Consider the following 72,089-nt stretch of genomic DNA (forward strand, 5'->3'; position numbering starts at 1 on the left):
TGAAAACCATAAAAAAAAGTTGGCTGAAGCTCATAAAAAAAATTCTAATGCAAAAATTCATATTGCTAGTGATAAAATATATAAAGGAGAAAATAAATATTATTTAGATCAAAATCAAATAGAAAAATTAAAAAATGCCAAGAAAAAAAATTCTGGAGTAAGGTTGGAGATTACATCGAAGCAAATTAAAGGTGGATTTTTACCATTAATTTTACCTTTTCTAGAAGCTGCAGCAGTAACTACCCCAGCTTTAATTGCATTGTATGATAGTTATAAAGATAGTAAACATAAGAAAAAAATAGAAGAGGAAATTCGACACAATAAAGAAATGGAAAAAAATAAAGGTTCTGGATTGAAGACAAATAAAAAAAAAAAATCGAAAAAATGATTAATTTCGATATATCAACATTTAGAAAAAACATTAAAAATTATCCAGGTTGTTATACAACTTTTTGGAGTAAAGTTAAAAATATAAATATCGAACCGTTAAGTAATTTTGATATAATAAAATTTGGAAATAATATAAAAAATTTTAGAGGTTGTTTCATGATAAATGAATTACCTGAAAAACCTTGGTTAAATGAATGTGGGATATTTAATTTAAATAATTCTACTCAAAATGGTTCTCATTGGGTTGCATGGAAAAAAATAATAAATTATAAAATATATTTTGATTCATTTTCGAGTACTCCTCCTCCTGAAATTTTAAATTATTTAGGTGATGATAATCTGTGGTATAACAATGACAAGTTTCAAAACTATGATGATCCTCCTATATGTGCACATTTATGTTTAGAATTTATTGACAATTATAAAAAATTTATTTAAATATAATATATTAAGATATTTTTAATAGAAATATTTCTATTAAAAAATGATGATTATTTAGTTATATTCTAAGCAATTTGTGATCGGAATCTGTACCTCCCATGCCAAGACAACAAATTTTAATATTTCCTAAATCTTGAAAAACACAAATATCATGAAGATATTTGAATAAAAAAGTACCTGTTGTAATTATCATATCATTGGCTATCTTACAAATTTCGAGCCAAGTTGGTGATTCTAGTATTTTAGAAGCATAAGGCTTTCCATTTCCAGAAATATTGTATCCATTATCGACGATTATAATATTTCCTTTAATAGGGATTGCATTTAGATTATATTTCATGATTTTTATATTTTTATTATTAGTAATATAGTATTCATATTTACAAAACTTAACAAATATTTTATTATTTAATATTGATTTTTCTATTTCATTTTGCATTTAATTTTCTTGTAATTTATTAAAATCTTTGATAGTTGTATCCATTGTTTTATTATACATTTCAATTCCTTTAACTAAGGTATTCAATTTCTTTTTAATAATTATTATATTTCAATTTTAATTATTAATATCATAAGTTTTGTAAAAAAAATAAAAAATATTTTAATAATTATTGCAATTCAATTTTTAATTATTAATATCATGTTTTGTAAAAAAAATAGAAAATATTTTAATAATTATTGCATTTCAATTTTAATTATTAATATCATAAGTTTTGCGAAAAATATTTTAATAATTATTACATTTCAATTGTCTGATCTTTTTGCATATTGTTTTCTTTTTAGTTCATTCCTATTTTTTGACGCTCACCTTATTCGGGTGAGCGTTATGGGCATTTATGATATTTTTATGTAATTGAATGATAGTTTTATTTTGCATTTGTATTTCAATTTATTTATTTTCAAAATTTTTCGATTTCATTTCTGATGTTATTCTGAACTTATATCAATTATTTAATTTATGATATTTTGTTGAAGGAATATTAGTTATGATATTTCTGATGTTATTAACATATTACTAAATTTTTTTGGGGAATATTGCATTTAAATTTTCAATTATTAATATCATAAGTTCTATGAAAAATATTTTAATAATTATTGCATTTCAATTGTCTGATCTTTTTACACATTGTTTTCTTTGTGATCTTTTATTGATAAAATAAATGTGTGCCAGGAATGGTACATCTATACTACTAGCTTGTTTTGAAGCTATATTAACATTTTCTAATTTTTGCATCAATCATCAATGTATATATAAATCTGTTTTTATTCGATCGATTTGAAAGAAACTTTTCTTGACTTATAGGCACTTTCATTGTTTCATTAAAAAAAACTTCAAAAGACCCACTAAATGCCTCAGATCGTTGAAGCTGTTCCATCGCCTTTATATTTTTACTATTATCGTTATATCCATCGAATACAACAATTACATTGGACTCAAAATGTTTTTTAAATATTCAATATATTTATTAAATATACATTTTATTGAAACGTTGTCACTTAATATATTTTCTACATCGATTTTGCTCAATCCAGAAACACCAAAATTGTCATACATTTGTAAAGGCACGTGAGCGATGCAGCAATGTCTTTTGCAGCTGGGATTATTCTTAATCTCGGTATCTCTTCGTCGACTATAACTGCACTTTTTGGGGTAACTATTTGAATAACTTCCATAATGTGCACGGTATTATGTCCTTATATCGTGTTACGGACCGTCGTTACTTGACGTATCGTAACCGTAAATGAATGTACGATTTGCATACAAATAATGCCTTTTATTGTATAATTATAACAGTACAATTAATTATGATATATACATATGGGACAGAGTATCCCGGGCCGCGTGGCTGGCTTGTGGAAGCGGGTCGCAACGGGCGGGTTCGGACCTGTAGAGGTGCGAAATACTTACAGGTATTGGGTTTATTGATTATTGTGAATACTTATCTTTATCTACTTATATTATAAAACGCTAAACGTGTGGCGCTACCTGGAGTTTAGGAACTTTGCCATGTCTTCCACGGGATTCTTATTTCATCCACGGGTTCCTTATACCGTCCAATCGGGTATTTTCCTCGGGCCGGCCCGGTTATCAAGCCTTTTTTCGTTATCACAATTTCAAAATCCGTTTTATCGTAACGTTTTTCAAATAAATTACCTTTTTTCTCGATTTTTCGACTTTTTTGCCTTTTTCCGTCGCCTTTTTTACTCTTAAAGTGTAGTTTATTTCTTTTAAAATCCGTCCGTATACGGTTTTCGCTCGAGATCGGTTCTAGCACTTCGCCTTTCCATTCCGTTTCCGACGCGTTTGACGTTCGTTTTTTTCCGATCTTTTTCGTCTTTAAAATCGCCGTATGCCCGTTTTTCGCGTTTTACGCATCTTTTCGAACCCTTAGACGTGCCATTTTCACGCCGATTCGGTCCGTACGCTTTGAAATCGCGTTTATAAACGAGTCGTTACAACGTGGATTTGATATATTGTATAATATATGATAATAATAATAATAATAAATATACTGTTTTTATTTGATTCAATAAATATTGCTTTATGTTGTTCAAGTACGTTTAGTTATGTTTTTGATAACCAAACCTCTGTTCAAAATCCTCATTTTAAGCTCATGTCGAGCTACCGAGACTACTCGGTTACATCACGAGTTTTACGAGTTAGTAGTTAAATATTTAACCGAGCACATAAAAGATGCAACTACATGTGATATAATAATATGTATGTATGACTATTTTCTATTTTATTCGTCAACTCAAATAATGTAATTATATGATGCTACGGATAAGTTATTTAATATTGCTGTTGATAGATAAGTAAGGTGTTATGAGTAGTCTTTGACGGTGGTTAATTATTTAATCGAGCACACAAATTGTAATGTACTGTAGGTACAGAACGGTTCATCGACAAAGGTAGTATCAGTCTAAGTGTACATTTTTTAGTGTTTTTATGTTCAAATTGATTTAGCTACTCGGTTATACCATGAATAGAATATTTTGGTGATAATATCAACAGTTTAGTTCATTGACGGTGTTATGAAAGACAGTCTGTATTGCCATGGTTACATTATTAAATATTATTTATAGGTAAGGTAGATTTTATGAGTATACTGTAGTTTTATACATTTGTGGTAATCAAATAGCTACAAGAAAAACTTTTTTGAATCAAAATATTTATTAAATTTAGGAGTTTGCTTACTAAAGATCTGTTTAATGCATTTAAATGATGATCCAACTTATAAGTTATAACTATTGATTATAAATAACTAAATATACATTGTATGTAGGTATAGGTAATAATATATACCTATATAGTTATAAAGTTAAAAGTGTATTATGTTGCTATAGCTTGTTTTTAATGAAATGTATCCATTTAGTTATACTACTACTGTTAATTTGTTGAATAGGTTCCAATAAAAATGTTAATCTAATTAGAACTAATTATTAATTATTACTGTTATTAGAATTAAAATGTATGTATATTAAGTAAATAGCACCTACTATGCTACAATCTTTTCACCATTTGGTAATGATCAATGATCTCTGAACATTCTATTTAGTTTTAGTGTTAATTATTTTTTTGATATTCTGTAATTTCTATTATAGTTTTTATATAGGTAGGTATATTTTATATTACTAAATAACATGAAGATTAGAAATTAGAATAATATTATCGTTCAAGTTATACTTTTATTTAATTAGTTAATTTTTGTTCTGTGATATTATATGATAAGATTATGATCGCGGCAAATTAAAATAGGCCAATCAAAAGCAACAAATCGATACCTGGTCCATAACATGGTGCAGTATAATGCTGCCCGGCATCATCACGACCGATCAAGGCAGGCAGTTCGAGTCGGATTTGTTCACATCACTTTTGACCACCTTCGGCATTCAACACATCCGGACGTCACCGTACCACCCGCAGTCCAATGACATGGTTGAGCGTTTCCATCGCACGCTTAAATCCGCGCTCACCGCGCACGAAACGCCGCAGTGGTCGGTCAAGCGGTCCGATCGTGTTACTCGCGTTACGCAGCACAGTCAAAGCAGGTGCTGATCACAATCCGGCCGAGTTGGTGTACGGCACCACGCTCCGACTACCAGGCGAGTACTTTCATTACGCGCCACCCGAGCCACAACCGCCTGAGCTGGTAGCCGCCCTGCGTCAATCGATGAGTAACTGCGTTTCGCGCCCGGTACGAACCATGACACTCGGCGCACCACCATCGTGCCCGGCAAACTCAACCATATGACATATGAGCCATATATACTATATGTATACTTATGATTTTTCTTTTTCTTTTCGCCGAGGGGGAGTAATGTGGCGATACCGCTATCAGTTACCAATTAAGTGGCTGTGATGATAATCATTATATTGTTGATACACATAAAGATCAGTTTTCTTAGTTAGTAATTCAGAAATATTTAGACATAAGGATGTTCCATGAAATTTGAAAACGAAATGACCAGACCAAAATAAGATCAAAGTATACCAAACTAATACTTTTCAAAAACCAATGACTGGCAATGAGGCATTAAACAGTGAACATATTAATAAATTCTGTGATATTATGATATAATAAATAAATAATAATATTAAATACCTATTTTGTTTTTATTATAAAATTAATTTTTAAATTATGCTTTAATTCAGAATAATTAGGTTTAATAATTAATTAATTCTAGCTTATAATAATGATTAATATTTAATATTTAAAAAAAAAATCGCTTCACTTTGTTATCAGTCTTGGAACACCGATAAAAATCTGATAGCCAATCATAGACATATAAATAAATGGACTGCGCTTAGAGAGAGAAATCATAAAACCGACATTGATGAGAGAGATACAAACTGTTGGGGGCAACCATGATATCAACTATTCCCGCGTTCAAAGCATAGACATATAAATAAAATGTATTTATGTGTCTATGATTGTATACTATATAGTATATATATATAGCTGTGATCTGTGATCACTGCAAACGATTACACCCATAGACTTAAAGTAAACTTAAGGTAAACTTAAAGTCTTTAAGTCTATGATTGCACCTACCACCTGCGTCAAGCACCTCTAATTGGCACTTCGGGATTCGACTATAGTTTATTAATGTTTTTATTTATTAGGTATATTTATTTTATACAGGTAACAATCATACCTAATAAAACGTGTAAGTCGTGGATGTCGCTCTGCCGTACAGTAGGTTACAGTAATGGATGGGATTAAATTTGAATGCAATGATAGGTATCATTGTATACGAAAAACGATTCTGAACGGAGATGATTTGTCAATCTAGGATATATTATATTTTAATATTGTCATAATACATTCTATTTTGAAATAAATATTATATTTTTCAATTAAGTCACATTCTGCATAAGGCATGGTTAATCAATTAGTGTAGTTATCATGTAGTTATCATAATTCATAATGCATTATATTATCATAGATATACGAATACCTGGTTTGAGGATAAATCGTTATCATTACGCGATTTCATAAAAATTTAAAACTCAAACGCTCAAAACATTTTTCCTATACCTACTGACGCTTCAAATTTTCTCTATAGCTATTTGAAGCAAAACTTACGGAAACCTTAGTGTTGAATTTCATAACCTTAGATAAAAATACAAACAATATTATGAATTTTGAACTACAAAATAATTCGCAAATATTCTTGGTTTTAACAAATTTTTGTCAATATTTGAAATTCAAATGCTTATAAAAATTTAATTTGCATTTCTGATGGACATTTTTTTTGTGATAAAGATTGACAAATTTGTAAGGAATCTTGTATTAAATTTTCAAATCTTAGATTTAAAAAGACAATTTTTTATGAATTTCTAGCTTATAATAATTTGCGAATTTTCGTGATTTTTACGTATGTTGTCAAAATTAATATTTAAATGCTTGTAAAAAATAAAATGTGACTATACATTTCTTGTATTTATCAACTTGTAATAGGTAGATTTTATACGCTGATGGTTATCTACGGTTATTACAAAAAATTCAGAAATTGTTCTTTAATAATTGTAATGTTTTTATTTCGAACAACATTAAATTATACAATTTAATAACAACATTAATATTATTTGATCAAAAAAAAATACAATAGAATTCACATATGCGTTTGGCGCGTAATACAATATATAATAATCGGCCGCGTAACGATTAATACGACGCGGTCAAGTAAAATACAAATATGAGTTAGACGCGTAATATGAAAATACTTATAGTACGGCCAGCGAAAAATGAGCCGCGATACCAACGCTCTGGGTGGCCGAATTTCGTCAGGGTTTCTACAATTATTTGCCGCGTAAATTAATTTCAAACATGTTGTTATACGAATATTATTATTTCTCTTTTATATTTTGGTAAATACGTATTTTTGAAGAAATAAAATAGGTATTATTATAGTGCATGCAATTTATTTATACAAATTAATAAATATAAAACATAAATGGTATATTATTATACAAACATAATAAATAATAAATAAAAATAATTAAGTTTTATACAATATCAATAATTGTCATCGTCACTTGAACTGTCGTCGGGATTTATGGTAAGAATGATGGGTTCCAAAATTTCGTCCCTTAGCCCTTCCTTCACCAAGTCTTCTTCTCGAATTTTTGCACAATGTTCACCGCATTTTGCCCAATTTTCTTTCGTCACCGCATCTAAGGCATTATTGACCAACACTTCAACGTCAGCAATTTTGAAGGAATGATTTTTTTGAGCGACTTCTCCCTTAACTTGTGCCCAAAACATTTCAATAGGGTTTACTGGCAGTTATATGGTGGCAGTCTTACCACTTCATGACCCATTTGTAACCCTATCTCGTCTAATTTATATATTTTTTCTTTTGGCATCGACAGTTTTACTTTTTCGCGTAGTTCACTTAATGTTTCTTCGGGAGTAAATGGTATTGATTTTTCTTGTAGCCATTTTTGAACATCTGCCTTTCTAGTGTTAGTCTTAGGGTAGTCTTCAGCTAACATTTAATGGTATGAGGCATTGTCCATGACTATAATACACGGTTCCTCCAAATTACCTAACATTTCAATGAACCATTTTTCGAACACTGCGGCGTTCATCTGTGAATGATAGTCCTCCGAACTACCTGACTTGCACCGAAATACCAATTTGGAATTTTCAACAAAACCAAATGACGGTGAGCCGGCATGGCACACAATGAGTCTACCGCCTTTCCATATGGGTACCTTGAGTCCTTCAGTATTATCTGAATTTTGCCAAATGTACCCACGTGTATGGTTTTGGTTTACCCAGGTCTCATCCAGATACACAACTGGTCTCGAATCGTTATTACGTCTAAACGCATTCATTTTTCTTAAAAATTTTACTCGGGAAGCAACAATGTCATTTCGTTCCATTAAAAATGTACGTCCATCATTACACTTTTTGTATTTAAAATCTAAATTTTTTAAAAGAACTTTCATGGACGATTTTGAACCTGGATAATTGGTTTTTTCACGCATTGCTGCTAATATTTTTGAACTTGTAGGAAATTCATGATTGTCGTAAAAACCATGAACGGTTCTCCTAACAACTTCGTTGTCAAAATCATCTAGATTAGTAGCATACTTTACTCGTTTATAAGTTTTTCTTGGCGACTTGAATGAAGTAGAAGGTCCGTCATCTTCTTCTAATTTTTTTCCTTCTGCACAAATTCGTTTGACACTGGCAACGCTTACACCACATGCTTCGGCAGTTACTTCACGAGTTTTACGGAAAAAATTAAAAAATTCAGGATTATTTTTGTCAGTACCCAATACTTTTAAGTAATTGTAAACACTAAAAATTACTTTTTTCGTTTGGGGATGAATATCCTGTTTAGATTCCATTATGAAAATAATGTTATAAATTTGTAACAAAAAATATAACAATTTTTAAAAAACGGAAGGCAAAAACTTGTAAAATACTTTTAACACAGGAAAATCGATAAACGTACACACAAACTCACAGGTCAACGGTTGTGGACATACTAGCCGCTAGCGTATTACGACTACTACTCCTATTGTCCTGAAACACCCGGCAGGATTACCTACTTTTTATAAAAGAATGCAGCTAACTATATGTATAATGTAATATATAATTCAAAAGGAAGGATCGTATTGTTGGCGCGCAGTCGGTAATCAGTGTGACTTCATTCACATCACGGGTGATGAAATTCTATTGCTATATAGTGGTCATACTGATGTGGTTGTGGATCCTTATCATATAGTCAGTGCTACCACGGAATAACCAGAAGGCTCACTTAATGAGAACTCGAAAATTAGTGAAAAATGTTTGGGATATCAGTGTAGCCAGGATTCGAAAATAATTGAAAATTCTCTTTTGCTGCTGAAACTGAATCTACACGATTTTGATGTTATCACTATACATAAATCTTACTCTGCAAATGACTCTTCCAATTTTGGTAAGCTATTAATGCCTCATGATGAATTTTATAATTACATAATTAAATTAGAAAATATATTTGTTGACAATTTTCCTTCTATTGCTACTAGCAATAATATTGGGTCCATAATGAAAGATCTACTTTGTAATGTACGTTTTAGTCATCTTTGTGAATTATTTAACAAACAATTTTTAATAGATTTATTTATACGTTTTAGGATTTTTACTGCAATTAAATTTTTAATAGGACCATGTTGTCTGAAACAAACAGAAAAAAAAAGAAAATTAGCTATTTTAAAACATTTGTAAAAAAAAAAGATAATTTTCTTTAAGATATTGTTGTATTATGTATTGATGTATTTATAAAAATTTGTAATTAATGTTTCACCATGACAAAATAAATAATATTTATGTGACTATTAATAGTTAAAATGTTTTATTGCTTACTTGGCGATGTTGTGTTCGAACAGTTATAGTTAAACTTTTTTTTTAGTTTAACTTAAAGTTTAAACATTGTTAATTATTATTATACAATAAAATGATGTACAATATTTATTGTACTAATAAGTTGTAATACGGGACCACATAATATTCTGTGGTTGTACAATTGGTTATTATCTACATACAGGCTACACTGATATCCCAACAGGTGTTGCAAATCTTTCCCCCATAAGACCCGTGTTATTCTAAAAGAGTGAGCCTTCTGGTTATTCTGTGGTGCTACTATAAAAATATTTAAAAAAAACGTGTTGCCTTAAGGGGGTTTTAAATATCGTAGGGACGCGCGTAAACAAATGTCAGCTGACTTTTTAAATAGCGCGCCAATAGCTTCAAACGTTGGACCCCTGATTTCGCTAAAATACACCACTAGCAGCGTTGCCGTCGCGGCTCATTTTTCGCTGGCCGTACTATAGTGTTCGCGTAGAATATAATATAAATATGAGTTGGACGCGTAGAATGAAAATAAATAATAATCGGCCGAATGACAATGAATACAACGCGGTCGCGTAAAATATAAATATGAGTTGGACGCGTAATACAATATATTATAACAATATTACGTATGGCACGGCAGTGTCTTATCAAGAATAAACTAAATGTTATGACATACACATCTATGTTATAATTACTACTCACATTCCCAACAAGAACATTATATCAATGACTTACGGTTATATTGTATCAGGTGATCTCCACGAAGTCTCTATTTAATGGTACACACCTGTGTGGTATTGATAACGCACTGATCTTATCCGAAGATAATACAAATAACGGTGGCCGTATGCGCGACGGTGTGTGCAGCGGTGGCGCTGTTCTAGCCTGCCGATATTATCAGCGGCCGAGAACTCGCTAACACTCGCGGCGGCGGTGCGATCTTAGCCTACCTATTACAGGTGGCCGAAGACTACGCAATGACGGGGGAAACGGCGGAAGTATGCGTGACGGCGTGTGCAGTGGTGGCGCTGTTCTAGCCTGCCGATATTATCAGCGGCCGAGAACTCGCTAACACTCGCGGCGGCGGTGCGGTCTTAGCCTACCTATTACAGTTGGCCGAAGACCGCAAACGAAGGGGAAACGGCGGCACTATTACTACACGACGGTACTATGTTCACTATTACACGACGACACGATTTACGACGGCACTATTCTTCCGAACTCATTATTCTACTCTATAGACATAGTCCGAATGTCAGAGCGCCTTCTAGCCTTCCTATCACAGGTGGCCGAGAAAACGATCCGACACTAGCCAGTTATCTAAGAGCCCGAGTGGTCGGTAAATGACCCTTGCGCTTCGCCGGTTATATCGACTTCTACGGTATCTGGTCCGGGGTAGAAGTTGGGGCTAGAATATATACTACCGGTCGTAGGTACCGGCTTATTTTATGTTAGGGATCAATCGTCCACGCTCTCTGTCGGCCGTGGTAGCGGTACAGAGAGCGACATTTACACTGTCGTTGCTACTTTGCCACTTGATGGCGCGTCTTGAGTTTTGTACTCGTTACAAACTGCTATTGTAAAAATATTGTAGGAGTCTTGTATTGAATTCTCAAATCTTAGGTATAAAAGAAAATTTTTTTATGAATTTCTAGAATAAAATAATTTACGAATTTTCATGATTTTTGTCAAAATAAAAATTTGAATGCATTTAAAAAAAAAATGTGGCTATATATTTCTTTTATTTTTCAACTGCTATTGCAAAACTATATTATGAGCCTTGTATTAAATTCTCAAATCAGAATTAAATTTTATGTATTTAGACAAAATTTGAACTGTAAATGCTTATAAAAAAATTTGTGACTTTATATTTCTTTTATTTTTCAAATGCCATTGTAAAAATATTTTAGGAGCCGTGTATTAAATTTTCAAATCTTAGGTAAAAAAGGAAATTTTTTTATGAATTACTAGGATAAAATAATTTACGAATTTTTTGTGATTTTTACGTATGTTGTCAAAATTAAAATTTGAATTCATGTAAAAAAAAATTGTGGCTATACATTTATTTTATTTTTAAACTGCTATTGTAAAAATATATAATGAGCCTTGTATTAAATTCTCAAATCTTAGAATTAAAAAGAAAAACTTTTATGAATTTCGATCTAAGATAATTTGAAAATTGCCGTAATTTATACGTATTAAGTCAATATTTTAACTACAAATACAAATAAAAAAAAATGTGCCTACGTATTCTTATAATTTTTTAATCACTATAAGAATAACTTATGAGGAACTTTGTATTAAATTTTCAAGTATTTTGATTGGGTCAAAAAATTTTTATCGACACTTAAAAAAAAAATTTTCAGAAAAATTGAAAATTTCAGTTGTCTATAAATACCTCAAAAAAAGTCAAAATATTTTGAAAATTAAATCATGTAAAGAAAATTCCAATCAAAATAACTGGTACTATTTTCAAGTACCTACGACTTATACTTTTAAATAATAACAAATATTTAAAATCGTTTGAGGATAAATCGTAATCATTATGCTATTTCGTAAAAATTTAAATTTCAAATATTGACAAAAATTTGTTAAAACCAAGAATATTTGAGAATTATTTTGTAGTTCAAAATTCATAATATTGTTTGTATTTTTATCTAAGGTTATGAAATTCAACACTAAGGTTTCCGTAAGTTTTGCTTCAAATAGCTATAGAGAAAATTTGAAGCGTCAGTAGGTATAGGAAAAATGTTTTGTGCGTTTGAGTTTTAAATTTTTATGAAATCGCGTAATGATAACGATTTATCCTCAAACCAGGTATATGTATATCTATGATAATATAAGGTATTATGAATTATGATAACTACATGCAATGTTTTTGTAAATTGATTAACCATGCCTTATGCAAAATGCGTCCTCATTAAAAAATAAAATTTTTGTTTCAAAATAGAATATATGACAATATTTAAATATAATATATCCGAGACTGACAAATCATCTCCGTTCAGAATCGTTTTTCGTATACAATGATACCTGTTCGAGATATATTAAGCTTATCGTTATAATTTCGTATTACAGCGTGAATATAATGACCTTTATACTCGATAAGCTCGCCGAGCTCTACGTCCCCCTCCTCCCCTCTGATATATATAAAATCGGCGTATGTCCAGCGTCGATCGGTCGTCTGTTCATTCTCCCGAGCAACGTACTCGCTCTCGGTGCGTGTGTGTGTGCTACGTCCACACCGTTCCGCGTCGTTGTTGGCCATTTTTGTGTGCCGTTGTTGGCCGTCTTGTGCCGTTGTTGTCCGTTTGTGCGACGTCGCCCTCAGACGACGTGTTTTTGACCACGCGGACGCGGAGTCGGAGATTCATGGCCCGGCAGCTGCATTATACATTATCCCGTGGGTACACTGTCCAAGCATTCCAAGCCTAGGAGTTGGTGAGGTGGATGGCCGGACCGGTATCGTTAACACCTTGAATTTGACTATTATTTGTACCACAAAATTGTATCTATGTTTGAGCTGTGGTAACAATCACGTTAGCATATCTATTATTATTTACTGGTATTACCTAAGTGTTTGTATTAATTATTATTATTATATTATAATCTTTTGGGCGCCCCAGTTAGTACTCATATATTGTATTATAATCTACTTGATCTTTGTTAATCTATTATACATTTATAGCACGACGGTGCAATCAAAAATAGTTTCTTATATATATGTTGTTCTGGTCACCCGATCCTTTGCAGGTCACGTTAAAATTTATTTTGTTATTCTATTTGGAGATAATCTGGGTAACATTTATTATATATATTATTTATCACCATCTAAGGCCAACCGCCACCCCCGCAGGAGCCTTTGTGGTACATTTCTGGTAGCAGAGCGTGGTTACTTTTTACGTTTATCTCGAATTATAACAAACTTTGTATATTAGTACGGCCGACAGCCGCACCGGTTAGTGTGACATATTGCAGTTGGGTTTTCGTGGTGTTGATATTATTCCGTCGTTGTGTTAGTTATTCATTAGTAGAAATAACTTTTATATCTATTATCGATTGTCGATAGTGAACGACCAGTGGTTATTACCTAATTGGCGTCACGTACGACGCACTAATACGTATAGTATTATAACGCGTAAATTGTTTTATTCGTATTATTTAAAATTTAAATTATATTTATATTTAACTATTTGTTTTTTTCTGTCGTATAATATATTTTTGCGATGGACGATCAGGAAGCCGGTCGCGTTAACCGCGCACTTAAAAAGGCCACATTGCGTCGTAATGAATGTATTCGAAATATACGCGCAATACACGATCTCGCGCTGCGTTGTATTGAGGACGAGGATTTAGTTCCACAATTGGTGGTTCTTTTGAGTGAAGTAAAAGAATTATGGACAGCGTTCACAACTGAGAGCAACACAGTTATTGATTGTTTGGTTGATTTAAATCGAGATTCCGAGTATCCCGTGGATCAGGTTGCAGAGCTACGTGAACTAATTTCGTATTCTCGTGCCACAGCCGATCGTTACGTAAAAAAGCAACACAATATTGAGAGGTCGTTGCGAAAGGGGTCCATTACATCTCAAGTAAATTATGGGTCCGCGAATGAGTCAATCCTCGAGGGGGACAACATTGAACTTAACCCCCCCCTGTAGTAATGCTGATATGGTAATTAACAATTCGCGCGGGTCACAGAGAGAAGTCGTTTCGGTAGACAACGAAAATTTAAGTGTGCGTAACATGTCCAATTTCAAACCGGCACGGTTGCCAGAAATTCCATTACCCATATTTCACGGTGATATTTTTAAATGGCTGACCTTCCGAGACCGTTTTACCTCTATGGTCGACCAGCGCCCGAATATCACTGAAATTGATAAGTTTTATTATTTAACAGGTTGTTTGCGAGACAAAGCACTAGAAGCGATAGCCGGCGTACCGGTGTGCGGTGATAATTATCAACTGGCGTGGGCCACATTGACCGCGCGTTTCGATAAACCGCGACTAGTAGCATCCTCACTTATCGAACAATTATTAAACGCGCCTAAGTCCGTAAACGAAACATTAATTGATTTAAACAAATTTTTATTGACCTTTGACGAAGGGGTTTCGGTACTTGAGTCAATGAAAATTCCGGATCTGGGCGACTTCATTTTATTTTCTTTGGCATCGCGATGCTTGCCGTCATATTCGATCAAACTTTTTGAAGCCCAACTTGCGAGTGAGTTCCCAACCGTTAAAGATTTATTGTCCTTCGTAAAATCTCGTATTAAAGTATTGGAGTGTGTACCCAGTGTATCGCGTGAGTCCGTTCACAAATCAGTAAAACAGTCCGCCCTCCAAAAATCGTATGTCAACCCGAAAAGTTATAATTCCGGTGTTAATAATTTTAAGAGGCCACAGTCCTCATCGTTGATGACCAGTACGGGAACATCGAAGTCGAACGTGTCGTGTCCCATTTGCAAGGGGTCGCATGCAGTGTCGACATGCAACAAATTTACCGGGTGGACCGTAGACGTTCGGGAAAAATGGGCTCGTGAAAATAGGTGTTGTTTCCGATGCCTGCGCATTGGTCATTGGGCCCCGGAGTGTAAGTCATCTGTGCAATGTACTAAATGCCCCCGTAGACATCATCCAATGTTACATAGTACGCTGACTACGGTCATCAGTGATAGGGACAGTAACCCAACATGTAATAGTCAGTTGAACCGTGAAGAATCCACGGCACAGTCGTCTCTTTTCGGTAGTAATGCGCAAAATTCATCGTCTGTCGTTCTTGGAACCGCGCTAATTCACATCCGTGACTGTGGTGGTATGTTGCATACCAAACGCGCTTTGATTGATTCTGCGTCCCAGATAAGCGCGATCACCGTGGATTGCGCTGCCCAATTGGGCTTAAGGGTGTCTCGTTGGACCGCCCCTATTTCAGGTTTGTCCGGTACCTCAGTACAGAACGTAAAGGGGCAGGTAAACTGTCACATACAACCCAGATTCGCGACCGACCCGATTTTAAAATTCACAGCGTGGGTATTCCCTACTATTACAGCTCAGATGCCCAGCCTGCCGATATCCGATCAAGTAGCCGATAAGTACAAAAATCTCGCGCTCGCTGATCCTTCTTTTGCAGTGCCTGATAAGGTTGATTTACTGCTCGGTGCTGATCTTTTTGCGCGCATCTTGGATGGCAAACGTGTGTCGGTAGGCGACGAGTACCCAGTGGCATTCGGGTCCGTTTTCGGGTGGATCATAATCGGTCCAGTTCCACAGTCGAGTAATCCTGTGTCCAGTTCACACCTTGTTTCGTTGGTCTCTTCAATTGAATGTCTTATGGACAATTTCTGGCGCGTTGAGGAACCAGAAGCAGCCCCTAATGACTTCTCGTGTGACGGGCAGTGTGAAGTTATGTTCCGTAAAAGGTGTTTCCGGGATAGTACCGGACGCTATGTAGTTCCTTTGTTATTTCGCCAACCGGTGACAGACTCCACCTTTGCGGGTTCGCGTGCGGTAGCGCTCAAGCGCTTTGAGTCACTTGAACGCAAGCTCGCTTCTGATAGCCGTCTTCGGGAGGCATATTGTAATTTCATGGCAGAGTACGTGTCATTAGGTCACATGTCCTTAGCAAAAACCGTGGGGTCATACTTCATCCCCCACCACGCGGTGTTCAAGTCTTCCGACGTCGAAGCGAAAATTCGTGTTATATTTGATGCATCCGCGCAGTCAAGTTCGAGCGCTTCGCTCAATCAGTGTTTATTCTCGGGTACCAAACTGCAACAGGACGTGATAGATGTGCTCGTGCTATTTCGCCTTTCGCGTTACGCATTTACCGCAGATATAAACAAAATGTATCGACAAATTTTGGTAGACCCTGAACACAGGCGTTATCAGCATATTTTATGGCGCGCTTCCCCGCAGGACGCACTTCAAGCATTCGAGTTAAATACCGTTACGTACGGGGTGAACTGTGCTCCTTTTCTTGCCATTCGAGTTCTTCACCATATCGCCGAACATGATTGTGGTGATGCCCCCGCCGTACGTGACGCATTATTGTTCAGTACGTACGTAGACGACATTTGTGTTGGAGGAGATACCATAGACGAGGCGATCTCACTTCAGTGTGATTTAATAAACGTATTAAAACGGTCCGGTATGAGTTTGAAAAAATGGTCGAGCAACACCATAGAGGTGTTAAATCAGGTGCCCCCTGAGGACCGGGCATGTGGGTTATTATCATTTGATGATGAAAGTGGTGGAGGTACTAAAGTTCTGGGACTCCAATGGTCGCAACGGGATGACACTTTTAGGTACGCCGTTCAGCCCGAAAACTTAATCACAACTAAGCGAGGCATGTTATCATTAATTGCGCGCATATTTGACCCGCTTGGCTTATTAGCGCCAGTAATATTTTTAGCGAAACATTTAATGCAACGCGTGTGGCAACTCGGGATTTCCTGGGATGAACAGTTGCCCCCTGAAATCGTTGTCGTATGGAACAGATTCGTTGCGGATCTCCCGATTTTACAAACAGTAAATATTCCGCATTTTATTGGCACTCAACTAGGCGTCCAAGGTTACTTGTGTGGGTTTTGTGACGCGTCTGAGAAAGGCTTTTCGGCCGTCGTATATTTAAGACTTCGTAGTCGTTCTGGACCACCCGTAGTTTCCTTGCTAGGTGCGAAAACGAAGATGGCTCCAACCAAGGCCTCAACAATTCCACGGTTGGAACTGTGTGCGGCCGTCTTATTAGCTCGTTGGATGGCTCGGCTTAAATTGACACTTGAGCGCAAAATTAGAATTACCCAAAGTTATGCCTGGTCAGATTCGACTACCGTGTTAAGTTGGCTTAAATTACCTCATGACAGTTTTAAAATTTTTGTGTCAAACCGAGTACATAAAGTAACGACCTTGCTTCCCGCCTGCCATTGGAATTATATTGCGTCAACTAGTAATCCTGCAGATTGTGCGTCACGCGGTATTTTCCCAACTGAACTAGTAAACCATACACTATACTGGAAGGGGCCGGACGTTTTGTACCGTGATGAAACTGAATGGGCGATGTTAGGTCCGAAATTACTCACCGATGGTTTGCCGGAGATGAAAACCGCTCCATTAACAACGCTTATCGCTAATACTAAAGAACCTCCAGAACCCGAGTGGTACGCGCGGTTTTCGTCTTACATTCATATGATTCGTGTTGTCACTCGTATGTATAGGTTTATTAGTGGCTGTAGACGTCTACCTCATAAAACCGATTTTTTATCACGTGATGAATTGGATCACGCCGCCGTGGTCGTCGTAAAATGTTCCCAACGGGTCGCGTTTGGCAAATTGTTTCACGATCTTTCAAATAATCTCCCGATCAGCATCAAACCAGTGGCACGTCTTCGTCCGTTTATAGATGACCGCGGGTTAATTTGTGTAGGCGGTCGTTTGTTAAATGCCGATGTACCCGAGACACAGAAACACCCGATTTTATTAAGCAAGTCGTCCCACATGTCTATTTTATTGATTCGCCATTGGCACGATATTACCGGTCATGGAGGGCCGAGAATTTTGACATCTCTTATTAACCGTTCTTACTGGATTCTATCGCTTAATACCCTTATTAGAACCGTTCTTAGCAAGTGCACAACTTGCGTCCGTTTAGTGTCCGTCAATCCACAACCAGTTATGTCCGATCTCCCTGCATCTCGAGTGACCGAGTGCCATCCGTTCTCGCGGGTCGGTATCGATTTCGCGGGCCCTTTGGTCATGACCGAACATCGGTTACGCAAGGCCCGTCAGTACAAGGTATACATAGCTGTGTTTGTCTGTTTTGTGATAAAAGCAATTCACCTCGAATATGTGGCAGATCTGACGACAGAGGCATTTCTGGCGGCCTTACAACGATTCGTCGCTCGTCGGGGTCTCCCCACCGACATTTATACTGATTGCGGTACTAACTTTGTTGGAGCATCAAATTTTTTACGTACATTGGTTGACGACCCTAACTGTAAAGATCGTCTCGCTGCCAGGTTCCACTGTACGTGGCACTTTAATCCACCCGGGGCACCCCACTTCGGGGGGTTGTGGGAAGCGGCAGTACGGTCTGCCAAAAATTTGATGGTGCGAATAATGGGTGAACATATATTTACACTTGAGGAACTTTGTACACTATTGTGCCGTATAGAGGCCATCCTTAATTCACGCCCCTTGGTGCCACTTTCGTCGGACCCCTCTGAGTATGACTGTTTAACACCCGGGCATTTCTTAATCGGTCGCCCGTTACTCTCGGTTCCTGAAGTACATATCGCCGACACGGCACGCCCGTTAGTCCAGCGGTGGAATCTACTCAATCAATCCACACAATCATTTTGGCGTCATTGGCACGGCGAGTATCTGAACTCATTGCAAACGCGTACTCGCTGGACACACGATGAGACCAATCTTGCAGTCAACGATTTGGTTATTGTTAAAGAGCCGAATGTACCATCGCTACGTTGGCGTATGGCACGTGTGGAACAAGTGTTTCCGGGAGCGGACGGTGTAGTACGTGTAGTCAGCTTGCGTACCGCAACCGGCACACTTACTCGCCCGGTGGTAAAGGTCGTAAAATTACCTAATTAAAATATATATAGCCATCCCTACACCTACGCTGCAATATGTCATGCCCCTGTACTGCAAATTATTATGTATACTTACACCATGCGATCAGTTAATGTACCCTAGGTCCTGTGGGCATCGGAGGTAAAGGATGCGTAGAGTTATGTTTGTTTGAATTTTTATTGATATCTATTGCCATTGATGTATTATATATATATATAAAAAAAAAAAAAATGTATTAATTATTTACTCATGAATTGTAAATCGTGGCATAGGTATTTGTTTTTTGGTTTTTTTGATTTTTTCTTACGCTGTTAAATTGTATTGATATAAATTATTATTGCCTTATGTATAATTATTTTTGATTATTTTGAGACTGTGCGCCCTTTTGCAAGGTTATTTGGGTGACCATTTGATATTATAAGGTAATTTATTGAATTATTATTTCATGCTACGATCTATTTATTATATTATTTTACTAACTTCCCTTTATTTGCATTATATTCATCGTATTTGGCGATTCTTTAAAATATTATTATTCTTTGTTTTGAACATTGTATTTTTCTTTTCTTTTTTCTTTCTTTTAATTATGTGTAATGTATCAGGTTGTCACCTTCCTCAGACTTCAATCAAGTTCTTCAGCAGTGGTCACCTTGGTCGATCATTATATGCCATTCCATCCACATCCAGTTGTAAGCCGCCCTACGTCTTCCAAGGGGGGGAGGATGTTCGAGATATATTAAGCTTATCGTTATAATTTCGTATTACAGCGTGAATATAATGACCTTTATACTCGATAAGCTCGCCGAGCTCTACGTCCCCCTCCTCCCCTCTGATATATATAAAATCGGCGTATGTCCAGCGTCGATCGGTCGTCTGTTCATTCTCCCGAGCAACGTACTCGCTCTCGGTGCGTGTGTGTGTGCTACGTCCACACCGTTCCGCGTCGTTGTTGGCCATTTTTGTGTGCCGTTGTTGGCCGTCTTGTGCCGTTGTTGTCCGTTTGTGCGACGTCGCCCTCAGACGACGTGTTTTTGACCACGCGGACGCGGAGTCGGAGATTCATGGCCCGGCAGCTGCATTATACATTATCCCGTGGGTACACTGTCCAAGCATTCCAAGCCTAGGAGTTGGTGAGGTGGATGGCCGGACCGGTATCGTTAACACCTTGAATTTGACTATTATTTGTACCACAAAATTGTATCTATGTTTGAGCTGTGGTAACAATCACGTTAGCATATCTATTATTATTTACTGGTATTACCTAAGTGTTTGTATTAATTATTATTATTATATTATAATCTTTTGGGCGCCCCAGTTAGTACTCATATATTGTATTATAATCTACTTGATCATTGTTAATCTATTATACATTTATAGCACGACGGTGCAATCAAAAATAGTTTCTTATATATATGTTGTTCTGGTCACCCGATCCTTTGCAGGTCACGTTAAAATTTATTTTGTTATTCTATTTGGAGATAATCTGGGTAACATTTATTATATATATTATTTATCACCATCTAAGGCCAACCGCCACCCCCGCAGGAGCCTTTGTGGTACAATACCTATAATTACATTCAAATTTAATCCCATCCATTACAGTAACCTACTGTACAGCAGAGCGACATCCACGACTTACACGCTTTATTAGGTATTATTGTTACCTGTATAAAATAAATATACCTAATAAATAAAAAAATTATTAAACTATAGTTGAAGCCCAAAGTTCTAATTAGAGGTGCTTGACGCAGGTGGTAGGTGCAATCACCTAACCTTGTATTTCAGATGCATATTATAAATGGTGTAAAATTTTATAATTATATTATAAAATTTAATCAACTTACGATTCACTATTGTAGACAGAGAATACCCGATAATAATTAAAATAAGTGTATAATTTTTTTAATACTTATAAAATATTCATCAAAATATTCATCTAAAAAATTAGGGTAGAAAAATCATTTGAACTTTATTTGAAATAGAGTTTTTAGTTATAACATATTCATACTTATATGTCTATTATCAGGCCATGCATAGAATAACAATATAAACACATAGTTTAAAGTTAATATTTAATTATATTAGATTATAACTAACAGATTTTTTTTTGAAATTTGGAAAATTGAATGCAGATATTTAAAAAAAAATCACACTACTTATTTAAATAATGTTGGGTATAATATAAACATTATATTATACATTTATACTAACATATTTAAGATGCAAATTATAATTTATGTAAAATTAAATCAACTTACTATTTACTTTAAAAATTAGAGAATACCCGGTAATAATTAATGAATGAATAATATATTTTATATTTATAAAATATTCATCAAATGTTACGATTAAAGAGGAAAATCAAGTGATTTATTTGTAATGTTTGCAATGAATTTTCAAGTTTTTCGGTAGAATATAAATTTCGAAACATAATAATTAGGTAGAAAAATCATTTGAACTTAATTTGAAATATAGTTCTTAGTTATAACATATTCATAATTATATGTCTACTATCAGGCAATGCATAGAAATAAACATAAACACGTAGTTTAAGGTTAATATTTAACTATAATAGATTTTAACTAACAGTTTTTTTTTAGACCTCGGAAAATTGAATGCAGATAATTCAAAAATAAAATCACACTTCTTATCTATATTATGTAAACAAAAGATTAAACTTTATATATTTAAGATTCATATTATAAATCGTGTAAAATTAAATAATTATTTAAAATTAAATCCACTTACGTTTTTCTATTATAGACAAAGAATACCCAATAATAATTAATAAGTGTATAATATAAAATATATTATTATACAATTATAATAATTTATAATAATTATAAAATATGCATCAAATGTTAAGATTAAAGTGGATAATCAAGTGATTTATTTGAAATGTTTGCAATTAATTTTCAAGTTTTTCTGTAGAGTATAAATTTTGAAACATATAGTAATATGTAATTAGGGTAAATGATCATTTGAACTTAATTGGAAAAAGAGTTCTTAGATATAACATATTCAATATTTATACTTATATGTCTACAATCAGGTCATGCATAGAATAAACAATATAAACACATAGCTTAAAGTTAATATTTAATTATATTAGATTATAACTAACAGTTTTTTTTTTTTTTTAATTCGGAAAATTGAATGCAGATATAAAAAAAAAAAAAAATCACAATACTTATTTAAATCATGTTGGGTATAATATAATATAATCATAATATTATACTTTAAACATATTTAAGATGCAAATTATATCTCGTGTAAAATTAAATAATTATATAAAATTAAATCAACTTACCAAGTACTAAAATAGACAGAGAATAACCAATAATAATTAATAAGTGTATAATATATTTTTTAATTATAAAATATTCATTAAATGTTACGATTAAAGTGGAAAATCAAATGAGTTATTTTAAATGTTTGCAATGAATTTTCAAGTTTTTCGGTAGAATATGTAATTTCAAAACATAATAATTCTGATAGAAAAATCATTTGAGCTTAATTTAAAATATAGTTCTTAGTTATAACATATTCATACATATATGTCTACTATTAGGCCATACATAAAATAAAACATTATAAATACGTAGTTTAAGGTTAATATTTAATTATAATAGATTATAACTAACATATTTTTAGATTCTGAACGGAGTGTTGAATGTATTGATTTTACAATGATGCGGTTTTTTTTTTTATCATAGAGGTCAAAAGTAAACATTTTCCAACAGTTTTCAAAAAAATCGAGAAAAACAAAAAAAAAATGACAGAAAAACGGGAATTTTTACGCAAACCCAGTTTTCGACCAAATCGATTTTTTTGTATGGTTGTAATTCAAAAACTAATCACTGTAAATAATTGACATTTTCACCAAATGTTTATGTTAGTGGTATCTATAAGAAATTTAATTTTCACAAATTTTTGACTTTTTTGAGTTATTTAGAGGCCACTGAAATTTTCAATTTTGTTGAGAATTTTTATTTGAAGTGTCGGTAAAAAAATGTCGGACGACCAAAAAAACTTAAAAATTTTATACAAGGTTTCTTATGAGTTGTTTTTGTTGTACCTAAAAAAAATTAAAAATAGTTCGTTAAAATTTTTTTTTATAAGCGTTTATAGTTCAAATTTATACGAAATCTGTCGAAAATGCGAAAAATTGCAAGTAATTTTGAATTTGAAAAATCATAAAATTGTTTGTGTATATCACTAAGGACTAAATATTCGACGCTACGTTTTCAATATGTTTTTCTTCAAGTAGCTTTAGAGAAAACTCGAAGCTTCATTATAGGAAAAATTTAAGTGCGTTTGAATTTTAAATTTTTAAAAAATATCGTAACGATTACGAATTATCCTCAAACGATTTTAAATATTTGTTATTATTTAAAAGTATAAGTCGTAGGTACTTGAAAATAGTACCAGTTATTTTGATTGGCAATTTTCTTAACATGATTTAATTTTCAAAATATTTTGACTTTTTTTGAGATATTTATAGACAACTGCAATTTTCTATTTTTCTGAAAATTTTTTTTTGATATGTCGATACAATTTTTTGGCCCAATCAAAATACTTGAAAATTTAATACAAAGATCCTCATAAGTGGTTCTTATAGTGTTAATAATAGGTATTTATACATAGCTATTATGAATTATGATAACTACATGTAATGTTTTTGGAAACATGTAAAATGCGTCCCAATTGAAAAATAAAATATTTGTTTCAAAATAGAATATATGACAATATTTAAATATAATAAATCCTAGAATGACAAGGTTAGGCTAGGTTAGGTTAGGTTACCCTAACCTAACCTAACCGTTCAGAATTTTTTTTTGTATACAATGATACCTATCATTTGATTCAAATTCAACCTACCCTAGTCAGAGGTCCGCCCCATCCCCTAATGTACAGCAGAGCGACATCCACTTGCCCACTTTTTTTTTTAAAAACTAAGAAAGCTGAATGCAGATAACTATAATATAAAATCACACTTCTTATCTAAATTATGTTGAATATTATGTAAACATATAAGTTTAAACTTTAAATATATTTTAGATTCATATTATAAATTGTGTAAAATTAACTAATTATTTAAAATTAAATCATCTTACGATACTCTATTATAGACAGAGAATACCCGATAATAATTAATAAGTGTATAACATATTTAATAATTATAAAATATTCATCAAATTTTATGATTAATGTGGAAAATCAAGGGATTTCTTTGAAATATTTGCAATGACTTTCATGTTTTTCGGTAGAATATAAATGTCGAAACATAGTTATGAGGGAAAAAAATAATTTAAACTTTATTTGAAATAGAGTTATGGGTTATAACATATATTCATACTTATATGTCAACTAGCTGGCAATGCATAGAAATAAATATTATAAACACGTAGTTTAAGTTTAATATTTAATTATAATAGATTATTATAACTAAAAGTTTTTTTTTTTTTTTTTTAATCAGGAAATTGAATGCAGATAATTAAAAAATTAAATTTTTTTTTTTTTCTAAAAAACTCGGAAAATTGAAACAAATAATTAAAAAATAAAATCACACTACTTTTTTAAAATTATGTTAGATAAAATATAAACATAAGATTAAACTTTAAATATATTTAAGATGCATATTATAAATCGTGTAAAATTAAATAATTATTTAAAATTAAATCAACTTACCTTGTTCTATAATCGACAGAGAATAACCGATAATAATTAATAAGTGTATAATATATTTTATAATTATAAAATATTCATCAAATGTTATGATTAAAGTGGAAAATCAAGTGAATTATTTGAAATATTTGCAATCAATTTTCAAGTTTTTCGGTAAAATATAAATTTCTAAACATAGTAATTAGGGAAAAAAATCATTTGAACTTTATTTGAAATGGAGATTTTAGTTACAACATATTCATACTTATACGTCTACTATCAGGCCATGCATAAAATTAATTGTAATTGAATTAAACATTACAAACACGTAGTTTAATGTTAATATTTAATTATAATAGATTATAACTAACATTATTAAATTCTAGGTGAAATTGATACGTACGTTGTATTGATTTTACTATGATGTGTGTTTTTATTTTTATTTTTATTTTTTGTTTGTGTCTGTCATCACGTTTTGGGGCAGTAAAAGTGCTTCGATTTTTGACTTCAGTAACTCGTTTGATCAGAATGTGAATCTAGTTGATATTTTGGGGGTCAATAATAAATTCTATATTTTTCTAAATACTTGGGATAAACTAAAAATTAAAGGGAAAACGGGAAATTGTACACACAATCAGTTTTCGACAAAATGTATTTTGGTTTTTGATGTAACATTAAAACAAATGACCATAGATATATGAAATTTTCAACGAATGTTTATAGAGGTATACATATTCTATTCACCATGCAGTTTTCAACAATTTCCGACTTAAGTTGAACTAGGTGTTTGCAATTTCCGATCATTATTAGTTTGTTTAAAATAAATATTGATAAAAATTTATTTGTTGGGTAGAAAAGCTTGAAAATTTGATACAAGGCTAACACATTGTAACAATAGCAGTTGAAAAATATTAAAAATACATATGCATGATTTTTGTTATGAGCATTTAAAGTTCAAATTTTGACTGAATACGGAAAAATTATGGCAATGTTCAAATTATCTTAGATAGAAATTCATAAAAATTTTTCTTCTTAGATATTTATAAGATTTAAAAATGATAAGGCTCCTAACATATTGTTACAATAGCTGATGAAAAATAAAATAAATTCATTGTCAAAATTTTTTTTTATATGTATTCAAAGTTTGATTTTTGACAAAATACGTAAAAATCACGAAAATTCACAAATTATTTTATGCTAGAAATTCATAAAAACTTTTCTTTTTAAATTTAAGATTTAAAAATTTTATACAAGATTCCTTACAAGTTTTTCAATCTTTATCAAAAATAAGTCCACCGGAAATTCAAATTAAATTTTTATGAGCATTTGAAATTTAAATTATTACAACATTGGATTTTCGCTGTTAGCGATTTCCTTATTTTGGTGTCACTCTAAAACAAATGACTGCAGATACTTGAAATTTTCACTGAATGTTTATATAGGCATTTTATATATTATTTGATAAAATTTTCAAATTATTTAGATTTGTTTTGAGCTGTTTACTGACATTTTAATTTTTCAACTTTTTTAGTTTTTTTTTTCTATAAATATTGATAAAAATTTATTTGTTCGGTAGAAAAGCTTGAAAATTTAATACAAGTCTTCTAACACATTGTAATAATAGCAGTTAAAAAAAAAAATAAAAATTCTTAGTCACAATTTTTTTTTTACAAGCATTCAAATTTTAACTTTGACAACATACGTAAAAATCATTAAAATTCGTAAATTGTTTTATGCTAGAAATTCATAAAAAAATTTCCTTTTATATCTTTTTTTAAATTTTTAATAATCTATAATATATCCTAGACAGATAAACTGTTTCCACTTAGAACCGTTTTTCTTAGGTATACAATGATATAATATCATTGGATTCAAATTTAATTCATCCATTACAGTAACCCACTTGCCTAACCTAACCTATAAGGTACAATAGAGCGACATCCACGACTTACCCGCTTTTTTTTTTTAACTTGGAAAATTGAATGCAAATAATTAAAAAATAAAATCACACTTATTATCAAAAATTATGCTGAATATTATATAAACGTAATAATAAAATTTAAACATATTTAAGATGCAAATTATAACTCGTGTAAAATTTAATAATTATATAAAATTTAATCAACTTACCAAGTACTAAAATTGACAGAGAATACCCAACAATAATTAATAAGTGTATAATACATTTTTTAATAATTATAAAATATTCATTAAATGTTACGATTAAAGTGGAAAATCAAATGAGTTATTTGAAATGTTTGCAACGAATTTTCAAGTTCTTCGGTAGAATATAAATTTCAAAACATAATAATTAGGTAGAAAAATCATTTGAACTTAATTTGAAATATAGTTCTTAGTTATAACATATCTATACATATATGTCTACTATCAAGCCATGCACAGAATTATACATTATAAATACGTAGTTTGAGGTTAATATTTAATTATAATAGTTTATATATATATATATAAGTTTTAGATTCTGAACGAAGTGATGAATGTATTGATTTTACAATGATGATGTGTGTTTTTTTTTGTGTCTGTGTACAGCATAACTAGTCGAAACAATGCTTCAATTTTAAACTTTGGGGGTGGTTTCCGATGTAGAAAGTGAATATCCTTAGTTAGGTTAGGTTAGGTTAGGTTTAAAACTCGGAAAATTGAATACATATAATTAAAAAAAAAAAAACTGGGTAATTGGGTATCACTCTGCTGTACATTGGTGGTGTGGTGGACCTCTGACTAGCTATGGTAGGTTAAATTTGAATGCAATGATAGGTAGCATTGTATACGAAAAACGATTCTGAACGGAGACGGTTTATCTGTCTAGGTTATATTACAGATTATTCAAAATTTTCAAATCTTAGATTTAAAAAGAAAATTTTTTATGAATTTCTAGCTTAAAATAATTTGCGAATTTTCGTGATTTTTACGTATGTTGTCAAAATTTAAATTTAAATGCTTGTTAAAAAAAAATGTGATTAGGCATTTCTTTTATTTTTCAACTGCTATTGTTAAAAGATGATAGGAGCCTTGTATTAAATTTTCATATCTTAGATCTAAAAAGAAAAACTTTTATGAATTTCTATCTAAGATAATTTGAACATTGCCTTAATTTTTACGTATTAATAAGTCAATATTTTAACTTCAAATGCTAATAGAAAAAAAATTGTGACTATGTATTCTTATAATTTTTTAATCACTTTAATAATAACTTATGAGAAACTTTGTATTAAAATTTCAGGTATTTTGATGGGGCCAAAAAAATGTATCTAACCTAAAATTTCAGTTGTCTATAAATATCTCAAAAAAAGTCAAAATATATTGAAATAAAATGCCAATCTTAATAACTTGTGAAATTTTCAAGTATCAACGACTTATACTTTTTGAATAATTACAAATATTTAAAATCATTTGAGGATAAATCGTTATCGTTACGGTATTTTGTAAAAATTTAAAATTCAAACGCACATAAAATTTTTGCTATAATGATGCTTTGAGTTTTCTCTATAGCTACTTGAAGGAAAACTTATGGAAAATTTAGCATTGTATTTTTAATCCTTAGTTATAAACACAAAAATTTTTTTGATTTTTCAACTTCAAAATTACTTGCAAATTTTCGCATTTTTCGACAGATTTCGTATAAATTTGAACTATAAATGCTTATAAAAAAAAATTGTGACGAACTATTTTTAATTTTTTTTAGGTACAACAAAAACAACTCATAAGAAACCTTGTATAAAATTTTTAAGTTTTTTTGGTCATCCGACATTTTTTTACCGACACTTCAAATAAAAATTCTCAAAAAAATTGAAAATTTCAGTGGCCTATAAATAACTCAAAAAAAGTCAAAAATTTGTGAAAATTAAATTTCTTATAGATACCACTAACATAAACATTTGGTGAAAATTTCAAGTATTTACAGTGATTAGTTTTTGAATTACAACCATACAAAAAAATCGATTTGGTCGAAAACTGGTTTTGCGTAAAAATTCCAGTTTTTCTGTCAATTTTTTTTTTATTTTTCTCGATTACTGACTACTGTTGGAAAATGTTTAATTTTGACATCTATAATGCACCAAGGATATTCACTTTCTACATCGGAAACCACCCACAAAGTTTAAAATTGAAGCATTATTTCGACTAGTTATGCTGTACACAGACACACACAAAAAAAAAAACACACATCATCATTGTAAAATCAATACATTCATCACTTCGTTCAGAATCTAAAATCACACTTCTTATCTAAATTATGTTGAATATTATATAAAAATAAGATTAAACATTTAATATGCATATTATAAATCGTGTAAAATTAAATCAACATACCTTCAACTATTAAAGACAGAGAATATCCGATAATAATTAATAAGTGTAAAATATATTTAATAATTATAAAATATTCATCATATTATATTGTGATTAAAGTGGAAAATCAAGTGATTTATTGGAAATTTTTGCAGCAATGACTTTTTAAGTTTTCGGTATAATATAAATTTCGAAACATAATAATTAGGGAGGTAAAATTATTTGAACTTTATTTGAAATAAAGTTTTTAGTTATAACAAATCCATACATATATGTCTACTATCAGGACATGCATACAATTAAACATTATAAATACGTGTTCAAGTTAATATTTAATTATAATAGATTATTATAACTAACAGCTTTTTTTTTTTTTAATCAGAAAATTGAATGCAGATAATTAAAAAATAAAATTACATTGCTTATCTAAATTATGTTGAATATTATATAAACATAAGATTAAACTTAAAACATAATTTAGATGCAAATTATAAATCTTGTAAAATTAAATAATTCTTTAAAATTAAATCAACTTACGTTGCCCTATTGAAGACAGAGAATACACGATAATAATTAATAAATGTAAAATATATTTTATAATTATAAAATATTCATCAAATTAAATAATTAAAGTGGAAAATCAAATGATTTATTTAAAATGTTTGCAATGAGTTTGTAAGGTTTTCGGTAGAATATACATTTCGAAACATAAAAATTAGGGTAGAAAAATAATTTGAACTTTATTTGAAATAGAGTTCATATAGTTATAAGTTATTACTTATAACATATTCATACTTATATGTCTACTATCAGGCCATGCATAGAATTAAACATAAAAAACACATAGTTTAAGGATGATATTGAATTATAATAAATTATAAATAACAGTTTTTTTTTAAAAAACTCGGAAAAATGAATGCAGATATTTATTTGAAAAAAATTAAATCACACTTCTTATCTAAATTATGTTGAATATTATATAAACAAAAGATTAAACATTTAAGATGCATATTATAAATCGTGTAAAATTAAATCAACATACGTTCAACTATTAAAGACAGAGAATACCCGATAATAATTAATAAGTGTAAAATATATTTAATAATTATAAAATATTCATCATATTATATTGTGATTAAAGTGGAAAATCAAGTGATTTCTTTGAAATTTTTGCGGCAATGACTTTTTAAGTTTTTCGGTAGAATATATAATTTAAAAACATAATAATTAGGTCAGAAAAATCATTTGAGTTTAATTTAAAATAGAGTTCTTAGTTATAACATATTCATACTTATATATCTACTATCAGGCCATGCACAGAATTAAACATAACAAACACGTAGTTTAAGGTTAATATTTAATTATAATAGATCATAACTAATAGCCTTTTTTTTTAGAATCTTGGAAATATGAATGCTGATATTTAAAAATTATATAAACAAAAGATTAAAGTTTAAATATATTTAAGATGGATATTATAAATCGTATAAAATTAAATAATTATTTAAAATTAAATCAACTTACATATAACTATTAAAGAAAGAGAATACCCGATACTAATTAATAAGTGTATAATATATTTAATAACTATAAAATATTCATCATATATTATGGTTAAAGTGAAAATCAAGTGATTTATTTGAAATTTTTGCAATGAATTTTTATGTTTTTCAGTATAATATAAGTTTAGAAACATAATAATTAGGGTAATAAAATAATTTGAACTTAATTTGAAATAGAGTGCTTTGTTATAATATATTCATACATATATATCAGTATAAGGGGCACTTGAGCACACTTTTCCTAAAAATATCAGTAAAAGATCACAAGATTGATTTTAATCAGAAAATCATCACAAACAGTAAACTTTATCAGAAACGCTCATTTAATCAGAAATAGAACACAAAATGAAATAAAACATAAAAGATCAGTAAACCGTAGTTAAACATAAAAAGATCAGTAAACTGTAATTAATCAGAAATAGAACACAAAATTAAATAAAACATCAAAAGATCAGTTAACTGTAATTAAACATAAAAAGATTAGTAAACTGTAATTAAACATAAAAAGATCAGTAAAATGTAATTAGTCATAAAAAGATCAGTAAAATTGATTAAATCACCAATAGATCACAAAATTGAAATGCAATAATAATTAAAATATTTTTCATAGAACTTATGATATTAATAATTGAAAATTGAAATGCAATATTTCAATATTAGAAAATATTGAAATGTGATATAAATAATAGAAATGGAAAATAATAAAGATTGTGAATTTTTTAAACTGTTAGAAAATCAAATCAAAGAACGTGAAATACAATTATTTTAAGTATGTGTAACATTTTAATAATCATTATTTTTAATAGAAATATTTCTATTAAAAATATTTTAATATATTAGATATATTTAAATACATTTTTTATAATTTTCAATAAATTCTAAACATAAATGTGCACATATAGGAGGATCATCATAGTTTTGAAACTTGTCATTGTTATACCACAGATTATCATCACCTAAATAATTTAAAATTTCAGGAGGAGGAGTACTCGAAAATGAATCAAAATATATTTTATAATTTATTATTTTTTTCCATGCAACCCAATGAGAACCATTTTGAGTAGAATTATTTAAATTAAATATCCCACATTCATTTAACCAAGGTTTTTCAGGTAATTCATTTATCATGAAACAACCTCTAAAATTTTTTATATTATTTCCAAATTTTATTATATCAAAATTACTTAACGGTTCGATATTTATATTTTTAACTTTACTCCAAAAAGTTGTATAACAACCTGGATAATTTTTAATGTTTTTTCTAAATGTTGATATATCGAAATTAATCATTTTTTCGATTTTTTTTTTTTATTTGTCTTCAATCCAGAACCTTTATTTTTTTCCATTTCTTTATTGTGTCGAATTTCCTCTTCTATTTTTTTCTTATGTTTACTATCTTTATAACTATCATACAATGCAATTAAATCTGGGGTAGTTACTGCTGCAGCTTCTAGAAAAGGTAAAATTAATGGTAAAAATCCACCTTTAATTTGCTTCGATGTAATCTCCAACCTTACTCCAGAATTTTTTTTCTTGGCATTTTTTAATTTTTCTATTTGATTTTGATCTAAATAATATTTATTTTCTCCTTTATATATTTTATCACTAGCAATATGAATTTTTGCATTAGAATTTTTTTTATGAGCTTCAGCCAACTTTTTTTTATGGTTTTCAGTTAATTTAAAATGCATTTTATTATACAAAATATTAAATTTTATTCAAATATTAAATTCATTCCTAAATATCTTTTTGTTTTCATTATATTTGCAGTTGTCAAAGCAGCAATTTTTTCATTCAAAGAACTATCAGAAGCATAAAATCTTTCCATTGCTTTTTGTTGTAAATTTTTATCAGCGATATGTCTTGTTTTAGTATCTTTATGATCTTTATAAAAATAATCATGTTCTCTTGCATATTCGTCTAACTTGTTAATCGGGGGAATATTTTCATCTAAATTTGTAAATGGTCCTAGATAATTATATCCAGGCCAATGTATCGGAGGTAATTTTGAACAATTTAAAAAATCATTAAAAAACCCTGAACCTTTTATAATATCCTTTGGTAAATGTGAAATATACGACATTAAGTATTCTACACCTTTAACGGGAATATCAATTATCTTTTCTATTTTTTTTAATACAAAAATTAAGAATTTCAAGTTTTTCATCATGAAACGTGTTTTTTCCCGATCTTTCTGCAGATGATATAACATGTAGTCTGTCAATTAATTGTTTAATATTATATTTTAACTTATTTGTTGTTTCTTTTGGTAAATTTAACAAAGATTGTAGTAAATATTCAACACCTTTTTTGGGAGTATCAATCAGTGTTTCCATGTTTCGTTTAAACAAATGAACAATACCAAGTTTTTCATTATGAAAACCATAATTTCCCGCTATTTCTTCTGCTAATATAAAATATAGTCTGTCAATTATTTTTATTATATTATCGATATAAATCATTTCAATAGGATTATTTGTATATTTTATTAAACCTTCTCCTTTGGGTAAACTTTATGATTTTTTCAGTGTTGGTGATTTATCTTTTTTTAATGTTTTTGGTTTACTTTCTTTAGTTTTTGTTGATGTTAGTTTAATTTTTTCCCAAATAGGTTTAATCATTTCATTATATTTAGCACTTCCACTTGATTTAGGTTTTCCTGTGTTAATATCATTATTTTGGTATATTGAATCTGTTTCAATTAATATTTTTTCATAATTTTCAAAATCTTCTTTTGTATAAAATTCTGATTTTGTTACATCTGTATGAGTTGATAATCTCCACATACCTGGGGTTAGTATATGTTTTTTTCCATTTAAAATTATATCATCAAAGTCAAATATTATAGGGTATTTTCCGATCATGAATTCATCAGTTTTACTTATATGATATATTCCAAATGGATTAACACTTTTAGCTTCATTTGGTAAAGTTGGTAAATATTTTTGCGCATTTTCACCTAATATTATTATATTTTTAGGCATAGGAGATTTATTTGTTGTTATTAGTGGAGAACTTTTAGGTGTTTTCATATTATCTTGATCTTCTGTTAATCGTAATAATTCTGGATTACGAGGTTTATAAGGAGTAGGTATTATCATCTTTTGAATATCATTATCGGTTTTAATAGCAACCTCTTTAACATCATTAACAGATGATTCAACATTTGATAAGGCTTTTAATATTGGTTCATAATGTTTTACTTTTTCTTCTGATGTATATTTATCGTTTCAAACTGTTTTTCTATAGTTATTTTGTAAATTTTTTTTAACATTAATTATTTTTTGGATATTTTTTGGTGTATATTCAACGTGTCCCTGAATAGGGGACGCGTTATTGTTGTCACCTTCATCTTCACCTTCATCTTCATCTTCATCTTTTTTTATTAAATTTTAAATTTTAAAATTTGATTTTTTTTAAGTTTTTTGTAAATTTTGTCTAAGATGAATTAATTGTTTCATTTTTTCTGTTTCGTTTTCTAAGTTATTTCCGACCTTGGAATTGTTTTGGTCTTCAAATGTTATATTTTTTTTAATTTTATTTTTTAATTCATTTTGAATTTGTTTGATATCCATTTATTACATAAAAAATAATTTTCATCGTTCATCAATACTTAAAATATCATTACCTCTATTGTCATAGATAAAATTTTTTATTATGTCTATTGTTATGAAACCATATGTTTTTATTTTATTTTTTTTATCATATGTTTTACAATAAGTTCTAAAAATGTCTTTAAATTTGTCTAATGGTATAATTTTGCTAATAAAATCGGACCATATTTTTTCAATATAATAATTTGACTGATTAAAAACAATTATAACAGTTAAATTATTTCTTATTGTTTTTATATCTACTGAAGTATAACTTTGTGTTAAATAAATAACACTAATATTCTTTGATCTCGATCTTATAAAATATTCCATTATCAACTTTTGATCTTCTAAAAGAAAATCATCAATAACCACTACACTATTAGGTTCACAATCATCAACAGATATTATATCACCATCAGAAAAATGAATGTTTATAGAAGATATTCCATCAAATATTTTTTTTAATTTTTTATAAACTGGCTGATCAATATTTTTTGTAAAAATATATAGATTTTTATATGGAATCCAATAACTTATAATCATATTATACAACAAAGTTGTTTTACCACAGCCAGATGCTCCTACCACTAAAACTCGTGAAGGTATTTCAAATAAAGATTTTTCTTTACTATCATCTTCAATATATTTTTTTACCATTAATTAATACATTTATATAAAAAAAAATATATATATTTACTATTATAAATAATAATGTATAATATTTTTAAAAAATACGATCAATATATTGAAAGATCTCAATATAAAACTTTTTAACCTTTGAATAATTCACAACTTAATACACCTAATAAAACTACAATTTTTAGAATATATAATATGGATGATTTTCTGAGCATTAAAGATGCAAAGTTTTATATTTATGGTAGATATTTGCAAAAAGATGGAAAAGATTATCCTAAAGAATCAAAAATACAACTAATTGATAATTTTCCTGCATTTTTATTTACTAGAATTGAAGTTAAAAAACATGGTAAAGTCTTGGATGAAATCGAAAATCCAGGAGTTGCTAGTACAATTAAAGGTGTGTTAGATTTTTCTGTGGATCCAAACGGACCAATTATAAACTCGGGATTTTCAAGCAAATATAAAGGTGGAGGTCGTTTTAATGTTATGGGTAAATTATCACAATTCGGATTAGGATGGTTTAAAGACCAAATATATCCTGTTTTCCAAGGTGATATGGAAATAATTTTTACGAGAAATACAGATGATGATGCATTGTTAAAAAAAGTTGTTATAAAAACAGAAGATGGAAAAATTATTATTGATGAATTTACACTTAGAATTCCAATTTTAGAATTCAATCCTATGTATAATGTTTTATTGTTAAATGATTTAAAAACAATTTATCAAGAAAAAAAAAATATTTTTAATTTTAAATCATGGCAATGTATTGAAGAAAGAAATATATTAGGAAAAACCATAAAACTCGATTTAACAACTCAATATCGAAGTCTTAATAGTCCTTTGTTTGCGGGTGTGGTATTTCAAACAAACAAGTTAAATACTCAAGAACATGATCCTTGTGAATTTGATCATTGTAATGTGAAAAATTTTAGGTTTGAAATAAATGGAAGACGTTATCCTGAAGAAACTCAAGATCTAGATTTTAAGAATGAAAAATATTGTGAGGCTTATGATAGTTTGATGGATTATAAAAAAACTTTTCATAAAACTCATCAAGAACTTCCTTTGATGTATAATGATCCAAACGATTTTAAAACATTTAGAACAATATATCTTGTAAACATGACTAGACAACCAACAAATATTTCTGCAACTAAACAAAATATTATTTTACATGTGGATTTCAATGAAGATTTACCTAAAAGTACAATTTGCTATGTATTTTTCGTTAGAAATGATGAATTTTTATTTGATATTGAAAAAGGAACAATTGAAGAATCTTTTACTAATTAAATTAGATAATAGATTTACACTTCTTTTAAGAGAATTATTTTCATGTCTTCCTGACAACAATAATAGTACTCCACCTCTTTCTGGAATAAATTTTTGTGTTTTCAATAGAAATATTTCTATTGAAAAATAATTTTAATATTTATTTTGTTTTTTTTAGTAGGAAATGAGGGGTGGGTGGGTCCAATACACCCAGCCCTTTCTTTCTATTGAAAAATAATTTTAATATTTATTTTGTTTTTCTTCAATTAGATCAAGATAAACAATAAAATCATCACCAAAATTAACAATATCACCATTTTGATCAAGAATATATATATATTTATCTTTTGAATTGTTCTTACATTTACTTGTCTGTACATTATTGGATTACATCTTATAAAAAGATTATTTGAATCATAATAAAAAACAAACAAAAGTTCCTCTTCGATAACTTTTTCATCAATAGATGAAACAGATTTTTCAATTATGTTGCAATGTACTTCTAATAATTGTTTATTTATATTATTATCTAATTTTTCAGAATCTCCTACATGTTTATATAAAAAATTATTATCAATCCCTAAACTTAATTTTAAATTTTCGTCTATCAAACAAGTATTTTTTGAAGTTAATTTAATAAAATTATTATCATTTAGTAATTTGATATTTGAAGGTAATATACTATTCAATTGATCAATTGAATAGTTACCTTCAATTTTAGTTTTATATATTTTATCAGATTTTTTTGTTTGGCTAAATATAACACCGTTTATATTTTTTAAAAAACATTGTGTATAAGAAAATGGTTTGTTTGATCCTGTTATTGTATATTCAATATCAGGCCATACCCTATGTATAGGGATTAAATATCCTATATAATCAAAACCTAAAAAATTTGATAAATATTCATCAAAACTTAGACCGATTGAGGCTGTAATATTTAAAAAATCATCAATTAATTCAAGACTTATTTTAGGAAAATCATAACAATTCATTAAATTTTCAATTGCATTTATTGTGTATATTCCTATTGGAATTTCAATCTTCGGTATTTCAACATTTCTACCTAATCTAATTATACATTCTTGATCTATATTTATATATTTTTCTTCAGAAGTAGGACAATACGTCATTAAAGTATTACCAACTAATGAAAAATCAAATTCTGTATTTTCAAATCCTAAATTTTTTTTAAATTTTTCATCTAATTTATAATAACAAGGAGATTCAATTTGAATTTTTTTATTATTATAAGATAAGAATACCGGTTCAATTAATTTATTTAAATATGAAATGCTATATATACCTTTTTTTTATATATATTTCTCTATGTTCAATTTCTATTTTACAATCTGATTCAATATTAATCAAATTTAAACTTTTTAAATACATTGATTCGAGACCTATTTTGAATTTATTATTATCATTGAATTCTGGTTGTGGTAAATGAATATAACCATTTTTTTTTACTTTTATAAATACCATTTATAAAAGTTTATATATTTTTTTTTCTAATTTATTCAAAATCAATCAAATGCATTGATTTTCCTTTGTTTAATTTTTTCATTCCTTTATAAATAAGATTAAATTTTGTTTTCGAATTTTTATATAACGATATATTTTCATCTATCATTTCATCATTATCTAAATATCTATTTGGTAAAAATACTCTAATTTTATTATCTAATACAACAGTTATTGTTTTACCATGCTCTGTATCAAAATATTCGAAAAAAGTCACCTCATATTTTTTTCCTTGTTCTAATGTATCTAATTTTACAAAATCATATTGAGTGTTGCCGCATTTATTTAAAGATGTTTTAAAATTTTCCTAAGACCTTGTTCTACGCAAATTATTTTATACAAAAAACAAACCTAAATAAAAAATAAAATTTAGCGTGGGTGATAGAGTCAGAATAAAAGCTTATAAAAAAACATTTGCTAATAAATACAGTAATAATTGGACAACAGAAATATTTATAGTTAATGAAATTTTAAACACAAATCCTATAACCTATAAAATTATAGATTTAAACAATGAAGCGGTTGAAGGGAGTTTTTATAACGAAGAGATGCAAAAATCAATATTTTAATTGTTATTTAAAAATTCTATAAAATTATGTAATTTATATCTATTAATAACATGTGCGTCTTTTCCATCCTGAGAATTCTCAGCGGTATTATTGTCTCCAGATATTATGAATTGTTATTTTTAATCGAAATTATTCTATTAAAAAATTGAATCTAAAAAATAATAATATTTTTTATAATAAATAATTAATATATTAAATATTACTGAACCCTTAGTTAAAGAAATTGATAACAATAATAAAATGAATATATTAAATATTACTGAACCCTTAGTTAAAGAAATTGATAATAATAATAAAATTCCCAACAAATACAGAGCAGAAAGATGTGGGCTACTTGCAGTAGCCCACCCCTCATCTCCTACTAAAAAAACATATCCTCCCAAAATTTGTGATAAATGTAACTTAACAGTTGATAGCAAAAATTGGGCTACTCATTTGAAAACTATTCGTCATCAATCAAATGATATAGATCAAACAATTGTACCTTTTAGATATAATAAAACTTACAAAGGATTACCAATTAATCAAGAAAAACAAAACAAATATAATTATTTGAAATTAATGAAAAAATATATGAAAAAATTTTCAAAAAAAGATAATTTATATGTTGAATTTTGTGCTTTTGAATATCATGATAATACTAAAATAATTAAATATAATCTACATAAAATTCCAATTTATGGAAATATTTTCATTATTGATCAAGAAGATGATAATACTAGAAATCCTTATATTTCAAAACTATAACATTCACCAAGTTGGTTAGAACTTTGTAGAATAGCCAATGATATGATAATTACAACAGGTAATCAGGTAATTATAGACATCGTTTTCTAGAAGATGTTAAGGTTGTTCAAGATTTAGGAAATCTTAAAATGTGTAAATTTTTTATGGGATCTTAATATTAAAATAATATTAAATTAAATAAATCGACTATATGTTTCACATTGTTTTTAAATGACATGAGTTAAAGGAAGTGATATCTATAATACAACAGACGAGAGGTGGGATAGTAAGTAGGTCAACTCTTATCTGTTTTTAAAAAATGTATTTTTAATAGAATAATTTCTATTAAAAATTTGAATGTAAAAAAAAAATAATATCCTCTATAATAAAGAATGGAAAGTTTAAATAAAATTGATTCCTTAGTTAAAGGAAATGTTAATATTAATAAAACGGATAACAAAAAAACATATCCTAACAAAACTTGTGATAAATGTAACTTAACAGTTACTTACAAAAATTGGTCTAGACATTTGAAATCTATTCGTCATCAAACAAATGATGTAGATCAAACAATTAAACCTAAATTTAATAAAATGTACAATAAAATTCCAACAAAACCAATAAGAAAAAAAAAGAAAGAATACCAAAACCACAACAACAAATAAGATTAAAAAAAGAAAGAATACCAAAACCACATAAGGTTTTTAATTTTAGTGCAAAAATGTTTGAAAATAAAGATAATCGACCTATTCTAAAAATTGAAGACACTGAATTTAAAAGTAGATTACAAACTTATGTTATTAAAAATAACATGGGTATTAAAGATCCACAAGTGTTTTTAAATCGTTTAGATAACCCAGTAATAGGACGAATTAAACATGAATTAAAAAAGAAAGATTTAAAAGTAAATATTATGATGTTAGCTATATATAAGAAAGGTAAATCTGAAGAAAATATGATATATAAAGAATGTAATTTTAAAACACAAAATGAATTTTTAACAAAAAATTCTAACTTAAATGAGTTTTATACAAATGTAAAAATTACAATTGTAAATGAAATAGAAGATTTTGTAATGAAAGAATCTCAATAGAGACTTGATCAAATTTTAAGTTTGGGAATAAATATAAATAAATATGTTCCTTTTAAAGGTTCTTCATATATTCCATTACCTGAAAATATTTCAAATAAAAAAGGTGTTATAAATGTTCAAAATGAAGATGATAAATGTTTTCTTTGGTCAATACTCTCTGCTTTACACCCTGCTGAACAAAATGCACAAAGAGTTACAAAATATAAAAAATGGGAAAATGAATTTGATGAAGAATTAAAAGGTATTGCTTTTCCAGTAAAAACCACAGACGTTCCAAAATTTGTTAAAAAAACAGAGGATTAACAAACATTATTGTTGGATTAAGGATTTATGGAAATTAGTAGGAAGTCAAATGACAAAAGATGGTCATAAAAGATTTTTATGTAAAATGTGTTTAAATAGTTTTGATACAGAAAATAAGTTAAATGAACATAAACATTATTGTGATAATAATAAAGCTGCTAAAATGTACAGAACCTTTTAATAAAACTTTAGAATTTGAGAAGTATAATCATTCTTTAAGAATCCCTTTTGAGATTACTTTTGACTATGAATGTACACTCGTACCAATATACACTTGTCAACCAAATGATAAAGAGTCTTTTACAAAATGTTATCAGAAACATATACCTAATAATTTTTGTTACTATATTAAATATATTAATGGTGATTATAAACCTCCTGTAGTATATTCTGGTCCAAATGTAGCTCAAGAATTTTTAAGATGTATCTATGATGAAGAAATAGCTATTTCAGAAATATATGATACAATAGTTCCAATAGAATTGATGACTGCAGACCAAAAAAATAATTTTAATAATTCTATCAAATGTCATATATGTGAAAGATTATTAAGTGAATTACCTCCAAGGTTAGAGAAAAAATTAAAAATCTTTCATATTACTATTGAATATTATAAACAATATAATGATGATGAAAATATTAAAAAATATCAATATCTAAGGAAAAAATAAATAAAAAATAAAAACATTAATATGAGAAAAGTTTACGATCATGATCATTTGACTGGTAAATATAGAGGGGCGGCTCATTCTATATGTAATCTTACTTATCAAAACCCTAAATTTATTCCAATCGTTTGTCATAATCTATCAGGTTATGATGCTCATGTATTTATAAAAGAATTTGGGAATGATGACAATGATATAAAATTAATTCCAAATAATGAGGAAAAATATATTTCGTTTTCAAAAATTATAAAACGTACAAAAGTGATCAAAGATGAAGAAACAATATTAACAACAGAATTAAGATTTATTGATTCATTTAAATTTTTACCAAGTTCTTTAGATAAACTAGCAAATAATCTTGAAAAACATCAATTTAAAGAACTTAGTAAATATTTTCCTGAAGAACATTTAGATTTAGTTACTGTTAGCTTATCCTTATGAGTATATGGATTCTGAAGATAAATTTAATGAAACATGTTTACCACCTATAGAAAAATTCTATAGATCTCTCACTGATAAAAATATAACCAAAGAGGAATATGAAAACTCACAAAAAATTTGGAAAGTATTTAATATACAAAATCTTCGTGAATTCACCAGTTTATATAATAAGATTGATGTTTTACTATTAACAGATATAGTGGAAAATTTTAGAGACATTTCTTTAAAAAATTATAAATTAGATCCTCTGTGGTATTACACTACACCAGGATTTGCGTGGGATAGCATGTTAAGAATGACAAAAGTAAAGCTAGATTTATTAACAGATATCGATCAAATATTGATGTTTGAATCCGGAATAAGAGGGGGCTTATCTCAATGTAGTCAAAGATATTCAAAAGCAAATAATAAATATATGGGAGATAAATTTAAAGAAAATAATGAATCAATATTTTTACAATACTTGGATGCAAATAATCTTTATGGTTGGGCAATGAGTAAATATTTACCTACTGGAGATTTCAAATGGGTTGATCTGAATGATTTTGATGTAATGAATATTTCTGATAAATCATGTAAAGGTTATATTTTAGAAGTCGATTTATCTTACCCTAAAGAACTTCATGATCTACATTCAGATTTCCCTTTAGCACCAGAAAGACATTTTGATGACAAACAACTCCCAAAATCATTAACAACTTTGTATGATAAGAAAAAATATATAATACATTATGAAACACTAAAATTATATATTAAACTAGGTTTAAAGATAGAGAAAATTCATAGAGTATTAGAATTTAGTCAATCTCCTTGGTTAAAAGTGTATATTGATTTTAATACTAATCTCAGATCAGAAGCTAAGAATGAGTTTGAAAAAGACTATTTCAAACTAATGAATAATAGTGTTTATGGACGTACTATGATGAATGTTCGAAATCATGTTGATATAAGATTATGTTCTAATGCACTCAGCTTAGACAAATTAATTGCAAAACCAAATTTTGATAGAAGGACAATTTTTACAGAAAATTTAGCTGCAGTACATATGAAAAGAACACAAATATCTTTCAAACAACCAATATATCTAGGAATGTGTATTTTAGATTTATCTAAAATGTTAATGTATGATTTTTATTATAATATTATAAAGAAAAAATATGGAAATAGAGTTAGATTGTTATATACAGATACAGATTCACTAATATTAGAAATAAAAACTAATGATTTTTATCAAGATATGAAAATTATGTTAGATCATTTTGACACTTCAGATTATTCAAAAGATAATATTTATGGTTTACCTTTAGTTAACAAAAAAGTCTTAGGAAAGTTTAAAGATGAGTTAAATGGAAAAATTATGACTGAATTTATAGGTTTAAGATCCAAATTATATTCACATCGAATCATAGATACTGAAAAAGAAATTAAAAAAGCTAAAGGTGTTAAAAAAAATGTTGTGGAAAATAAAATATGTTTTAATGATTTTGAAAATTGTTTACTAACAAAAGAATCAAAATATGTTAAACAAAATTTATTTAGAACTAAGAAACATGATATTTTTACTGTAGAACAAAACAAAAAAGCTCTAAGTGTTTATGATGATAAAAGATTTATTTTGGACAATGGTATTGATACATTAGCTTGGGGACATTATAAAACAAACATAGATAGAAATTTTGTAAACCATCTGAATACACTAATTAGAAATCAAAATCAAAAAGATGTATGATATTTATAAAGGTAATAAAAAATATCAAGATTGTACTTACACAGAAAAATATATGTTTTTTGATTATGAAGCTCAACAATGTTATCTAATGTTATTAGAAATTAAATGTTTAAATATAAAAATAAAAGATAGTTGTAATTTTATTCAAGCTCCACTTAGTAGTTTTCCCAAAACTTTTGGTCTTAAAGAGTTGAAAAAAGGTTACTTCCCACATTTCTTTAATACAGTGGAAAATAAAGATTATATAGGCGTATTACCTGATAAAGAATATTACGGATACAAGACAATGAAAACAGAGAATAAACAAGAATTTGAAAAATGGTATGATAGTAAAATTAAGGAAAATTATATATTTAATTTTAAAGAAGAATTAGAGTCTTACTGTAATTCAGATGTAGATATTTTACGAAGAAGTGGTTTAGAATTCAGAAAACAGTTTTTGGAAATAGCTAATATAGATCTTTTTCGATATACGACTATAGCAGGTGTTTGTATGTCTATTTATAAATCAAAATATTTGTTACAAGATACTATAGCTGTTTTTGATAAAGAAAAAAATGAAAAATATTCAAAACAATCGATAACGTGGTTAAAACATTTTAATAATAAAAATATCTTACATGCATTAAATGGCGGTGAAAAAAAAATAGCAGGAGCTAAAGTAGACGGATTTGATAATAAATCAAAAAAAGTTTATCAATATCATGGATGTTTTTGGCACGGTTGTACTAAATGTTATAAAGATAGAGAAACTATAAATAATATAAATCATGCAACAATGGAAGATTTGTATGAAAAAACAATTGAAAGAAGTACATCAATAAAAAAAGCAGGTTATAATCTTGTCGAACAATGGGAATGTGATTGGATAAATAGTAATACATACAAAAAAATGGAAAAAGCTGATATAGCTGAACCTATTAATCCAAGAGACGCTTTCTTTGGAGGTAGAACAAATGCTACAAAATTAAGAGTAAAAAATACAAAAATGCGTTATATTGATGTGTGTAGTTTATATCCAACTGTGAATTATTATGATTATTATCCTGTTGGACATCCTGAAAAAATATTGAAACTAAAAGTATATGATAAAAATTGGTTTGGATTAATTAAATGTTAAATTTTACCTCCAAAAAATCTTTACCACCCTGTACTTCCAGTAAAAATAAAAATGGAAAAAAATGAAAAATTATTATTTTCATTGTGTTATAAATGTTCTGTAGATCAAAATCAAAAATGTAATCATTCTCAAAATGAAAGACAATTTATTGGAACATGGACAACAGACGAAGTTAATAAAGCTTTGGAAAAAGGTTACATTATAACAAAAATTTATGAAGTATGGAATTTTGAAGAAAAAACAACAGATTTATTTAAAGAGTATGTTGATAATTTTATGAAAATAAAATTAGAAAGTTCAAAACATAATTATAGTTCTAATAATGAGTATATAAAAGCAATTTTCGATAAAATGGGTATTTTATTAGATAAAGATAAGTTAGGTGATAATCCTGGTAGACGAGCTGTAGCAAAACTGTGTTTAAATAGTTTATGGGGAAAATTTGGACAAATACAAAATATGAAAAAAACTGAGTTTGTTACAGACCCACAACAATTCTATAAGATATTATTAGACGATAGATTAGAAAATATAAATATAAAATTATTAAACGACAATATGATACAAATGTGTTATAATTATAAAGATTATTACGTTGAAAATTTTCATAATTCAAATATTTTAATAGCTTTATTTACAATCTCTAGTGTGAGATTAAGATTATATGAAATGTTAGATAAATTAGGTTGAGCTGTAGTTAATTTTGATACAGATTTTATTTTCTATATTGATAACGGTTATAATAAAGTTAAAACAGGAACAATGTTGGGAGAATGGACTGATGAATTAGGTGAAAATGTATATATAACAGATTGGGCATCGACAGGTCCTAAAAGTTATTATTATAAAACAAATAATAATAAATTTAAAACGGTTATAAAGGGTTTTACTTTGATTTATCAAAATTTGTTAAAACTTAACGGTGAATCAATGATAAAATTAATTGAACAAAAAAATAAAGATAATAATATAGAACTAGAATATAATCAAATAACACGTGATACACTTACTAAAACTATAGTTAATAAAAAATTCTCGTTTGGTTATGATAAAAGAATATTATTACCAGATTATGATACAATACCATACGGTTACAATTAAACGAAATTGTTTATGTTTTTATTTATGATTTTTAAAATCATAAATAAATGTAAAAAAATAAATTTCTCAATGATAATGATAATTTCCGGCCACGATTTTAAATATAAAAAAAAAATTTTATAGAATTTTTAAATAACATTTAAAATTTTGTTTTTTTGCATCTCTTCGTTATAAAAACTACCTTCAACCTCTTCATTATTTAAATCTATAATTTTATAGGTTATAGGATTTGTGTTTAAAATTTCATTAGCTATAAATATTTCTCTTGTCCAATTATTACTGTATTTATTACCAAATGTTTTTTTATAAGCTTTTATTCTTACTCTATCACCCACGCTAAATTTTATATTTGATTTAGGTTTGTTTTTTGTAGAAAATAATTTGTGTAGAACAAGGTCTTTGTTAGATTTATTTACTTCACAAGGTTTCATACCAATAGATCTATGTATATCATCGAAATTATATTCATCTATTAAAGATTGTAAAATTTTAATCCATTTTTTAGATTTTTGAACTTCAAAATATATTCTCATTTTTCCGTTTAATGTTCTATTAAATCACTCAATAATTGAAGATTTTTCTTCGTTTTGAGTATGATACATATGAATATTATATTTTTCCAAAGTTTGTTTAAAATGTTTATTTAAAACGTGTAGTAATTTTGGCGGTTGATGTTTTTGTGATTTAGCTTGTTTTATTATTTTTTCAAATGTTTTTGAAACACTAATACCATCTTTATTTTTGAGTTTTAATGCCCATACAAATTTTGAAAAAGTATCTATAACAGTAATTGTATAACAAAACCTTCATTTTCATTTGGATAATTTCTCATTATAACTAAATCAGCAGCCCATAGATCATCAATACCTTTAGTGATAATCCTTCTTTTAGGAAATCTTAATCTGGCTGGTTTATGAAGTTCATTAGCTAATAAAAATTTGTCTGTATTATTTGAAATTTTTTGATTTATAGATTTATTGGTGACGGGTTGTTCAATTTCAGGTGATGTTGTAAATTTACTTTTATTTGTTTTACAATCCAAACATTTTGTTGAAATTCTTCATCGACCATTAACTGTTTGAATCTTTGTAGGATTAAAATTGTTTGTTATTTTTTACATTTAAGGCAATGTATAGTTTGTAATAATTCATCGCTCATTTTATATTACAACAATTTTTTCAAAAATCTTTGGAAATGGTTTTAGACTATCAGACTATGAGGGGACTTATAGAGAATTAAAATTAAAAATGTTTAATCAAAACATGAACATTCTAACATAAATAGCATCGGAGTTATACTTGAATCAAAAACATGAAGTGGATGGTAAACTTTTAATATGTAGTGTAGATAAGTATATAAAACATGTATGTGCTGTTCCGACTTGATAATATCAAATATTAAGAGGCCGTCACGGTAGGAAAAAATCGACCGTAAAAACATACTTTTCTATTTCCAATAGTACTCAGGCCCCATTGATCGTAGAAACATGATTTTAGTATCAAAATAATCACGAGAAGTTGTACTTAAAAATCTTGGAACAGATTTTTGATTTATATTTTCTAACCAATTTAATTTGCATTTGAAGTTTGTAACAAATTTTAATTTTTTTAAAAAATTATATAAAATCAGCAAATTGAGGTATCGAAAATCTGTTACAAGATTTTTAAGTACAACTTATCGTGATTATTTTGATACTAAAATCATGTTTTTACGATCAATGAGGCCTGAGTACTATTGGAAATAAAAAAGTATGTTTTTGGCAAAAAAATCATGAATTCGCCGTCGTCATGTGCTGCCCTAGTGACTACAGTGGCAGCATTTTGAACAGTACTTCTACCACCACCCCGCGTTCATAAGCAGCGGTACCGCTCAATAGGTCAAAACTGGTTATCTATCTCAGCCGCGCGCTGGTTATAAATAGCCAAATTGTCAATATGAAAATAATAATTTTGTAATATATATATAATGTAAATATATGTAATTTAGTAAGAAATTAAAACTAAAAAATAAATACAATTTCATATTTAGGAAAATTCCTCATATTTCTAAAAAAAATCATTATATTTCAACAGTTATTTTCAGTAATTTAAGTCATATTTACAAAAATTACACACACATAAACAGTTATTTACAAAAATTAGTCATATTTACACAAATTTTAACAGTTATTTACAAAAAATTAGTCATATTTACAAAAATTAAATTCATATTTACAAAAAATTTATTCACTATCTGAATCCGTTTCAGTTGAAGTTTCTCCCGTGATAGTCATCATCAAATCATCTGTAATCTCCGCGGACAAGACCTCGTCAATAATATTGACAACTTCATAAAATGTTGTTTCTTCCTTTTTGGTGTGGCTTATAAAATTTCCACTTTTTTGCTTTTTAATTGGTGATGGGCCATATTCAGCATTATCCTCATCAGAACTGCTTGCCATTTTGGGTGGATAATTCACAAAACGGTATTACAAAAAACAGAACAAATATCAAAAAGCGCGCGGTGTTTTTATGTGTTACGGAATGAACGCGTAAACCACTTGTGGCATATAGTGACGTGCGATATTATAGTTCACTACGTATACAGCTGCAGCACGTCGGCGGCGGCGGCACAGCCGACATCAGCGCTGTCTGTGGCAACAGACATGCGCGAGCTCGACGAGTTTTCGTCGATCAAGTGGGCAAGGTTATTCTGAATAGAGTATAGTGACTACAGTGGCAGCATTTTGAGCAGTACTTCTGCCACCACCCCGCGTTCATAAGCAGCGGTACCGCTCAATAGGTCAAAACTGGTTATCTATCTCAGCCGCGCGCTGGTTATAAATAGCCAAATTGTCAATATGAAAATAATAATTTTGTCATTGAATAATATTATTTTACATTTCCAATTTTCGTATTCCTATTACTATCGTATTTTACGCAAAATGGAACCAAATCTTAAAACTATAAATAATCAGCGAGAAAACGTCCGATTCAAACATTTAACTGTAATAAACTATTCGATAAAATTGGATATTTGATATTTCATATGAATTGTTTTACATTTAAATCTGTATAACTGTATATTATGTAAAAAAACTTAAAATCATACGCTGTGAAAAAAATTATCAACGATGGATAAATAAATATGTAATATTTCATAATACTAAGTACACAAATTATTGTTTTTGTATATTAATTAACATTCAATCAACATAATATACGCCAATTTTGTTATTGTCTGTCAAACAAAATTTGCTGAAACATTAAACGATTTATATAATATTTTTAATATACGAATATATTTTTCAAGATTACGTATTACATTGTTTTTTATATTGTATTTGTAAGGTGCAAGTATTGTAGTAATTATATTCCTCTATTGGCGCACAAAGGTAATTTGAGAGCACGAGCAGTTAAAAAAATTTACCCACCTGCCCACGCATTTTTATTTTATAACGTACCCTAATAATTTTTGTTTCAATTAGTGATTCATTTATATATTATTTATGAATAATATTTTATGCTATAATCTTCAGTATAAAATACGTAGGTTAGGTTATGATAAATATAATTATAGAATTATACTTGTGTATAAAAAGTATCTACCTATCTATGTAATAGATATGTATATATTTTCAAAAAAAAAAAATGCTGCGAATGATAATTTGTATAGCCGATAGGACTAAGCTACTTAGGTCAATTATAATTTATATGTAATATATTTGATTCGTATATGTCTTTATGTGTTATCTTATTCACGTCGTCGATAACATAACAGAAAGTCTCTAAATAAATAACAATTATTTAATTATTTAATTATTAATGATAAAACATTAAATATTGAAATAATTGGATTCAAGTATTGACATCCTGCATGTCTAACTGTTCACGCCAGTAATTATTGGTAGTAGTAAACTAGTAACTAATACATTTTCGATAGATTTTTATTACGGTTTATATATTTTTAAATTATTTATTCACGTGAAAATGGATCAACTCAACAAAAAAACTCGTCGCTGCGCATCAAAAAAATTATCAGTTAAAAAATCGCTGAGTTCTCGAGTGATGAATATTCTAGGAATTCGTGATAAGACTGAGAGGTATAGGTACCTATATATTATTATTATTAATTTAATACAATTCACTAAAATTATGTTAACAAAGTCCCAATCCAGAAATCGCAGAACCTATTGTAGAATCATGTTACTTAGGTGCTGACAATAAACCACCATGTTCATCAAAGGAAATAATTAGGGAAAGTTTTAAGTGTAATAATTTTTAGGTTGTTATTCAAATGTATAATACCATAACTATAATATTAATTAAAAATAAATTATAATTAAACTTAATCTATGTGCTAGTATGATTTTTAATTATATAATACAATTTTATTGTAATTATTTTTAAGTCACAATCCAGAGGCCATAGAATCTGTTATGGCACCTTTTTTCTTGGGAGCTGTTAATCAAACACCATGCTCATCGAGGGAAACAATAAGGTAAAGTTTAATAATTTATAGCCATTTTATTGTATGAAATCTACTATAAATTTTTATTTTTATATATAATACATACATCATATACATTTTTTTAGATTCTGAACGAAGTGATGAATGTATTGATTTTACAATGATGTGTATGTTTTTTTTTTTGTGTCTGTGTACAGCATAACTAGTCGAAATAATGCTTCGATTTCAAACTTTGGGGGTGGTTTCCGATGTAAAATTGAAGATCCATGGTGCATTATAGAGGTCAAAAGTGAACATTTTCCAACAGTATTCAAAAAAATCGAGGAAAACAAAAAAAAATGACAGAAAAACTGGAATTTTTACGCAAAACCCGTTTTCGACCAAATCGATATTTTTATATGGTTGTCATTCAAAAACTAATCACTGTAAATACTTGAAATTTTCACCAAATGTTAATGTTAGTGATATCTATATACAGTTTAATTTTCAAACATTTTCGATTTTTTTTGAGTTATTTATAGACCACTGAAATTTTCGATTTTTTTGAGAATTTTTTTTTGAAGTGTCAGTAAAAAAATAATGGACGACCAAAAAAACTTGAAAATTTAATACACGGTTCCTTATGAGTTGTTCATATTGTAGCTAAAAAAAATTAAAAATCGTAAGTCACAATTTTTTTTAATAAGCGTTTACAGTTCAAAATGTTACGGAATCTGTCGAAAACGCGAAAATTTGTAAGTAATTTTGAAGTTGAAAAATCATAAAATTATAATTATTGTAATTGGGTTCGTCCGTTTAATAAATTATTAAATATATATTAATGTTATGTTTCAATTAATTATTATACATAAATTAAATGTGTTCTTTACATTTGTAAGTACCTACATTATTTATATTTATATAGATCATATGAATATGATAAGTTTGTAATGTTTGTATACAGATTGTTTTTTTACTGCAAATTGCTATTGTATTACATAATACAAAAAATTAAAGTATTATTCTATTTATTTCATATAATATGTTATGTATAACACTCAACTTCCTATATTAAGTTTAAAAATAAAATAAGTAAACAGGTATGTATTTTATACTAATAAAAATATTTAAAACGTTATACTAATATATTGGAGATGAAAATATCGTACGATAAGTACTTCAGGTCACTAATAAGTAATAACGTAAAAAACGTGACACAGTTACTAAAAAAACCTATTTAATCGTAATGAAATTATTGTTACTACATGTTATTACATGTATTTTAAAAAGTAATTGGGTTAGAAATACAAATCAAGTTTTGGTGTATTATTATTTGTATGCTTTATTTATTGATTAATATTCTTAAGTAAGCAGGGGCTTTAATTAATAAATAGGTCGCGACTCGTGACTCGTGAACTAGGAGCCACGTACCTAGCTAGTACATAGTAAAAAATACTTGGATGAAAATTTACGCAACGGTCAACTACATTGACGCGAAACGTCTATAACGACAGTCCGTGATATAATAATGTACCGCTCCCGCGATTATAACACACGCGCCGCGGCGCGTAGATGTTGGGCGTGGTTACGGCCAGCCACGACGGCGGCGATACGGAATACAACGCCATCTCTTGAGCGTTGTATGTTTTTCACTTTTACCACGACGGCCTCTTAAATGAATTATCAAACTTAATAATAATAATAATAAAATATTTTAAATTGAAGAAAATGCAAAAAATTTGCATAAGTAGCCCCCCCGCCCAGTTGTACAGACGTTTGAGTTGACCAGCTTTCCTCACACTTTTTTAATTTTTTTAATTTTATTTTTTTCCAATCACCTGTACAACTGGGGGGCTACATGTTGTAGATAAGAGCCTTCATCGTAGCACAACACAGTGAGGAAGGTGTTATTTGTAGACTTCAGGGACCAGTGAGGAGAACATTAGTAATGATATCACAGGCGACACCACAGCGATTTCAACTCGCCAAGTATCACTACTTAACGAACAAACCACACATTGTCTGTAGCGCTGTAATTACAAGGCTAAATTCCCCCAGCCAGTATCGAACCTACTATGAATGCATTCAAAGCCTAACGCCTTACCCACTGAGCCACACTACTCAGGCATGTGTAATAGTATAAAACACACTATTTAAATAATAAAATTGGTATTCGACAAATGATAACATCCTGTAAATGTATACAATAAGTATTATTGTCACCCTATATATTAGATAACACTGCAATAACGGATGTTAAAAAAAAAAATCAGTCTAGCTACACAAATGATGATAATATATATATATATATATATATATATATTATAATTAATAAAATATCAACACCTAACACTTAACATCTAACACATAACACTTAACACCTACCGTTTTGCAAACACTTACCGTTTCGCAAACACTTATCGTTTTGCAAACACCGTTGTTTGAAAATATTAAATATGTTAAACGTCGACGTGAACATGCTAAACGTCAACGTAAAAATGCTAAACATCGACGTAAAGATAATTAATTGATTTACGTAGTTATGTTGTTTTGCTTAAATGTATGTTTTAAATACGCGATAAAAAAAAATATATATTTCTATTATTATAAATAATAGAAATGGAAAATTTTAAAGCATCTTTAAATAAATGCGGTAACACAAAATATGATTTTGTAAAATTAGATACATTAGAACAAGGAAAAAAATATGAGGTGACTTCTTACGAATATTTTGATACAGAGGATGGTAAAACAATAACTGTTGTATTAGATAATAAAATTAGAGTATTTTTACCAAATAGATATTTAGATAATGATGAAATGATAGATGAAAATATATCGTTATATAAAAATTCGAAAACAAAATATAATCTTATTTATAAAGGAATGAAAAAATTAAACAAAGGAAAATCAATGCATTTGATTGATTTTGAATAAATTAGAAAAAAAAATATATAAACTTTTATAAATGGTATTTATAAAAATAAAAAAATGGTTATATTCATTTACCACAACCAGAATTCAATGATAATAATAAATTCAAAATAGGTCTCGAATCAATGTATTTAAAAAGTTTAAATTTGATTAATATTGAATCAGATTGTAAAATAGAAATTGAACATAGAGAAATATATATAAAAAAAGGTATATATAGCATTTCATATTTAAATAAATTAATTGAACCGGAATTCTTATCTTATAATAATAATAAAATTCAAATTGAATCTCCTTGTTATTATAAATTAGATGAAAAATTTAAAAAAAATTTAGGATTTGAAAATAAAGAATTTGATTTTTCATTAGTTGTTAATACTTTAATGTATTGTCCTACTTCAGAAGAAAAATATATAAATATAGATAAAAAATGTACACTTAGATTAGGTAGAAATGGTAAAATACCAGAGTGAAATTCCAATAGGAATATACACAATAAATGAAATTGAAAATTTAATGAATTGTTATGATTTTCCTAAAATAAATCTTGAATTAATTGATGGTTTTTTAAATATTACAGCCTCAATCGGTCTAAGTTTTGATGAATATTTATCGAATTGTTTAGGTTTTGATTATATGGGATATTTAATTCCTATAAATAAGGTATGGTCTGGTTCATGGAAACTAGGTCCTGATATTGAATATACAATAACAGGATCAAAACCAATTTTTAAAAAAAAATATAAACGGTGTTATTTTTACCCAAACAAAAAAATCTGATAAAATATATAAAACTGAAATTGAAGGTAACTATTCAATTGATCAATTGAATAGTTTATTATCTTCAAATATCAAATTACAAAATGATAATAATTTTATTAAATTAACTTCAAAAAATACTTGTTTGATAGACGAAAATTTATAATTAAGTTTAGGGATTGATAATAATTTTTTATATAAACATGTAGGAGATTCTGAAAAATTAGATAATAATATAAATAAACAATTATTAGAAGTACATTGCAACATAATTGAAAAATCTGTTTCATCTATTGATGAAAAAGTTATCGAAGAGGAACTTTTGTTTGTTTTTTATTATGATTCAAATAATCTTTTTATAAGATGTAATCCAATAATGTACAGACAAGTAAATGTAAGAACAATTCAAAAGATAAATATATATATATTCTTGATCAAAATGGTGATATTGTTAATTTTGGTGATGATTTTATTGTTTATCTTGATCTAATTGAAGAAAAACAAAATAAATATTAAAATTATTTTACAATAGAAAGAAAGGGCTGGGTGTATTGGACCCACCCACCCCTCATTTCCTACTAAAAAAAACAAAATAAATATTAAAATTATTTTTCAATAGAAATATTTCTATTGAAAACACAAAAATTTATTCCAGAAAGAGGTGGAGTACTATTATTGTTGTCAGGAAGACATGAAAATAATTCTCTTAAAAGAAGTGTAAAACTATTATCTAATTTAATTAGTAAAAGATTCTTCAATTGTTCCTTTTTCAATATCAAATAAAAATTCATCATTTCTAACGAAAAATACATAGCAAATTGTACTTTTAGGTAAATCTTCATTGAAATCCACATGTAAAATAATATTTTGTTTAGTTGCAGAAATATTTGTTGGTTGTCTAGTCATGTTTACAAGATATATTGTTCTAAATGTTTTAAAATCGTTTGGATCATTATACATCAAAGGAAGTTCTTGATGAGTTTTATGAAAAGTTTTTTTATAATCCATCAAACTATCATAAGCCTCACAATATTTTTCATTCTTAAAATCTAGATCTTGAGTTTCTTCAGGATAACGTCTTCCATTTATTTCAAACCTAAAATTTTTCACATTACAATGATCAAATTCACAAGGATCATGTTCTTGAGTATTTAACTTGTTTGTTTGAAATACCACACCGGCAAACAAAGGACTGGAAATAAAGGACGTCGATATTGAGTTGTTAAATCGAGTTTTATAGTTTTTCCTGATATATTTCTTTCTTCAATACATTGCCATGATTTAAAATTAAAAATATTTTTTTTTCTTGATAAATTGTTTTTAAATCATTTAACAATAAAACTTTATACATAGGATTGAAATCTAAAATTGGAATTCTAAGTGTAAATTCATCAATAATAATTTTTCCATTTTCTGTTCCTATAACAACTTTTTTTAACAATGCATCATCATCTGTATTTCTCGTAAAAATCATTTCCATATCACCTTGGAAAACAGGATATATTTGGTCTTTAAACCATCCTAATCCGAATTGTGATAATTTACCCATAACATTAAAACGACCTCCACCTTTATATTTGCTTGAAAATCCTGAGTTTATAATTAGTCCGTTTGGATCCACAGAAAAATCAAACACGCTTTTAATTGTACTAGCAACTCCTGGATTTTCGATTTCATCCAAGACTTTACCATGTTTTTTAACTTCAATTCTAGTAAATAAAAATGCAGGAAAATTATCAATTAGTTGTATTTTTGATTCTTTAGGATAATCTTTTCCATCTTTTTGCAAATATCTACCATAAATATAAAACTTTGCATCTTTAATGCTCAGAAAATCATCCATATTATATATTCTAAAAATTGTAGTTTTATTAGGTGTATTTAATTGTGAATTATTCACAGGTAAAAAAGTTTTATATTGAGATCTTTCAATATATTGATCGCATTTTTTAAAAATATTATACATTATTATTTATAATAGCAAATATATATATATTTTTTATATAAATGGATAAATTAATGGTAAAAAAATATATTGAAGATGATAGTAAAGAAAAATCTTTATTTGAAATACCTTCACGAGTTTTAGTGGTAGGAGCATCTGGCTGTGGGAAAACAACTTTGTTGTATAATATGATTATAAGTTATTGGATTCCATATAAAAATCTATATATTTTTACAAAAAATATTGATAATCCAGTTTATAAAAAATTAAAAAAAATATTTGAAGGAATATCTTCTATAAACATTCATTTTTCTGATGGTGATATAATATCTGTTGATAATATTGTGAACCTAATAGTGTAGTGGTTATTGATGATTTTCTTTTAGAAGATCAAAAGTTGATAATGGAATATTTTATAAGATCGAGATCAAAGAATATTAGTGTTATTTATTTAACACAAAGTTATACTTCAGTAGATATAAAAACAATAAGAAATAATTTAACTGTTGTAATTGTTTTAATCAGTCAAATTCAGGCACACGTTGAATATACACCAAAAGAAATCTAAAAAATAATTAATCTTAAAAAAAATTTACAAAATAACTATAGAAAAACAGTTTTAAACGATAAGTATACATCAGAAGAAAAAGTAAAACATTATGAACCAATATTAAAAGCCTTATCGAATGTTGAATCATCTGTTAATGATGTTAAAGAGGTTGCTATTAAAACTGATAATGATATTCAAAAAATTATAATACCTACTCCTTATAAACCTACTTATACAACTCCTTATAAACCTCGTAATCCAGAATTATTACGACTAACAGAAGATCAAGATATTATGAAAACACCTAAAAGTTCTCCACGAATAACAACAAATGAATCTCTTATGCCTAAACATATAATAATATTAGGTGAAAATGCGCAAAAATATTTATCAACTTTACCAAATGAATAGCTAAAGGTGTTAATCCATTTAGAATATATCATATTAGTAAAACTGATGAATTCATGATCGGAAAATACCCTATAATATTTGAAATTGATGATATAATTTTAAATGGAAAAAACATATACTAACCCCAGGTATGTGGAGATTATTAACTCATACAGATGTTACAAAAGCAGAATTTTATACAAAAGAAGATTTTGAAAATTATGAAAAATATTAATTGAAACAAATTCAATATACCAAAATAATGATATTAACACAGGAAAACCTAAATCAAGTGGAAGTGCTAAATATAATGAAATGATTAAACCTATTTGGGAAAAAATTTAACTAACAACAACAACAAAAACTAAAGAAAATAAACCAACAACATCAAAAAAAGATAAATGACCAACACTGAAAGAATCACAAAGTTTACCCAAAGGAGAAGGTTTAATAAAATATACAAATAATCCTATTGAATTTATTTATATCGATAATATAATAAAAATAATTGACAGACTATATTTTATATTAGCTGAGGAAATAGCGGGAAATTATGGTTTTCATAATGAAAAACTTGGTATTGTTCATTTGTTTAAACGAAACATGGAAACACTGATTGATACTCCCAAAAAAGGTGTTGAATATTTACTACAATCTTTGTTAAATTTACCAAAAGAAACAACAAATAAGTTAGAATATAATATTAAACAATTAATTGACAGACTACATGTTATATCATCTGCAGAAAGATCGGGAAAAAACACTTTTCATGATGAAAAACTTGAAATTCTTAATGTTTGTATTAAAAAAATAGAAAAGATAATTGATATTCCCGTTAAAGGTGTAGAATATTTAATGTCGTATATTTCATATTTACCAAAGGATATTATAAAAGGTTCAGGGTTTTTTAATGATTTTTTAAATTGTTCACAATTACCTCCGATACATTGACCTGGATATAATTATATAAGACCATTTACAAATTTAGATGAAAATATTCCCCCGATTAACAAGTTAGACGAATATGCAAGAGAACATGATTATTTTTATAAAGATCATAAAGATACTAAAACAAGACATGTCGCTGATAAAAATTTACAACAAAAAGCAATGGAAAGATTTTATGCTTCTGATAGTTCTTTGAATGAAAAAATTGCTGCTTTGACAACTGCAAATGTAATGAAAAAAAAAAAAAAAATAGGAATGAATTTAATATTTGAATAAAATTTAATATTTTTTAAATAAATATTTTGTATAATAAAATGCATTTTAAATTAACTGAAAACCATAAAAAAAAGTTGGCTGAAGCTCATAAAAAAAATTCTAATGTAACAATTGATATTGCTAGTGATAAAATATATAAAGGAGAAAATAAATATTGTTTAGATCAAAATCAAATAGATAAATTAAAAAATGCCGAGAAAAAAAATTCTGGAGTAAGGTTGGAGATTACATCGAAGCAAATTAAAGGTGGATTTTTACCATTCATTTTACATTATCTAGAAGCTGCAGCAGTAGCTACTCTATTTTTAATTGCATTGTATGATAGTTATAAAGATAGTAAACATAAGAAAAAATAGAAGAGGAAATAATTCGACACAATAAAGAAATGGAAAAAAATAAAGGTTCTGGATTGAAGACAAATAAAAAAAAAAAAATTGAAAAAATGATTAATTTCGGTATATCAACATTTAGAAAAAACATTAAAAATTATCCAGGATGTTATACAACTTTTTTGAGTAAAATAGAAAATATAAATATTGAACCGTTAAATAATTTTTATATACTAAAATTTGGAAATAATATAAAAAAATTTAGAGGTTGTTTCATGATAAATGAATTACCTGAAAAACCCTGGTTAAATGAATGTGGGATATTTAATTTAAATAATTCTATATTGCATTTCAATTTTCAATTATTAATATCATAAGTTCTATGAAAAATATTTTAATTATTATTGCATTTCAATTTTGTGATCTATTTGTGATTTAATTAATTTTACTGATCTTTTTATGATTAATTACATTTTACTGATCTTTTTATGTTTAATTACAGTTTACTGATCTTTTTATGTTTAATTACAGTTTACTGATCTTTTTATGTTTTATTTCATTTTGTGTTCTATTTCTGATTAAGCGAGCTTTTCTGATAAAGTTTACTGTTTGTGATGATTTTCTGATTAAAATCAATCTTGTGATCTTTTACTGATATTTTTAGGAAAAGTGTGCTCAAGTGCCCCCTATACTACTTATATCTACTATCAGGCTATGTATAGAATTAAACATTATAAACACGTAGTTTAAAGTTAATATTTAATTATGATAGATTACAACTAATTATTTTTTTTTTTTTAAATCGGAAAATTGAATGCAGATATTCAAAAAATTTAAATCATACTTTGTATCTAAATTATGTTGAATATTATATAAACATAAGATTAATTTTTATATATATTTAAGATGGACATTTTAAACCGTGTAAAATTAAATAATTATTTAAAATTAAATCATCTTACATTTCTCTATTATAGACAGAGAATACCCGATAATAATTATTAAGTGTATAATATGTTTAATAATTATAAAATATGCATAATATTTTATGATTAAAGTAGAAATTCATGTGATTTATTTAAAATTTTTGCAATAAATTTTCAAGATTTTCGGTAGAATATAAATTTTGAAACATAAAAATTAGGGTAGAAAAATCATTTGAACTTTATTTGAAATTATAGAGTTTTTAGTTATAACATATTCATAATTTTATGTCTACTATCAGGCCATGCATAGAAATAAACATTATAAATACGTAGTTAAGGTTAATATTTAATTATAATAGATTATTTTAACTAAGAGGTTTTTTTTTTAAATTAGAAAATTGAATGCAGATAATTAAAAAATTAAATTGCACTGCTTATCTAAATTATGTTGAATATTATATAAACATAAGGATAAACTTATTTGCACATTTTAAATCGTGTAAAATTAATTAATTATTTAAAATTAAATCAACTTACTTTCCTCTATTATAAACAAAGAATGCCCGATAATAATTAATAAGTGTATAATATATTTTATAATTATAAAATATTGATCAAATTTTATAATTAAAATGGAAAATCAAATGATTTATTTGAAATGGTTGCAATGAGTTTGTAAGGTTTTCGGTAGAACATAAATTTCAAAACATAGTACCTAATACAGGTAAAAAATCATTTGAACTTTATTTGATATAGATTTCTTAGTTATAAGATCATCATACTTATATGTTTTCTATCAGGTCATGCATACAATTAAACATTATAAATACGTAGTTTAAGGTTAATATTGAATTATAATAGATTAAAACTAATTGCCTTTTTTTTTTTTTTTGATAGGAAAATTGAATAAAATTATTAAAAAAAAAAATCAAACTTCTCATCTGAATTATGTTGAATATTATATAAACATAAGATTAAGCTTTAAATATATTTAAGATGTATATTATAAATCGTGTAAAATTAAATAATTATTTAAAATTAAATCATCTTACGTGCCGCTATTTAGACAGAGAATACCGAATAATCATTAATAAGTGTAAAATATATTTAATAATTTAAAAAAATCAAGTGATTTATTTGAATATTTTGCAATGAATTTTTAATTTTTTCTGTAGAATATAAATGTCGAAACATAGTTATTAGGGAAAAAAAATTATTTAAACTTTATTTGAAATAGAGTTTTTAGTTATAACATATATTCATACTTATATGTCTACTATCAGGCAATGCATAGAATTAAACATTATTAACACGTAGTTTAAGGTTAATATTTAATTATAATAGATTATAACTAACAGTTTTTTCTTCTAAAAAACTTGGAGAATTGAAACAAATGATTAAAAAATAAAATCACACTACTTTTTAAATCATGATGCGTATAATATAAACATAAGATTAAACTTTAAACATAATTAAGATGCATATTATAAATCGTGTAAAATTAAATAATTATTTAAAATTAAATCAACTTACTTTTGACTATTAAAGACAGAGAATAACCGATAATAATTAAAAAGTGTATAATATATTTTGTAATTATAAAATATTCATCAAATGTTATAATTAAAGTGGAAAATTATGTGATTTATTTGAAATGTTTGGAATGAATTTTCAAGTTTTGTGGTAGAATATAAATTCCAAAACATAGTAATACAGATAAAAAATCATTTGAACTTTATATGATACAGAGTTCTTAGTTATAACATATTCATACTTTTATGTCTACTATCAGTCAACGCATAGAATTAAACATTATGAACACGTAGTTTAAGGTTAATATTTAACTATAATAGATTATCGACTGGTATAAGGCAAATGACGAATGGATCTTCACTGGAATTATTCCAAATTATTCTAATATTGCGTTACAACACTATTATCACAAAATATTATCTTATCACTGTAAAATGTATAACGTATTAACGTACAAGTTAATAATTTAATATGCATCAAAAAAAATTGTAAATTGTGAATACATTTTTAATGTTACATACTTATTTCTTAAGACTTAAAAAATTATTTTAAATATAATATATACAAATAACTTCGGTAATTATGTTTGAGTGTTGTTTGTTAACATAATATTTTTCAAATTAACTGGAGTAAAACACATTAACTTTCTAACTAGTTAAAATCCATAATTGTTGGCTCACAGATATTATAAATTAAAAATATTTAGCATGTTGCTCATAACATTTGTATAATTTGTCAGAATAAAATTAAAAAATCAAAATAATATAAGATTTACATATTCTCTAATCAGTAGCATGTTTCTGGTAACATTTGTTAAATAGGTAAAGTAATAAATATAATGGTAATAAAATAAATAGTAGTTATAATAAAATAGGTCGGGGGTGGAGTGGTCGAGCGGACTAAGGCGTCTGTTGCCATGCACGCAGTCGCCGGTTCGAACCTCGGTCACGGGTGGCATCGCTCTTTGGGCATTTCGCGGTGTCTGGAGAGTGAGGCCGCCGCCCCCCAACCGGGCATGGCAGAAACCTACGGGTGCTCATTCAAAATTCTGCCAAAAATACCCACGTGTTTAAAACCTACAGTACCTTCCCCTACAGTTCCCCCAGTCTAATGACCTTTGTTGTCGAAGTCTTAACCCTAATAAAAATAAATAAATTAAACATGTAAATTAATTCAACTAACACACATGTGGTAATAATAATGAGTATAATCCAGATAATAAAAACTTTATTTTTTTGTCAAAGAGTAAGTATGGTCATTTGAAGAGTGGATATTTAATATTTCACCATTTAAATCTTTCATTAATACCTTAAATACAATATTGGCATGTTTTTTCGCATATGATTATTCAAATTATAAGCTGTTGAGTATTTGTAATTTTATTGAAAACACACATTACTAGAACTCATGGTAAATAATAATAATAAATGTAAAATTGGTTAATACAGTCTTAAATACTGTGCAACACACCACTGCTGTAAAACTGACATAATATACAATTATAGCAATTATATTTCTCTTTTATTTCATAATAATTGGGTGTATATGAGTGTATATGTAGCTGTAATTTATATCTTTAATGAAGTCATTCATAGCAATCTTTATTGTACTTTATACTAGATCAATTTTATCTCGTTATGATTGCGATCACCTATTGTGCACATATTTTAAAATTACCTATATATCACCCATATATATATATATATACATAGAAAGTAAAGTTTCCATACCAAAGAACAGTGAAATATGAAACACAATAAAAATACCATGAAATACAATAATGTTATATCTGCTTTGTATTAAAAAAATACTATAGTATTTATAATCAATGATATTACTTTCAAAAGTTGGATCATAATATTGCATTTTGAAAGGCGGTATAAATTCAAAATTATTTCGTGATAATAGTGTTGTAACGCCATATTGGAATAATTTGGAATTTTTCCTGCGAATATTCATTCGTGGCAAATGGGCTATGCGACATGGTGTATACTACCGGACAACCGACAGTTAAAGCAATCGAGCATACGAGCGCTAGTGTTTGTATGACAATATTTAGTAATTAGATAATTGATTTTTATTTTCCGGTATTTTTCAGTATAATCGACATTTATTGATAACAGTGTAGGGGCCAAGCTCCTTTTTTAGGGTATAAGCAACACTGATGGAAATTTATTGTTATTAAGAAACGACAAACACGTGGTGCTTGGACCCCTCTATTATGGCTTATCACATTTTATAATATTGATATTAATATTATGAGATTTTTTTATCAAAAATCAGTCACAGTATAATATATTATTTTATTTAATACACTAGACATATTCATTTTTCGTGGTTTTTTATGGCGATGGTTGACACGCGGAATCTATCGGATGGATCCGGGGCTTCGGACTGTTGTCCTGGTCGATCGTCGTTCCCGCCTGGTTGATGGTATCCGCGTTGTCCTCCGGGATAAATCCGATCGTATCGAGTGTTCCAGCGTATTCGACAACCCATTAACCTTGAGCGGTCAGAATAAGCGTAGCGCCGGATGCTCGGCCGGTAGGCAATCCGTACGCTCACTGTTGACGCTTGGCGATGGTATCATTGACGGGGCCGGCCGTACCGGTCTCCGGTAGAAAACAGTCGTGATTCGTCCGTGCGGCGTGAATCGCTGAGTGGGTCGTAATCTTGGTTGCCGGCAATGTGTTCACTAGGTGATCGGCAGTCAGCGGATAACGGTTTGAACGTTGTCCGTCGTGGCTGATGATCGTCGTTAACTTGAGTTTCCGAATGATTCCAGTTGTTCATAAGTGATTGTTCAGTTGTTGAAGTGTTGAGGTATGGAATTGGAATGAACGTCCTCTTTGCTTTGCTTTGTTGGGGTGGCTAACTATACCAGGCTTGCGCCTTTACTAGTGGATGGAATTTGGATGGATAATAGTTTTGTTGATTGATCCACGTAAATGGGTATGGGTTTGGGTTTTCCTTTGATAGTTGGAGGGGTATGGATTTTTCCTAGAAGTCGAATATGGTCGTGATCTGAGAAGAAACTTTTGTAAAACATTGATTTGGATTGATACTGAATAGAGGTTTGGATGGATTTGAAGTTGGCAGATTTGAGAAGAACCGAATTTTTAACGATAGTGGGCATACCTGTTATTGTACGTAAACCAATAGTTCGGAAGGATTCGATACGCTTCCAGTGAGAGGGACAGATGAAAGGTAGGAGGGGCCAGCATAGGTAAGAACGGGGGAGACGTATAGTTTGAGTACCTTAAGTTTGGTTGTTAGTGGAATGGGTCATTTAAGGTTTAGTATGGGGTAGAGTATACCGCGGGTACGAGTGGCTTTTTTGATGATATTTTGGACGTGCTGACCGAAGTTTAGTTTGCGCCCAATTGTAACGCCTAGGTATATTGCTTGTATGGACCAGTTAACAGTGTGATTGTCAAGTAGTAGAGGTGGTAGGTTAGTTGTGTTAGAGCGACCAAATATGATGCCAACAGTTTTGGTTGGATTTATTTTAATACGCCATCGGTGGAACCAGGCGGCTGCTAGGTTGAGTGGGTGCTGTAATTGTATAGCCGCACACCTGGGATTTTTATTAAAGGTGAAGAAAACAGTATCATCGGCGAAGAGTGAGAGGTAGGCTTTTGGAGTTGTTTGTATGTCATTGATGTAGGACAGGTATAGAGTTAGGTTAGGTTAGGTTAGGTCCTAACCTAACCGATTCAGCGGTGCCGCGCCGTATTTGTGTTATGCGTTATTTTGTAATTGCCGGGGCCCTGGAAGGGGGATTGTCCCTTTCACGCCCATTATTATGTAAATAATCTGTAAGGGGCTGCGGTTGGGGGATTGTCCCTTCCGCTCCCCAATATAAGTTGTATGATTGTTTTTTAAATAAACGATGGCGACTCACCACCTGAAGCATTGCTTAACGGCGCTTCCGGGTGGTGAGTGTATTGCCGATTCATAAGAAAAAAAAAAGGTTATGAGATCGTCACCAGGGGTTTTCTTTTTGCGAAGATTGCTGATGAGATTTTGTATGGTGCCTGTGGTAGTGAATAGGTTAGAGTTAGTTATGTCGAGGTTTTTTAGTGAGTGGTAGTGATCCGTTACTTCTGGTAAGTCGGGGCCTGGGTTAGTTTTGAATTGGTTTTTGAGAGAATCGGCTATTAGTTCAGCACGATCATTGGATGAGAAAACTAGACCATTTGGGCCCATCAGTGGGTGGGAAGCTGGACACTTGTGGAGGAGTCATTTTATAAGTTTGTATGTGGATCCGTCGTTGGGGTCGAGTGAGGAAAGATGTCCCATTGGTCGGTTTTGTGAGTTTCAAGTAAGGTACGGATGAGTGAGATTTTGGCGTTATGTTTACGTTTAATGGTCGGGTCACGGTTATTTTGCCATTGGCGGCGTAGTTTGTTCTTTTAAGTTATTTCGTTTTTAATGTAGTTTGGTTGTAAGAGTGAATAGTTTTTAGTTTTGGGTGTGAATACGCTAGCTTCAATTGCGTGCTGTATGTTTTTGGTCAGATAATCGATTGCCTTGTCAATTAAATGACTGTCATTGATCGGTTAAGTAGATAAGTTTGGTAGGTTAGTAAGGATTATTTTGTATTTAGTCCAGTTAATGAAGCGGTTGGTAGCTGGAGGGGAAGTAGATATTGGAGAACATAAGGTCTTTAGAAGGATAAGGTTGTGGTCTAAGGAAAGTTCGTTGAGATTGTACGAGAGCGATGTCGAGTACGTCAGGTCTGAGTCTGGCGTTTGTTGGACAGTATGTGGGGGTTGATAGAGCAGTGATGGAATAGTCAGATAGTTGGGCATGATCAAAAAGGACTCGTCCGGCAGCGTTTGTCGAATGACTGTGCCACAAGGGATGTTTGGCGTTAAAATCACCTGCCGAGATTTGCCATTCGGCGCTCTTAGTCATCAGGTCTAGGTCGTTGGTCGTGAGACTGGAGCTGGGTGGTTTGTAGACAGCTGAGATGAGTACATCGTGGTCATCTAGTTGGATAAGGACAGAGGACGATTGAATGGATGTATTTAATGCGACTTGTTGGTGAACAACGCGTCGATGGATGAGGGCAGCCGTACCTCCGTACGTAGGTGAACCGCGGACAAGTGATAGGTCATTTCTGTACGTGAAATAGTTGGGAATGTGAAGTTTGATAGATGGGGATAGGCGTGTTTCTTTAAGTAAAATAATGTCGGTTTTCAGTTGGAGTGCTAAGGAACGTAGTTTGTTATGTAACGATCGAAATTATATTTGTCATTTATTAATTATTATGAACCATGATGCGATAATGCTCTCCGTCCCACGGTCCCCTCTTGCCTCCGCTCATAGGTAACACCAAACAACACACACACACTGTCACGTATACTTACCTAGTACCCGTGGTTCGGATAACTGGCCGACACTGTATCGTATTATTAACACCTCATTAACGGCATAGGTAATAATAATGTAAAAATGTAAAGTTCACCGGCCAAACATATTTGATGATTATTACGCAACATTATTATGCAACGCTGTCCGGTGAACAACCCGCCCGGTCACGGCCATTTCGTATTAGTATATTTTCTTCGCTTCTACGGACCACAGCATGTCGGAGTAAAGAAGAAGAAAGTCGCCGAGTGCGTCTTCGGGACGACGCTCAACGGCCCTGAACAATGATGGTAGTATAATTTTATTAATGTTGTGAATACAACACACACACACCCACACCTTGGCCGGTGAATTTGTATTAATAAAAATTAAATAGGTTTTGACACCTTTGGTGTTCTTTGAAATTATATATTATAATATTCTGATGATCCGTATACGTATACTATGTTTTATGTGGATATGTTATTATTGATTTATTTATACGCTGGTGACCGATATCCGGAGCCATGCTTGAAATTGACATACAGTCAAATTCCATATTTTATTCTATTATGTATTTATATTTTATATTGATCTATTGTATCTGATCGGTGACCTTCAGTGGCGGCCAAGTTTTTGTGCCGTATGGCTTTTCTTGGTCATAAATTAAAATTTTATTCCTAATATACTTTAAATAATCACTCCCCATATCTATGTTTTTTTTTTTTTTTAACTTTTTCCCCTTTTCCGAGTCACTTATTCATTTTATATGTAAAAAAAAATCCCATATGCTCCGGTTTCCGAATCTCGGCTGTGGGTTGGCGACCTATGCTAGCCTCGTCAATGTGCACTCCACGCCGAATCTGGGTATGGCCCCGTGCGAGATGTTACAGTTAAGTTTATGTTTAAATTATTCATTTTGGGGCGTGAGAATGGACATAAATGATTTAATGTTGGTCTCAATAAGGGATTTTGGGTCCTGGTTGTTAGATAGTGCAGAGAGGAGGTTAGTAAGTAAGGTGAAGATCGATTGTAAGTTGAGTTGTGGAGCAGAGGAAATTGGGGTTGAGGATACTGAGCCTGTGGTTGCTGCAGCGTAAGTCAGTGAGGAGTTTGTTGTGGCGGAAGGAGTGGAAAGTTGGGGTTTCGGTGCAACGGAGTTTTGGGATGGCAATTTCTGAAGGTTTTGGGTCGTGCTGGACGATTATTGCTCTTTTTGTGCCAGAAATTGTGGACAGCCTCGGAAGTTTGCTGTATGTGGCCCACCACAGTTACAGCATTTTGGAGCTTGTTCAAGGGTTTTAGTGCAAGCGCTGGCGGAGAGATTCCCAGCGCATTTAACACACCTCGGCGGGTGGCCACAGTTACGGAACCGTGACCAAAGCGTTGGCATGCAAAGCATTGAGCTGGACCAGAGGATTTCAGTGCTTCCACAGAAATCTGGATGTAGAACAAGCTGTCAATCCGGAAAATGTCTTTGGCGGTCGAGGAAGCAGCGATGTGCACGAGGCATATTGGCATAGGTTTGTCAGGGGAACCAAAACGGCGTACGAATTTAACCGAGAAGCCAAACGATTCAAGCTCGCTTGCGACTTCATCGGTGTGGATGTCAGTTGGGATGCCCTTCAAAACTACCTTAAGGGTGCGTTATTCGGGGAGGCGGAAGGTGTGGAAATCAATTTTATTTTTAGTCTGGGCAGTCTGGATCGTTCGGAAGTGGAAGGAGTCAGCTGTTTGAATGGAGATTTGACCGTTTAAGGTAGATTTTGCGGTGATTGAAGAGAGAGTTATGTTTGGAATTTGGTAGACAAAGGTGCAGCATTCCGCCAGGAACTGGAGCTTACCATGATAGGACGAGGTCGAGTTTGAGTCGGAGGTTGAACTAGTGACGGGATAGCGGCAGTATTAGTTGGTACGGATGTAAGTTGATAAGTAGACGTTCGGTTTTGGTAGTAGTTGAGCTAGATTCTGAAAAGGAATCAGACGATTCTAGGGTTTCAGAGTCTAAAGATTTCCGAGGCAATTGTCATGGAGGAGAGGAGCGTTGGCGTGGGACTTTGGTTGCTTGTGGGGGATGGTAAGCGGAGCTATCACCTTTTCGATTACGCAGTTTGTTGCCACACATAGCTAGGTGATAGTTTAAAAGTCCTGTCGCTCTGAAAAGAGCGTTTTAGTTGCGGTGCGAGCGGGGGTGTTTGCGAGAGCTGGAGGGTACTGCGGCGGTGTGAGGGCGCGGCCTCACGACAGTTTATTTACGGAGTTTACCGACACTTTCGCGACGGATTACCTGTGGGCGCTGATGCCCTGGTAGAGGAGCGGTGAGAACTGCTGTTTGAGACGATGCCCGCCGAACAGTGCTCTGCTATTTGCTGAACGTTTGACGGTTTGTGGGCACTGGTGCACTGTTGAGATTAGCAGTGAAAACTACTGATTTGAGTTGGCGCTGTTGCCTGTTGATTTTGATTTTTACACGTTAATCAGATTTCCGTAGCTTTTATTGGATCAGGCGATATAGAATGACGACTTGACATAACTTCATTTCAATGGTCACCTGATCTCAACGGTGCTGTTTTCACTCAGCAAACTTGTTCGGCTGTACGAGTATAAATGTCGTTGTGTGGATAACGGTGTTGTTACTGTGGTTCCCTAAATGGTGGTCTGTGGTTGGTTGGTGGTCCTGAAAAGGACCGTTTCTGTCGTCTGATATTGTTCCGTAACATAATATTATGAGATTTTTTATCAAAATCAGTCACAGTTTAATATATTTTATTTACTAAATTTAATTAATTCATTTTTCTTGGTTTTGTGTAAAATTAAATAATTATTTAAAATTAAATCAACTTACCTATATCTATTTTATAGACAGAGAATACCCAATAATAATTAATAAGTGTATAATATATTTAATATTTATAAAATATTCATCAAATGTTACGATTAAAGTTGAAAATCAAGTGATTTATTTGAACTGTTTGCAATGAATTTTAATGTTTTTCAGTAGAATACATAATAAATTTCGAAACATAAATATTTGGATAGAAAAATCGTTTGAACTTAATTTTAAATAGAGTTCTTAGTTATAATACATTCATTTTTTTATGTCCTAACCTAACCTATCAGGCAAACATAGAATTGAACATTACAAACAAGTAGTTTAAGGTTAATATTTAATTATAATAGATTATAACTAACAGCTTTTTTTTTTAGAAAATCGGAAAATTGAATGTAGATATTTAAAAAAAAAAATATTACACTACTTATTTGAATTATGTTGAATATTATATAAACATAAGATTAAATATAATTTAAGATGCATATTATAAATTGTGTAAAATTAAATAATTATTTAAAATTAAATCAGCTTACCTATATCTATTTTATAGACAGAGAATACCCAATAATAATTAATAAGTGTATTGTTGTGTATGGTTGAGTATGTATGTATGTATGTATGTATGTATGTATGTATGTATGTATGTATGTATGTATGTATGTATGTATGTATGTACTATGCATGTATGTACTGGAGGCTTACATATAAACGCGCAAACGTGTTGACTCAGGCTAAAAGAGTGTGTGACCATTTCGGTTCTCACGATGGTCTACGTGACCGAAATGGCTGGGTCAGCACATACCGAAGACCCCGGACGGACCGTTGCGACGGGCCCGGTCAGTGGTCGCCAGTCAGTCGAGTAAAGTCTGGAAGGAGTGAACGACACGAGCGTATCTACACAGAGCATCTTTTAAGTTTATAACAGAGCATCCTTTAAGTTTTGTAACAGAGCGTCACTCATATAGTTTTAATCAAAACCTCTCATATGTCGTAATAATGTATCAGTGTTTGGTTTTTAAAGTGTTTAATTTAATAAATCACTAATTATATACCTAGTAAATCCGTGTGTTATTGCATTTGACGCCAATATCTACTATTTGAATATCATACGACGGTGGACTACACTTCATTGGTGGCAGCGGTGGGATCTCTAAAAGCGAAAAACTATCGTAATTTATTTTGCGACGGTGCAATTTTGGAGATCACTAAAGAACATACGTGGACTACCTCCGTTTGAGTTCAATCGATTTTGGTGTCAGGAAACCAATACAGAAAATCTACAGAAAATCCACAGAAACTCGATAATTAGGGACATGGTCACACGGATGACCAAAGGTATATTATAATATATTATATCCTCAAAAAATCTACTTCGGAGAAGTAAAAAAGGCTTTCTGTGCGTAAGTTGAAGAGATTGGGAGAAAAGATAGAACTTTGGTGTTAATAAAGATGTGAAATCAATCTCATAGTTCTGTGCCAAAAAGGGCCACGGTTGAAAAAATAGAATTTGGAGCTTATTAAAGAAGTGAAATCAATACCCAAATTATGTGCCTCAACTTGAAAAAATATCTTATTCAAAAAAATGTCAAGATGTTCAACTGTACAAACATTGAAAAAAAATATTAGCACAGAACGGCGTGAATTACAGATAATCAACAAAAGTTCTAGTCAGACAGTTAAACTCGTAAACAACTAAACAAGTCAACAACTCCGATTTATGGGTAATTCATTATTATTGTAAGCCGTTCTGTGCTAATATTTTTTTTCAATGTTTGTACAGTTGAACATCTTGACATTTTTTTGAATAAGATATTTTTTCAAGTTGAGGCACATAATTTGGGTATTGATTTCACTTCTTTAATAAGCTCCAAATTCTATTTTTTCAACCGTGGCCCTTTTTGGCACAGAACTATGAGATTGATTTCACATCTTTATTAACACCAAAGTTCTATCTTTTCTCCCAATCTCTTCAACTTACGCACAGAAAGCCTTTTTTACTTCTCCGAAGTAGATTTTTTGAGGATTTCAATTATTTTTTCGAAGTACGTTTTACTTTGATATCTCGGGACAATTTATAATATATAATACGAGTGAGAGGTCCGAGCGCCGAGACGAAACTTAATGTATAATAGTCACGTTATCGGTCGGTGTGTTGTTACTTATGCACAGAATATAATATTTTTTTATATTAATAATACAATTATTTAATAATAATTATTATTATTATAGTATTAAAATAGTTATAATAGGTACATATAATAGCTCCCTATAACATAAGGAGTTGCACCGCATGTAGCTGTTGTTTTGTATAACAATAAACCGCGTAAAATAATGTACAATGCACGAGACGACGAGTCCACAGTTGTAGTATGTTGAATGTTCCGCGGCGTTCGCAGAGTGAATAGCTGTTGTTGTGTATAAGGTTCGCGGTACGGTAGCGGTACTGCGCGTGGCGTTTGCTACGGCGTTGGAAGGGGAAGTTTGGGCGGCCGCATCTCGCCGTACGACGGAACGAAAGAAAAGACACACAAAACTGCAGTTTTTAGCTCTGTCTCTCTCGCACTCCGCATTCAACCAACGGGTGCGAGTGAGAGGTCCGAGCGCCGAGACGAAACTTAATGTATAATAGTCACGCTATCGGTCGGTGTGCTGTTTCTTATCGGTCGGTGTTACTTATGCACAGAAAGGAGTCTCTAGCGAGACTTTTCGATAGTATTGTAACGAGCTGTGACTTTATCTATATTTACTTATGAGTCCCTGGTAGTAATATCATAATAATAATGCTGAAGAGCAGCGGCGTAGTGCTAATAATAGTAATAATATTAATAATACATATGACACTATATATCTCACTACTCATATAAATATTCTTTTAAGTAGGTCACGCAGGAATTGTGTGTTTTATGTAAACGGAGATCGTGTTATAATGTTTTGTATAAGGGACATCCGGTTAAGTGTCGCGTGTAGCCACAAGCCACAGTCACACGCACCATATATGACCATGGGAGTTACGTAACATAGATATGACCACTGGAGTAGGGACTAGGGATTTCTCTACAAGAGGAGCTCGTAGACCGTACGATAGTCAGACGAACTTACCAACAACTAGCGACTGGAAGCTGAACACACTAGCAGTCACATCTCGTTATTACCATTAAATAAATTAATTGAACTTGGTCATTTTTTCAATATTATTAATTATTGGACTTGTAATAAATAAAATATTATTCAAAAAACATCAAGTGTTGATTATTCCATTCAACTTCTTGACAATCCTAGAAG

General features: G+C 29.5%; 2 protein-coding genes and 1 pseudogene across 2 annotated transcripts; 2 read left to right on the forward strand and 1 right to left on the reverse strand.

Annotated features, from left to right (window-relative positions):
• Positions 1-7,355: 7,355 nt before the first annotated feature.
• Positions 7,356-8,698, reverse strand: LOC149056490 (uncharacterized; annotated as a pseudogene).
• Positions 8,699-13,915: 5,217 nt separating this feature from the next.
• Positions 13,916-46,007, forward strand: LOC107170490 (uncharacterized). The gene is made up of 6 exons (XM_089222129.1): positions 13,916-14,281; positions 14,391-18,711; positions 40,927-41,110; positions 42,501-42,565; positions 43,746-44,353; positions 45,975-46,007. Exons 1-6 carry the CDS (start codon positions 13,916-13,918, stop codon positions 46,005-46,007), a joined length of 5,577 nt encoding a protein of 1,858 aa, XP_089078255.1.
• Positions 46,008-48,245: 2,238 nt separating this feature from the next.
• LOC149056491 (uncharacterized) lies at positions 48,246-50,084 on the forward strand. Its single transcript, XM_089222131.1, has 5 exons — positions 48,246-48,286; positions 48,931-48,974; positions 49,523-49,682; positions 49,747-49,848; positions 49,991-50,084. Exons 1-5 carry the CDS (start codon positions 48,246-48,248, stop codon positions 50,082-50,084), a joined length of 441 nt encoding a protein of 146 aa, XP_089078257.1.
• The last annotated feature ends 22,005 nt before the right edge of the window (positions 50,085-72,089 follow it).

Source organism: Diuraphis noxia, unplaced genomic scaffold (genome assembly GCF_037042655.1).
Source record: "Diuraphis noxia isolate RWA-SAM2 unplaced genomic scaffold, SU_Dnox_SAM2 contig0003, whole genome shotgun sequence".
In the NCBI taxonomy this organism is placed as follows: domain Eukaryota; kingdom Metazoa; phylum Arthropoda; class Insecta; order Hemiptera; family Aphididae; genus Diuraphis; species Diuraphis noxia.

What these genes read in the sequence shown, in the direction of transcription:
- LOC107170490 (XM_089222129.1), top strand. Translation starts at nt 13,916, where the DNA reads ATGGACGATCAGGAAGCCGGTCGCGTTAACCGCGCACTTAAAAAGGCC. An exon ending in TCTCGCTGCCAGGTTCCACT is followed by an intron (nt 18,712 to 40,926) that starts GTACGTGGCACT and finishes AACCTCCTGTAG; the next exon opens with TATATTCTGGTCCAAATGTA. An exon ending in TTAAGTGAATTACCTCCAAG is followed by an intron (nt 41,111 to 42,500) that starts GTTAGAGAAAAA and finishes TACTAATCTCAG; the next exon opens with ATCAGAAGCTAAGAATGAGT.
- LOC149056491 (XM_089222131.1), top strand. Translation starts at nt 48,246, where the DNA reads ATGCGCGAGCTCGACGAGTTTTCGTCGATCAAGTGGGCAAG. An exon ending in TCGTCGATCAAGTGGGCAAG is followed by an intron (nt 48,287 to 48,930) that starts GTTATTCTGAAT and finishes TGTATTTGTAAG; the next exon opens with GTGCAAGTATTGTAGTAATT. An exon ending in TCCTCTATTGGCGCACAAAG is followed by an intron (nt 48,975 to 49,522) that starts GTAATTTGAGAG and finishes CATTTTCGATAG; the next exon opens with ATTTTTATTACGGTTTATAT.